Consider the following 72,089-nt stretch of genomic DNA (forward strand, 5'->3'; position numbering starts at 1 on the left):
ATGGTTAGCCATATTAAACAATTAACATTTCCATGGCTGGAGTAAAAATAAATGGGCGGATGAAGCATCCAATAATATTGAGACTTTATAAAATTATTTGAACATTTCCTTTAAATATTTTGTGAGATCATATTATAATAGAAGTCTCCTATTTTAATAGCATGTTCAGCACCAAGCAATATTAACCAGGCAAATCATATAAATAGTTGGCCTACACGTATGAACACTTTGAAAATTGACCATCTTCAAGAAACTCATAGGCCTATGTAAGATTGGATATAAAACGAAAAGAAGTATTTTCTTATGGTATTTAGTGTTTTTTCGTTTCTGAGAAGTTCCAATTCTTTGTTTTGGAAAACTTACTGTGCAAATTGTTAAAAGGATGTGCGGTATGTCTTTGGTTTTTGTCACACATGATCCAAATAAGAGACAATTGTTTATTAAAAGGATTATATGGAGTGGATGACCTGTTCCCACTGTTTATATCAGCGCCTTTGTTTATATATCTCTGTAATTTGAGTCGAGTACTACCTGTCTGAATTAATGGTCGAACCCAAGAAATAGCTTATCACAAAATACTCCCATCCTGCTTCCTGCGGCTCATTTAATGACATGTTCTTGAACAAACCAGGGCGAAACATTTACACATTTTGGAAACAAAATACCATGATTTTCTTGACCCTGTTATTGTCGTCTTAAGTTGAAATTGTTAAAGAGGTGTTTCTGGAACCCCTTATTTAACCGGCCTGAACGAATAGGCCTTGCAAGGAATCAATTGTACATTTTGGAAGGACATTTTTAACAAGACGCCGTGGCGCTGCTGTAAGAATTTGAAGATAGGAGGCGGTGCAGTGAGGAGGCAAAGCTGCTGGTATTTTCTGCCTTTTTAAGGTGTAGAAATATGGCGGATCTTTCTACTTTAGGGACGATCGACATGAATGCAACGAATTCTGTTTTTCCTGGTCCTACAGCAACAGCACAATTGTTTAATAACTGGATGCAGTATTGGCCGTTACAGCAGCAGCAACAAGCCGCCGAACAAATCAACGCCGGTGGACCCCGTCAAATATGAATGCTATAAACGCGCAAGCACATCAGAATTTACAGAATGGACCACAGGGTCCAGGCGGCGAACCAACGGGGTTTGGGTTAGGATTATCTGGTAGTTGGTCAGAAAAATATATAAATGAGGTAAGCATTATATCAATAGTAATGAATTTTTAACATTTGAGTTTGAGATATTTATGTGAAATTATGTCCCGCAGAAATCACGGCAGAAATGAACGAAACATGGTGGCTGGCCATACGTTGTCACGTCAGTGACATGAGATGTGCTAGTGTGTTGAAAAACAAAACAACGAAATTTGTTCCTTGCAAGCAATATCTAAAATTAGAAATGTGTTCTTTTTGTAGTTTAAGAAATATAATGTACTGTCCGACAAAGTGTAATCGATTAATTAAGAAGGCCAATTAAATATGTCGAGGTTTGAGGTCATGTTATGAACAGCATGTTTAAAACATAGTATAAAACCGGTACTTTTTTAATACAGGACTTTCCTGTTTATGCAGACCCAGCTAAGTAACGTAACATCTGCCAATCTACAGCACATGAGTAATATTATTAATAAACCAATGATCACATGTTAATATATTACATAATTAGGCCTATTGTTTTATTTTGAAAACTACTTTCTAGTACTTTGAAATATCTTCAATTCACCGGCCCATGATGATGAATATTGTTGATTTTTAAGATGGAATTATGTCGCCTGTTTTGCATTGCACATTCTTTCCCATGCCGATTTTCTACCTGGGCTATCTACTATTTCCATGCTTCTAAGACCCATGCATGTCATGAGATAGGCCTATATAAATATTTACGTTATGTAAATTTATCATGCCTTTTAATACATGTTGTATCTAGTATGTACATCTGTATCAAGGCTGGATTGCAAAATTTGCCAGATAAAACATGTAATCATGCATGCATGGTGTGCATTCAGTGAAGAAAAAACTGAAACTTTGTCAACTTTTATACTGCAACCGTGTAAAATGTAATTCAATCAATCATGTCAATCTTCATGATCAACAACATTAGGCCTAAACATTTTACAATGGTTGAAGTTATATATTTTTAGGCTACCAACATACGTAGCCTGGGCGAAATTCCGAAACATTATAAAGTTGAATGCACTATGTAGGCCTACATGAGAAAAACTAAAAAGTTCACTTTTTCTTTCACGCGATGAGAATACGGTACAAATGTACTCCACAAAGGTGAAGTTGACACATTTTTAGCTTTGCGTTGCCGACTATAGACGCATACTCGCGTGTGATAACTTCCGCTTGTACCACTAAAACAACGGTACAACGGCTCGGAGACGAGTCTTACCAAGAATTTCACGTCAGATTTCCCGCAATAAAAATTATGATTTCACCAGAAGTAGGTAAAAAATTAATGGGGCGTGTGAACTTGGTAAATGTTGACAATAGTACCCAATGATTGCTAACTTGTAATCAATATTGTTTCTTTTGTTGACCTAAACACTTACAAATGTACATAAATGCGTTATTATCGGCTATATAAACTGCCTTTCAATCGAACACAATAGATGTGTAATTGAGCTCTTTTCTATTGAAAAGGAAGTCAGAGGAAATCTTTTGTTGTCGGCGATACATAAACGCGTTTGCATAAAGAAACATAAGCACAGGTTAATGACCGACCAACGGATGAAATTCTAGGGGATGTATTGGAATTTTAGAGGTCTTTACAAGTTCATTCTTTTACGTGAAATAAGAGCTTCTCTGTGAAGAAATCGTACAAAAATTGACGTCTATCCGTGGTATAGATTTGAGATTTTGTTTATTGTTTGAAGCCAATATTATGGCAGAGCAAATTACTATTTCCTTCATTTTGCATGTTTCAGTGTTTGACTACTTTCAATGTAGGCCCTATCTCCAAAATTTTATGGTAAATAATTATTGATTGAGTTTGCTGCATGATGTTGCATGCCAACATGAACATGGGACCCTACCAACACCAACAATTTATCGCCTCGTCAGCAATTGGTGAAAATAAAGTGACCTCTTGAAATATAATTCCGATAGATTTACCCATCTGTTCACAGTCCTGTTTTCCTCGTTCATGAGGGGATTCATAATCATTTGAACGAATTCCCATACTGCAAATATCCCTGTGTCTACCGCCTATGCAAAGATGCATGATCGGCCCCGTAGATATCAGCTGTACTTTTTCCTCATTCTTCTGTCAGCCGGCCCGGGTTTCGTCAAGGGTCCATGGCCCCATGGATCTGATGAGAGTACGCAGGAGTTTTGTACTGGTTTTCAACCCTGATGTGGTGTGCTTGCTTGATTAATACCATATGGTATGGGGGAGAGAAGTAAAAATGATAATTTGTTGCTTTGAATACCTCTCTGCTTACTCATTTTTCAGCAACTATATTTGAACCATAATATTTCTGACTGCTGCAGTACATCTTTATTTATAGATGACACTTTCACCTTTTGACACATTTGTGATTGTAGAAAGAAATCTTTTTTTGTTAATCAGAAAGGGCATGCATTATAATTATTGTTGTTGTGTAGGCTATTTCAGAACTATAAATAAAGCTACTCCGCTACATTCATATATCATATCAAATAGATAGAATTTTTACACAATTTATGAAAAAAGTTGGCTGTGTATAAAAATCCTGCATCCTGTAATTTAGTATTACCAATACCAGTACTAACAGATTATTTACAAGATACATTTCTGGTGGTCGTTTTGTTGTTCTTCCAATATCTGTGGTTTAATGCTCAACTCAAGGTAAAATAAAAGAAAACCAATATCTTGCAGCTTTTGGGGTATGGTATTAATTGAAGGAGTTTTTTGTGATCCTAGCATTCTCTTTTTGTGACATTTTTCAGTAGATCCACATAAAAAAGCTTAAATTCCCGAAAGAACCAGAACGTAATTAAAATTTGACAGTATCTTTGCTAAACAAATTAATCTTCAAGAAATTGTTTGTACATAACATTATGCAGCCAGATAAATCAATTGGATGGCACATCCCCGTGCCCCTTATTAGTATGCTACGCCACTGAGAGAGAGAGTACACATAGGCCTACATGAAAAGAAAAAATAATAAAAATGTTTTAAGTAAACATGCCAAAAAATCAGGTTTAAGAAAAAAAATTTTTTTCACAAAGATCACACTTTTATGGCTTTAACAAATTCAAATGTGGTGAGGGGGAGTACCATGTTACAATAGATACCCTGTTCTTGGTAGAAAAATCAATTCAAACTCATGATGTTGCTGATGATACAGTAGTCTATTGTTAAATGTGTGTAGGCCAGACAGGCCTAGCTATTGTGACAGTGGCTCATCACATGGGGGGGTACCAACAATGATTGGGGGGCACAAGCCATTTTTGGCAATTTTCCTATGGGATTTTTAAATTTTTAGATCAATGGGGGGGCATGCCCCTGTGCCCCTTCTACGCCACTGCTATGTGATGAACAGTATTGAAGACATTATAAATTAAACATTGTTTTTTGTCATTTTTTTTCCAGAATCAAGTACCTGGTCATGCAGCAACATTGGTAAGTATTCATTATGTGAATTTCTCATAATAACATTTTGCCGAATGTACATTGTATGCACTGCAACTGTAGGCTGCAGCCTCCCCCATTGTACCGTTGTGGGGGTAACCCAGGTAAGGCCCCACATATCCACCGACAAGGGGTGGGGATATTATATGAGGTGTGTTGCGCACCAAGGTTTTGGTGGGCCTAGGCCTAAGAATTTAAGGGCCCATAACAAAGTAAATTTATACACAAAATACCTTAATGGGCCTTTAAATAAAGCAAACGACCTTGGAGATAGCCTGTAAAAAAGTGAAAAAGAAAAGAAAAGGTAATATTTACCATAATATTAAGCCCTGATGCATAATATTGGATGTAGTCTTACTTTGAAATCTATCCCCTCCTTGACCCCATCCCAAAAATGCTGCCCTCCCCCCCACTCCACATTGAAAATTTGAGACTGAGCAACAAAGAAACAATAATTTTACTTCATCAATTTGTCAGTCAAAACATGCTTGCCTAAAACAACCCTACATTTTTGTCAAATTCAAATAAAGACAAAAAAGACATGTTTGTGACCAGTTTCTTTAATTTTGAAATTATTTGATCGTTTTGATCATTAGCAAAGATCTGGAATAATGTATTCATACCATGCCCTGGAAGAATGAAGCAGTGTGAATTGGAGTTAAAGTATGTTTATGTCAAAAGGTGAAAATATGACATATGAATGATGTTATATACATGTAGTGTCAGGTTACTGCTGCAAGTAAACCATGCCAGACATGTCTTGAATATGATGGAGTGATCATGTATAAACTACGATGAATATTAATTTGCTGGAAGTTATTATTTAATGGCACAAATAACCTGATAAGTTTGGTGTAGGGCCTACACCCTCACTTCTTGCCTGTTCTTTGCACTGTCAAGTCATGTAGGCCTACAGAACACTATAGTACTAGGTGTGCTTCAATATTCTACATTAAAAGTGTTACTTGGCTTTTTAATTTGGAATTGTAAGATTCTGTTCAGTTGAGTTCATTTTGAAATCATTTTCTGAAATTGATCAAAATGCTCATTTTGTCCACATTATGGATTTTGATGTAACTTCATTGGAGTTACCCTTGGGTCAGGGGTGATGATGCCTCAAAGGTACTCAGGTGTCAAAGGTCATTTGAAGTCCATATTTCATTTGGTATTCGCCAGCGAAGTGGTTATGTAACTCCTGACCCTGGTAACTGGATCACTCACCTTTTGGAATTGGTAGTACATGCCACAGACTTTGTGTTGCGATCATTGCGATCGTGGTGCAGAACTCAAAAGTGTGATCCAGTTGGTGATAATCGGATTACACGTAACACTTCGCTGGCGAATATTAAGGTTTCTGAACTTGCTCCCATTATCATTGAAGTTAAAGATAGGCTGTAGTGTTAAGTCCGGTTCTTACTCCACATCGCAGCGCAATGTGATGCTATAAAAAGTGAAATCTGAGCCAGGTTTTTACGAGCTTGGCGGTAAAAGTTCTCATCGCGCGGTGGAAATTTTGGTCCGCGATGGAGTTGGATTTTGTTCAACTTTATAGCATCGCGCTGCGATATCGCAGCCGTACACGCTTGTGATTGGCTGCTGTGAAATCAAGGTCGGCAGAATGACCATAAAAGGAGATGCAGACCCCACATGCTTTTAAAATATCGCAGCGTCTCGCGATGAAATGAAAATGTACATTTTAATTTCATCGCGCGATGCTGGGAGGTTTTAAAAGCATCGCATCGCGCTGCGATGTGGAGTAAGAATCGGACTTGACAGGTGACTTTTTGGGTGAGGTTTCAGAGGTGCTCAGTAATATGGGGTCAAAGGTCATCTAGGGGTCATTAGGTGTCATTGTTAACGTTAAGATTAACATGCAAAGGCCCAATGTAGTATATATTAGGAATGCTTGTAATTTGTAATAAGTAACTTTAGACAGTGTTAAAAAAAAAAAATCTGGTCAGTGGTCATCCGCCAACAGCTAGGGCATAATAAAAAATAACCGGTATCGCATCCCATTTTGCTACATAATCAACTTAACTTAATCAATATGGGCCTCTGGTATGATGATTGGACGTTAGACTTCTCCGGAGTCCACTTGGAAGTATGATGTGCTGTACATAGTTTTGTGTCATGTTACTTGAATATTTTTATGAATATTAATGAGCTCATTTGCATATTTTGCCTACATTTTCATGAATCCACTCTGCAGCTTAAATGCAATAGGCGATCATATGTGTGATATTATGGCGGCCGTATAGTTTTGTGCCATGTTATTTGCATATTTACATTTGTATAAATATTAATGAGCTGATTTGCATATTGTATATTATTTGTATGGTGTCACCTTAATTACCAACCGTGTACATCAGTTTAAACACGTTTTGGGTTTTTCAAAACGTGTTAATAATGGCTGGTTAATTTAAAATTGGTCTTGAGGCTTTTTACATGAGAAAGAAAACTACAATTCAACATTTTTAACATGTTTTCAAAATGTTATTTTATAACATTTTTGGCAAACATTTCGGCAAAACATTTTATTATTCCTTAAATAACATTGTTAGAATGGTTTACATCAAGTTAGAATGGTTTACATCAAAATGTTATTTTATAACATTTTTGGCAAACATTTCGGCAAAACATTTTATTATCCCTTAAATAACATTGTTAGAATGGTTAACATCAAGTTTTTGAAAATGTTTTTTGAACATTATTACAACGTTTTACACCCGGGTTTTACATTCCTTAAATAACTAAACAAAGCGTTTTCTGTGAAACATTTTGTGTTTTACAAGTAGCATTAATTTCATTTGCCGTGTATTTTCTTTGAAAATTCCACATCAGCCTAGAAAATTTATAGGGCCGGAATATGATGTACATGTACTGCTACTGCAATTTAGATTCTGGTTGATATTCAAAACACCAATAACTGTGTTGGGTTAATATTAATTATCAGGCTGCATCAATCATCTGAAACCTCAAACCATCAAGATTGAAATTATATTTTAAGTAGCCAATCTCAATTAAAAAAAAAAAGAAAATTTCAACTCTTTGATTGCTACCAGATGCTAGCTTTGTATGACATTTCATGTCCAATTTCAGACCCCTCTGTGAACACAAGAAATAGTCTCGGTAGATGTACTTTTGTCTTCAAATCAAATGAAACATCACAAAGTCTCCCCAATCTTTCACTAAACCATTTTAGCAGATTTATTTACATTAACTTCTACCCCTGAACGGAATCTTGTCACAAAAATAAACCTGGATACATTTCTTTGGCACTGTTATGATGTGGCTTCCTGTTGTACACATGACCCCGGCCGCAGCCAAGTGAAAAAATATTTCCAAGATGGCCGCCATTGACCTTCAACCTTTGGAGAGCAATGTCTGGCAGGCATTGCAGGCTGCCAGCGTCCCATGATGGTGTGGATAATGGCATGAGCAAAAGGCACTGATTGAGTAATAAATCCCTAAAAACAATGTACTACATGTATTCTGAAATACCCAAATTAGCACTGTAAGAATTGGTATAAATTTTAATACACGACTTTGGAACTGGTTTTTCTGTAGGTAGTTTTTTTTTTTATCAAGGAATTTTTTTAAATTTTATTTTTTGTGGGAGAACCTTCTTGAATGATGATTGCTTGTGGTTTTAACATTTGATTCATTATTAATCATGTTAATGACAGGACACAATACTTAAAGTATTAGTTGATATCAGGGTTGTCACTAGACTGAATTTAGTGCCGGCTAAATTTCCATGATATTTGTCCAAAATACTCTCATGTGTCACTTTCCAGCTGTTTTTTAGGGTAAAAAGTACCATTTCTCTACTTTAGTGCCGGTTGGCAAGTCCTCATATTCCCTTGAGTGCCGGTTGGTCTGCCTGAGTGCTGGTTACTACCGACCGGCACCGACCAGTGTAGCGACAACCCTGGTTGATATGTTTAAAAGTAGCCTTAAATTATGCCAGCTATTCATGTGTTTGGTGTTTTGAAAGAATTGCCTTTATTTGGTAATCACACTGTTATTGTGGCGCGTACTTGCTCCTAAATATCATTTACATCAGATGAATTTGACTTAACCAAGTTTCATGTGCATAGTGCACTACATTACCAATGATTAGTGTAAGTGAAAAGAAAATTATATTCTGTTTGGAAAGAAAAAAACCATGGACAGTAAAACATAACCATGTTTTGTGATGGTGAAAATGAAATTACCATGTTATCATGGTTTATATAGCAAAGCATGATTTTACACATAGAGCAGTTGAGGTCAGAATTTCCTGTTTGACCCCTGTTGTGGGCCAAACCCCTATGGGCCATTGGGAAAATTTGGAGGTCAGGGCTTTCCTACACATATGTGGCTCCATATGGTGTAAATTATGGTATGCACACTGTACATGTGCATGCACATACCATGTTCATGTTTAGATTTAGATTTAGATTTAGATAGCAAATTAAGATAGAAATGTGCCTTACATTTATATAGGTCCTATACCTATACCAAAAATATTGTTGTATACCGATAAATGTCCATACCATGACATGTGATACCAAAATGGTAAAATCACACAAAGAGAGTTACATAAAAAAAGTATTTCCCCATCCATGTCAAAAAGGTTCGTGCATTGCAGTAAATATTGGATGACTTATGAACTCAAGATCAATGTTTTTATTTTGAATGATTGAAGGATGTAGTCTAGGCCTATATCTAAAACATGAAGGTAGTTCGATCTAAATAGTATGCATACTCTGGTGGTACATGAGTCACTGAAGTTGCCTATGTCAGTTGCTTCATTATTTTTGTCAATGAGTTAGTAACATTTTATATGTGACATAAATATATGTGACAAAAATAACGGACCAATTTGCCGGCTTGAGTTTGTAACATTGAGGTGGAACCACAATTTGAAGTTCGGGAGTAAAATACTTCTTTCTTCTGTTTCTCTTCCTCTTTCTTCCCTTTTCCTTCTTTTTTGTATGTGAAACCTTTCCCTTTGGGGGTCATGTGCCTCATAGTCATATCATGCGCATGCATGCATCCCAGGGTCTGCGATGACGCAATCACCCTAAGTGTGATATGCTCACAGAATTGCTGGCCGGGCAGCAATAACCCGTGCAGCTACCGGTCCGCGATCGTGTGGTTGGCATGCGGGGGGTCAAAGGTTCGAATCCCGGGGTGCCAAGTCAAAAATTATTCTTCTTCTTGAAAAATTCGGATCTTCTTTGACTTCCGATATCAAAAAGCATGGGTCAGTGTTAGGGTTAGGTAAGATGTATTTTTCCAGATTAGAGTGTCTTCTAACCCTAACACCAGTAAAAACCACAAAATACCACGATGAAAAATTCTGCGCATGCATGCATCGTAGGGTCTGCGATGACGCAATCACCCTAAGTGTGATATGCTCACGGAATTGCTGGCCGGGCAGCAATAACCCATGCAGCTACCGGTCCGCGATCGTGTGGTTGGCATGCGGGGGGTCAAAGGTTCGAATCCCGGGGGTGCCAAGTCAAAATTCTTCTTCTTGTTGAAAAATTCGGATCTTCTTTGACTTCCGATATCAAAAGGCATGGGTCAGTGTTAGGGTTAAAGCAGCATGACTGGTGTGCAAAACTTGGTTTATATCAATATGATTGCATAACTTGCAGTTGGAAGAGAACAATTCCCTGGATTGAAAAGATTTTACAGTAATGTTCATCCTTCTCCCATCTTGATTCGACCAAACAAACCATTTTGTTGTAGGAAAGCAAACTGCCCCTGACAGCCCCTTCTTTTATTATACCTTTGGATCTTTGTGATGTGATCAAGTGACATGGAATATTAAACATTGAAATTTGTTTGTTTCTATATATTTTCACGTTGTTTGCATCAAAATGTAGGAATTTTGAAGGGCTAGATATGTAAAAAAATTTGAAATTAAGCTTTGACATGGACTCAAAATGTATTATGATGAATTATGTCATTTATTAATGTTGTCTTCTTTTTGTTTTGTTTTTCTCCAGATAAGAACACATTTAGCAAATTGGACGAGTCAACAAGACAATGAAGCAAGTTTAATCCGGGAGAGTTTAATTAAGGTAATGAGCTATTGCAAAAGGTTTCTAATTAAGAGCATATGAAATAGAAACACACTTATTCAAAGATTCAGACGATAACATTTTCTTGTCAAATCATCGTTGTACGTTGCATACATTTATACCGGAGGTACCCAGAACAAAAACAGCAGCAACAACAAGTGTCAACAAAACATTTTGTTTGCTTTTAAAATAAACATTTTATGCAAGATAATGGTTAGGAAGTTGATATTATTCAAATGACTAGAGATTGGCTGTGTTGGAAAACTACCTAGAAGATTGCATGCACATGCCTTATACTGCATACAAACTTGATTATGTACACAACGGGTACCAGACCAAGTGGCAAGAGTTAGGTCATCTTGTCATCCTATAAAAGCAGAGTGTCCATAGGACCCCAGAAGATCTAACAGCCACTATCCTTAGGATCTCAGAAGATCTAATAGCCAGTATCCTTGGGACTCTTGAAGATCTAATAGCCAGTGTCCTTAGGACCCAAAGAAGATCTAATAGCCAGTGTCCTTAAGACCCCAGAAGATCTAATAGCCAGTCAGTGTCCTCAGGACACTAGGATCTAATAGCCAAAGTCCTTACGACCCCAGAAGATCTAATAGCCAGTGTCCTTTGGACCCTAGGATCTAATAGCCAGAGTCCTTACGACCCCACAAGATCTAATAGCCAGTGTCCTTAGGACCCCAGAAGATCCAATAGCCAGTGTCCTTAGGATCCTGGAAGATCTAGTGTCCTTAGGAGTTAGGACCCTAGGAGCTAAATAGCCAGGTCCTTATGACCCCAGAAGGTCTAATAGCCAGTGTTCGTAGGACCCCAGAAGATCTAATAGCCAGTGTCCTTAGGATCCCAAAAGATTAAATAGCAAGTGTCCTTTGGACCCCAGAAGATCCAATAGCCAGTGTCATTAGGATCCCAGAAGATCTAATTTAGCCAGTGTCCTTAGGACCCCAGAAGATCCTATAGCCAGTGTCCTTAGAATCCCAGAAGATCTAATAGCCAGTGTCCTCCAGACCTCGGAAGGTTTAATAGCCAGTGTCCTTAGGACCTAAAGAAGATCTAATAGCCAGTGTCCTTAGGACCCCAGAAGATCTAATAGCCAGTGTCCTTGGGACCCCAGAAGATCTAATAGCCAGTGGCCATAATCATGATAATATCCTTAATAAAAATCCCTTTAAAAAGGATGTGCTGGGACAAGGCTGTTCACAATGAGTAATATCAAATTTCTTTTTAAAAATGGTAAAAATAAAAAGTGCAAAGATTAGGTGGTTCAAACATTTTAGTGGAAAATTCTTTTTTTTGTTGTGATTTTCTCAAAATCAGAATCAGTTGGATTCCTTATGTCAGTTCCAGTCCAATTCTTAAAAGCTGGCTTGAATCATTAATAACATCAACAAACCTTGACACATTTTCATTGTTTTCTTTTCATTTTATTTTTGTAGTCAAAGCTGATGTCATCGCCGTATGGCAGTATTGGTGATTTAGCAGAGCATTTTGGAGACTTATCACTGCAACAAATAACAGACAGAAAGCCAGGGAAGAGACCGCCACCTACCTATTTATGTCACTTGTGTTTTAACAAGGGTCACTACATCAAAGATTGTCCACAAGTAAGTCTGTCTATACATTTAATCAGGTACCAGGTCCTAATAAGATCTCTGCATGAGAATATTCCAGCATTTCTTTTTAGCCTCATTTCACACGCTTTTTCAGGCTTTTTCAAACTTTTCAGGTTTTTTCATGGATGATCATTCTCATGCCTGTCTCTAGCAGAGGCAACTTTTTTTTTTGTTAATTGTCCCTGGTTCAAGTGTCTATGTCGTAAACCAGGGGCAACTTTACATCAACCTGGGGCATTTGCAGAGGAAAAATGGATGTTACACTGTTCTGAAGATGGTGCCTTTGACTTTGAGTAACCTGCAATCTTAGAAATAATTGCTCGAACACTTTAAAGGCCTTATTGGAAATGGTCCCTCTTCTACCCACGTAATGTTGGCATGCTCAATTCGCCAGCGAAGTGGTTACATAACATGGCATAGACTTTGTGTTGCGATCATTTCGATCGTGGTGCAGAACTCAAAAGCATGATCCAGTTGACATGGTGATAATCGGATTACACGTAACACTTCGCTGGCGAATATGCTCATCTTCATCATATCTTCCCCCAACATTGTTTGGTGGGGAAAGGGGAGGGGGTATGTGTAAGATGACCATTGAGACAAGAGTAAGACTATTCTAATTCTTAGTTTCCATTGATTCATATAGCGTGTAGGGCCTATACTATGCTGAGAACATGAGCATTAGAGTATAGGTGTTGGAACACATTTTTTCCGGGATTGTGGGTACCTGGGGCAATTTTCAATTTCAGAGTTGCCCCTGGTCAAGAAGATTTCCATGGAAACTAGGAGCATTTGCAGGTTCAACAGGGGCATGGCTCCTGCTGATTTTGAACCCTGCTTTAATTCTGTTTAATCCAGTGGTGTTGACCTTGGGGAGGGGGACAATCTGTGTGGGACAGGTTTGGAAAAAAATCATGCTTACTATTACTTTCTGTTGGATTGAAATAATTTATATTCAACCTGGGAAATAGCAACACATTTAAAACAAATGAACCATGAATTGAATTCTCATACAAATATGATGATGACTGATTAGTGATTAGCGAGGGAAAAAAATGCAGAAATGCTAAATTTACACAGTTTGTTTCACTACATTATGAAGTAAATAGGCCTTTCATAAGTCATACAGTGTTCAAGGCAGGCTGTATCTGAGTCAATAGTCTTGTCATTCAGGATAGACATCACTGAAAAAGGAAGAGGGGGTTTCCCCATAGGAAGTAACTACTAAACATAAACAAGGTTGAAAGGTGCAAGCTATTTTAGGTAGACTACTTTATAGCCCCTTTTTGAAATTCATACTTCAATATCAACCTTATCTGACAATGATTACAAGTTCAGAACGAGAACCGCGCTCATGGGAAAACTGCAACGCCCCGAGTGGTCACTGGGGATGTGTTGTGTTTTATGAAAGGGCTTGAATTGTTTATCAAAAAGGGACTGTGAAGCAGTCTAGTGGCTACGCTACAGTGTTCAACCCACATAGTAAAGTGGGTAATGTAGTATAACGCATCAAGTTATTTTAAGAATAGTATCGTGCAACTACAGCTCTGCGACAAATTTAGATAGGAAAATCTAAAGATAGCTGAAGTTTTTAGTACTTGTAGGCCTATGACAAATCAAAATACTGTTTCAATGTTGTCATCACACAAGGATATCAGGTGTGATGCAGTTTTGCATATTTGGTATGGATATAGTCTAGAAACACAGGTGTTAGTAATAAATTGACAGGCAGTAGCTTCATGCAGGAAGTCACTCATAAGCCGAGAGTAGTTATTTGATACACAATGATTATGTAGGGCCTACCCGGGGTACTCAGTACAAATGACCATACGGGACGTGCATAAACATGGGTAGCATTTTCAGCCTTTTGGTATATCAATGACCCCTTTTTCAAAGCCTATTTTGGTATATGAATGGGTCCTTTTTTCAAAATTTTCTCAATTTTTTCGGAAAATAGCCCAATTTTTCCTTAATCTAGCCAAACATTTTCAAAATTTTCCCAAAATTTTGGAAATTTTTTAAAAAGTAAGACAATTTGGGTTAAATTTGGCCGAAAATTTTGACTTTTGGTATATCAATGGGTCCAAATTTCTTGAAAAATTGGTATATTAATGGGTCCACTTTCAAATTCTCAGCGGCACGTCCCTACCAAAACCAAACTTGAGTACCCCGGGGCCTACACGCATAAAGTCTATTAATTTAAAGCGTGTTTTTGTTGAGTTTGCTCGAAGTTTTTTATGCTGTTCTTCAAAAACTTATTTCTGAGTGTATTCACTTCAGTAGAAAGTTACAAACAAATGAAACTAAACTCCTCAACAAAAGTTTGGAAAGTTTTTTCAAGCATCTGTATCTCAAATTATTTGTAACATATTCATATCGTGTTGCATATCAATAGATAGCTACAATACTCCGCTTTACAATGACACCCCATTTGAAACAATAACATTTGTCACGGCTGAGTACACGCCTTGTGAATGAAGTGGGGTCTCAAAAAGAATTTGCCAAATTGACCGTTATTCTGTGCAGCAAGCTGCAATCCCATATCTTCACAATCTGGGACCTAATGCAATCCTCCCAGATGACACCGCTCGCCCCACATAGCCACAGTAGTCGACGACTACCTACAGAATATGGGAGTAGAGTCAAAATGACCGGCCATCAGGCCAGACCCGGGGGCCAGACCTCAACCCAATTGAACACTTGTGGGACCAGCTTAATATAATCGTGCTGTGCGTGCCAGAGAAGCCCATATGCAACCGCATTGAATGATCTGCGACGAATTGAAGAATGGAATGCCATCCCATAGTAACGTGTAACCAGGTCGGTGAGCAGCATGAGGAGAAGTTGCCTGACTATTGTGGCTGCCTATGGTTTTTCCACCCGCTATTGAGGTTAGTGGCTAGCGTTGTTTGAGCACAGAATAATGTTCAATTTGGCAAATTCTGTTTGAGACCCTACTACATTCACAAGGCGTGTACTCAGCCATGAAAAATGTTATTGTTTCAAATGGGATGTCATTGTAAAGGGGAGTATTGTAGCTATCCATTGATATGCAACACGATATGAATATGTCACAAATAATTGGAGATACAGATGCTTGAAAAAACTTTCCAAACTTTTGTTGAAGAGTTTAGTTATGTTAAAAACACCGGCATGTCTAGGATCTTTTCCTGCTGGGGGGGCTCAGAGGGGCTTTCAGAGTTATGCGGTCGGCTTAATGGCTAAAATAGCCAAAAATAGCTTATTTTACATGACTTTTAACAAAGTGCGGGGGGCTTCAGCACCCAAAGCCCCCCTGGACATGCCACTGAAAAGGGGGCATATAGAGCTAAATTTATATATTTTCAAGTTTCCTTACAATTCATTAAATTCAATTGAAATTCGGGGACTGTCTTTTGGAATTTGCAGGAGAGCATTAGCTCTTCTGGAGTCTTCAAGGAGAGCTGTTAGTGTTTACAGCATTTATAATAGAATGTAATGAGAGAATGGTCAACTAAGGAGAGCTAAAAATCACTCTCCTATATCAGATTTAAGGAGAGCAGTAGAGAGCGATTGCTAGAAAGGTAACCCCTGTATTTCCTTTTCCTTTTAGTTTTGATTGATTGTCATTATCATATTATTATTATATCGATGTTATTGAATTATATTCCTTTAATTCCTTTTTAATGATGGCACAATCATCTGCAAGATGGCCTTTGTAATAATATATAGGCCTACATGCATTCCTACCATGCATTCAAATGCAGTTTGAATATACATGTATTTTAATATAGGATATATAAAAGTAATACGTTCAACAAATAGACGAAATGGCTTCTTAACTGAAGAAGAAGAAGAAAAACTTACGAACTTTTGAGTGAGAACATAAAGTTCAAAGTTAGGATCTGAATTCACAGCTTAAAATAATTATTCAGATATAATTAATAACTGTAGCTAATTGGTTAATTTCCTGTAGATGCCAGGCATTCCCAACACACACTCCTTAACCAGGAAAGATAACAGTAAAGTTTATGTCAATGCCACATCTGGCAAAGTTAATGTGAACTAAACATTTAATCAGGGTTGCTAAAAATTGAGCCCAAAATAATTGAAAAGTCACCCAATTTTTTTTCTGAACCATTGATTATGAGACAGAACACTACAGAAAATCGCAAAAGCAAGTTGTGCAAAACATTGGTTTCTGTTGGACAGGAAATTGTTAAAAGTCTTCAAAAGTCACCCAATTGGGCTACTAAACCATGGGTATGGCAACCCTGTTAATATCTACAACCTGGACTCTTTCAATTGGGTTTAATGTAGATAAACTTGTGTCAGATAAACTTCTGTCAGATGTTCCGGCTGCTGCCTCATCAATCTGCAATGTTTTGAGATGCAGCTCATCATTGTGACCCCTGAAAGCTTCCAGGGTCAAAGGTCTCCGAGATATGGCTGGTTCCCTTGGTAACCTCGGTGAAGTTGTACCAGCTTGTGAGTCACATGGAGGATTTGTTGATATGGTAATGGAAATTCCTTGCCAACTTTTTGTACTGACTTCATTTTAGATCTCTAGGCAGATTTTTCCGTCTTTGATCCATGTTTAGTTTCATTGCCAATTTTAAATGCTGAAAACGGTGGATCAAAAACCACAGCTTCAAGCAAGTCAACCCAATGACATGTATTGGGTATAAAGCTTAAAATAATCTATTGAACTTTTGGGGTAATCCAAAACACTGGGATTTCAGAGTATATTTCCAGATTTTTTGTGTCAATGTAGCACTCACCACAGATCCTGTTGATTGATCTATGCACTCCAGCTTTCCTGTAAAATCCAACAAAAAAAGTTGTAAATGGCAGTTTCCAAGAAAGTGAATGGATAGAGGAAAAATATGCATCATATTAGGACAAGTTCAGTAGTTTGATTGGCCTGCCAAGTACTGAACCAGATTTAAAATAGTCTTGTTTACTAATAAATTGTCAAAAATGTTTTGTCCAAGAAAATGGCATTTTAAAACATGCAGGGTAGGCCTCAAAATAAGGCCAAATTCCTTGGGGGGGGGGGGCTGTTTGGGCATGCAGGCCTAAATTTTTGAAGGCACAAATGGAAGCATGCAAAATAAAATATTATTTTTTTACAGAACATTGATTGGTATCCAACACAAAAAAGATGCATTACTCTTCCAAAATTGTGAACATTGTGTAAGAGGTATAGACTTGTAGCCAGGGGGTGCAGGGGATGTACCCCACCAACACCCCCATTTGACAAAAAGATAGGGGTCTACACTTTTCTTGGGGAAAATATACCCAAGAAGGTTCAAATTTAAAAGACAAATTAGCAAAGGGACCACTTTTTCAGCCAAACCTTTCAAAATTAGCCCAAAAGTCCACTATAAGCAAATTTTTTTTTTCTTCAGGAAGGTTCACTTTTGGAAATTCTGCACCCCTTCAAAAAATCTTTGCTATGGGCCTAGAGTTATGGATATATCTTTTTTTACAAAAATACTTCTTGAGCATACATTGCAACCTAACACATGCATTGGGTAGCTATAATCTATTGAACTTTTGGGGGTAATCTAAAGAACTGGGAATTTAGAGTATATTTCCAGATTTTGTGTAACAACATAGCACTTCACTGCAGATCCTGTAGATTGATCTATTCTATGCACTCTCACTTTTCTGTAAAACTAAAAGCCAGCAAAAAAAATGAAAATAAGTTTCCAAGAATGTGCATGGAAAGAGGAAAAAGATGCAGCATATTAGGATAAGTTCAGTAGTTTGATTGGCCTGAATCAATGTAAAAATAGTTTTGTTTACTAATTGTCAAAGAGTTTTTGTTAAAGATTTATGGAATTAAAATATGCAAGAATTAAATAAACCCAAATTTCTGGGGGCAGTTTTATGGCATGCAGTCTTAAATTTTTGAGGCCAAAAATGGAAAACTGTAGTACACACTGGCAGAAGCATGCAAAACTAAATATTATTTTTGGCCTACATTCACAAGTTGTGAAAGAAAATGTGGAGGCCATGCCCATCTGGGCCATGCTAGCAAAATGTTGACTCTCCAGGCACAGGTCATTATTGTTGAGGGCCATATGGCCTGCCTTATTTCATGGCCTGGTTGTCTTGTCTGTGAGGTACAATGTATAAGGGATTATGATGTGACACCAGAATCTTGTGAACTTGCCCAGGGCTGATCTTGGGTCCTATATTTATGATGACATCATATGACAGTTCTTCTTTGTTATATTTTTGAATCCTGTATCAATCATTTGTTCTGTAATATTATTATTACTATGATTAATAATTCTTGATGGAAAGGGGTCACTCACCATACCATGCACATACCTTGGGGTTCATTGCAGAAGCGATTATGTAATGATCCCTGCCATATATTTTTATCTTGTACAATTCTGCAACCCAGTACAACTGCATTATGTGCAAGTCTGCAAAAAGAAGATGGAAAGGGGTGTTCAGATAACAACAAATGTAAAAAGGACAGAAAGACCGCCTTCACAAATAAAAGGTTTTGAGAACATATTGGATACATAGGACCTGTCAAAAAAGAATAAGCAGCTCATGTTGTATTCCAAATAGTTTCATGATTTTTGTAATTCCTATGGGCATACATGTCTGGGGTGTTATTATGTTGTCAATAAATTATGATTATTTCATGAGCTCATTGAGCTGAGTATTTATAAACAATGCTTGTTATTTGCCAACAGTTTTACTAACCCACAGTGTCTGGCAGGAACATGGCTTCCTGCAATTGCCCTATTCTCAGCCAATTTCCTGTTAAATTGATATCTCTGCAACAGTCATGGTCTACTTAATATTGTCCACACCATGTTCCAATGGCATAAATGAGATCTGATGGGAGCTGTGATAGAGATGAGTGACCCATGTGTTGGTTTTCATTGTTCATAATTGACCATATGAGCTGTCAGTTGCGGAATGTGTTTTGCCACATTTTCCATTAATTTAATTAAAAGATTGTTAATAGGAGGATAACAATTAGTTAACTTGTTTATAATTACTGCAAGGAAAGGGTTGTGGCCAATAAACAGAAGGATTGAATAGTAGAAAGTAACAATAAAGGAAGTTTTAATTGCACATAAAATTCCAGTGGTTGATAATCTGTGAAGCCATTAAGCTGGCAAGAAGTTTGCATTATAAGTCTTGATTCAAGCCCGGATCCACCCAAAGCCACTGCGAAGTGCTATAGTATGTCACAAGTTATTGTTGATGTTCTATAGGCATGATAGGCATGGGTCAAAGATGACTACAGATATGATTGTTCGCTATATCATTTTGTTGTACATGTTTTACCCATGTCACAGGCTGTTTACCGCCTACCGGTATGCGTGACAACCTCTTTTATCTAGGGCGCCCTCAATTTAAGGCTGAGGTGATTGGCTGGCATGGCTGTAATATAAGAAGCCAGTTTTGAACAAATTATAAGCCTATTGGACATTTGAACAGTAAAACATTTACCCCACCCCAATACTACTGCCAGAAACAAATAAAGAAAAGTTTGGGTTTCAATTTCATCCATTGTCAATTTAGCTATAGGCCTACACTATTTATTCGAGTACAAGGGGATTCTTTGTGTACAGGTATGGAAGGAAAGATGGATTAGTTTGGTCATACTGGTACCATCCATCTGACCCACCTCTCAAGCGGTTCCCATGACAATGATGATGCTGATGGAAGACAATCCTGGGTTTGTGATTTCATTGGATTGACCCGTCACCTTACAAAAGGCATTGATTTGTACCTTGAGAAGTGAAGTTTTGATTAAATCCTGGTCTATACTATAGGAACTAAAGGCAAGCTACAATGTAGGGTCTGTGGTGGAAACTAACCAATTATAGAGCACTAATTGAGCAGAAGAAGGGAATCAAATGCAAGTTCAAGTTACAAGGAGTTAATAAAGATGTGATGGAGAGATGTATCAGGTTGGTTGGTTGTGGTTTCTACCATGCCAGATATTTGGTGACATCATGGTGACATCTTGGAAGTCTAGGATCTAAACAGGGTCATTTTATTTATACCATTGGCCTCAGTGTGCAATGTGATCTTTGGGGAGGGGGTTAAACCCCCACTGTTAGTGCTGGTAATTAAAGTTGCAGGCCCACCAAAAATTAACTGAACTGGGTTTGTGAACTGGGTCATAAATAAGAAGATCAAAGATGTAGAGGGAGACTAGATTTCCTATTTCTGTGTATTTAAATAGTAGAATATCAGTTTGGTTTAACAATCAACCTGGAACACTTTATTGCATGGTATCCTGAAATAGTATAGATCTATTTATGTTCAGTAGCTTCTGTGGAAAATTACTTGAATCTTTATGGTATGTTTTATGTACAGAGGCACAGTGTACAGACCCTCATTTGCAATACCTCAAACCATGGAAGAAAGAGATAAGAAGGAACCACAACGAACGCATTCACTTTGTCCACTCCCTTTACCGACATTTCATTTACATTGTTATTCATGAGGATTTACTTTGATCAATACCCCGCGTTAAATAGGTGATTGGTATTGTATTCCATGTATTTGCATGTCTTCTGGAGCGTGTGTGAAGGATGATTTGAACTAATGACCTTCCGTGCAAGCACCCTATAGGATTTTCTCTGGTGACGTGATCATCGGTCATTGATGGCCTACATCTTTTCTTCCATTTTGCCCAATTTTCCCGAACTTTGATGACTTTTTTCTCAGAGTTGGCAGTCTTTGGCACTAAAACGAGTTAGCTAGTTACGATTATACACATATAAACTATTAAATTAAACAGGTTTTATGTACCGGACTCAACCGAAACATTGTGCATTATTTAAGAACATTTTACATCTATTTTTCATCGAAAAAGTCACCAAAATCTTACCTTATTTGCTAAAGATGAAACTAAGCAAAAAAACGGCCGATTTTGATTACCTTTTCGATGTTTTATAGGACATTTTCTACACAACACGATCAAGAAAACAGTTTGACTGTAGATCCCAAAACAAAGCTACTATACATGTTCAGAGAATCAGTGAAATTCCATAATCTTACTTCTGGGTAGCGTTTGGTTGTTCGTGGATGGGTTTGTTATAAATTGTTTCCAGTAATGATATCGCCAAGCATCGATCGCGGTAAATGGATTATACATGAAATGAAGTACCATTGATAGCTTTTCTTTTCATGCGTCAATAGATAAGCGGATTAAAACTTGGCCGATCGAAGTCGTTGTGGTTCCTTCTCATCTCTTTCTTCCATGCTCAAACTTCCCTGGTATTCAGGTGTCCTGATCTTTCAAGGTTTTGGGAAGTAGCATCCATGTTAATTTATGATGTTTGTGACAGATTGAGGAAACCAAAGGTCATTCAGGGTCAATATATCCTCAGTCACTGAACTCACAAAATACATAATAAATCAACAAAGTTTAATCATGGAAGTACTACATGTAAAGCATATATTTTAGGAGAGTAAAATATTTCATTTGTTATATTGTGCAGAGTAACTAGCATATATTGTACAAAGTAAAATTAATTTGGTAAATATTATTGGTGAACACTTGAACTTGACTGAACAGATGCATAGGCCTATAATAGGCCTACTTTTTATGATGAATATTTTTTTACCAGTCAATACTAATGTAGTACTTAATTTAATGAATAGGCCTACATCAATGCAGGAAAAGTATTTCCATATTTGTTTTAATCAAAATCATATAAGTTGGGGAAAAACCCAAATAATGTATCAATTCACATTAATATTTCAAGATAAACCCAGCAGAAGACGTACATATGGATTACAGATGAAAGCAAACGTTCATAATGGTGCCTTTCAAAAAAATCCAAATAGGAATCTTACAACAAAGAAGCCATTCAATGCAGACAATTTTTGACAAAGTAGACATTCTTCACAATTTGAACTTGGATTGTAATGAGCTGAGGTTTTCATAAATCTGGGATCATAACACAACAATCAATATGACTCATATGACAAGTAGGGAGCCCTACTATCTAGTAATTGAGAAAGAAAGATTACCCAAGATGCTTTGCAAAATTCTAGCAATACCGGTCGTTTCAGTAAAAACAAACTTTTCTGTAACTGTTAGCAGGTTTTACAAAAGTTTTCCATAATTTAACACAGAATAAAGCGAAACTCTCGGAAAATAAAAGATATTTTGGAATTTTTTTATCATCTGCGTTAAATATATATGTCCTGCTAGGACACAGCAGATAGGCTGCCCTCTCTATTTATAAAAATATATGTACGAAAAAAAATAATTGCATCCTGGACCCCGTTCACATTAGAAAATTTTCTTCTCTTGAAGAACCTCGAACAAAGATAAAAAATTGTTTTTTCCTAATGTATACGCACTTTTCTTCCTTCGAAGATTAAAATTGCTTTGTTCAACGAAGCTAAAAGGTTGTTTCGACGAAGGAATACTTCGTTTGACGAAGCCAATTTTGTAATGTGTATGCTCGCTTCGTTCGACGAACGAAAAGGATCATGTGACAAGTGACCTTCGCCGGTTTAATAGCCGGGCGTTAATTGCTTTGTTCAAGCTTCGTTAATTTTCATGAAATGTGTACAGTGCAATGTCTTCGTTCGATTTGTTCAGCGTAATGTGTAGGCCTACGCATGCTTAATTAGTTAATCAAGATTAACTTATCTTCGTTGAATGAAGAAATTTTCTAATGTGAACAGGGTCTATGACTGTATGTGTACGGGAATATGTAGGGCCCTACATGTATGGTGTACTGACATCAGTTCAATAGTTGGTTCACATAGAGCATGTTGGGAAGGCATTCAATGGACTCATCCAACAAAACTGGCCCACTTCTTCACATCCAGGATAGATAATTAATCTAGTAAATATCCACATGATGATGATCACAGTAACATTTGTGGAATTGTTAAAGGAAGTGTCCGGCAATCACAAAATTAGGTCTTATATGTTAGAAAAATAATTATCAAGCACGAATCACATGGTTTTATTTTAATCAAACTCATATTAACCATAAAAGCGAATAAAACAGCAATCTCTCAACACGCGATATTCAAAATTCCGCGCGAAATGTTCTAGAGCAGTGACGTCATGGTTATTTGTGCTCATTTGTCGACAGGCTTCATTGAACTATTGGGACGTCACTGCTCTAGACAATTTCGGCGCGGGAATTTTGAATATCGCGTGTTGAGAGATGGCTGTTTTTATTCGCTTTTATGGTTAATATGAGTTTGTTTGAAATAAAACCATGTGATTCGTGCTTGATAATTATTTTTCTAACATATAAGGCTTAATGTTGTGATTACCGGACACTTCCTTTAAGGGACAGGAACAATGGCATCTGTCAAACTCAATTTATACAGGTCAAATATGGGAAAAACATTGTGGAAGTGTACATAACTTTATGTGGTCACCTGATGGCAAGCAGTTTATAAACCCATGATCATTTTGACAATTAAGGGGAGGGGGGGGGATATTATAAAATGTTTGAAGATTGGTCAAGTTATACTCTGACCATGGCTCGAAGAAGTGGGGAATTTGGGAAGCTCCTTCCTGAGAAATTTGGGTGTTTGGAGGGAAATTCAGGTATTTGGAGGGAAAGTGTGTCTTTTTGTGGGAAATTTAGCTTAATTGCTTCCTGGGAAATTAACATTTTTCAAGCTCTGACTCTGACACAGGCCTAGAGGTTCCTAATTCTCGCTTCGATTTTGTTGAAATGGAACATGTTTTTCGCAATATATTCTACCTTACATACTTATAGGCCTATGTGAGAACTTCAGATGAACTCTATTCCAAGCCTCGGAAAATGTAACCTCGATAATGTGAGTTAGCCATGCACTATTCGATACAAAATATGACAAATTAAAACATTAAGTTAAAAGATGAATAGGAAATATAATTAGCAGAATTTGTGATACATTCATGACACATTCATCTGCATTTGGCACAGTAAACGGTGTTTAAAACTGCAGTGACACATACATGTATATACTAGTATGTTCGCACAAATAATAAAACATGCATCATTGGATATTGTACTAGTAGTAGAATGCTCATAGTCGTAATGGTATGGACTAGATAGGCCTATGCTTAGTTGTAGCGCATACATATATACAAACGCGTTACTATTGCCAGCCCGGTAGTATTAAACCATTGCACTCTAATTATATACAATCACTTTATCACAGAGCACTAGTCAACCATTGGGACTTCGCATATCAGTCACAAGTTTACCTAAATGATTATAAAAGCTATAAGCATAGCATACAGCTGAAGCGTCCATGTTGTTTTTGAAACGGGATACTTTTATGTGGTGAACATAACCCAAGATGATAGTAGACCCTCTAAAGCATTTGACTGCCATGGTGAGGTTTTATGCCACCCAGCTGCGATGAAATCAGGGCTTCATGCGGTTGCCTGATCCCAGCGTATATAATTATAGTCTCATTCTAAAAACCAAGTTCAGTGTATTCAAATTGACCGATGTTCACAAAGCTGATTGACCTTTTCACATTTTGAATTCTATTAGTTTTAATGTTCGTAGTTTCAATTTTCATTCGCGAGTCAAATTAATGGTTTCCGTTTGCTGTTCAAGTCAAGTTAATGACTTTGTGCTTCCTGGTTGATGAATGAATTGGATCCTATGGCATGCATGGAACCAGGAATGGCTGGCTATAGAGTTGTCATGTTGGTATTTACTTTGGAATGGACACAGTAGATTGTTTGATGGTTGCGAATGAATACCTGAATTAGGTAGGACTTTAAACATAAAAGCCATAATGTATGATTTGCTCGGGGGTACTTAGTACAAATGACCATATCGGGATGTGCCGCAAAATGGGTAGCATTTTCGGCCTTTTGGTATATCTCAATGACCCTTTTTCTAAGCCAATTTTGGTATATGAATGGGTCCTTTTTTCAATTTTCTCGAAAAATAGCCCAATTTTGCCTCTATCTAGCCAAAATTTTGAAATTGTCCAAAAAAAATTGGGAAAATTTGTAAAAACTAAGACAATATGGGTTAAATTTGGCCAAAAATTTTGAATTTGGTATATCAATGGGTCCAAATTTCTTTGGCAGACTAACAAAAGTGGGAATGGGCTGTGTTTCTTTTGACTAGGTGCATTTCTCTTGATGGGGCCATGCCCGCCCTGCGTATCTACTGAGAATGGCCTACTCCAACTGACAGAATACATCAATGCCTGTAATACATGTAGATGGTGACCAAACATTGTACCAACTGAATTAAGTGTTTTCTATTAAAAAACACAACGAACCCCCAAAACAGGATGGGAAGGGCGGGTAGAATATTACCAGGTCCCTGTCTTACGCACTATACTGGATATCAAAATCTCGATTATTCAGGACGGGGCGAAGTCATTATTTTGGGAAATATAGATCTGATTCTCCAATGTATTGGTAGGTTCTCAACAAATTTAAATTGGTTAAGTTTGCATAAACTACCTGTATAAGTAAGGAAAAATATCTTGTTATGGTATATGAAATGGTATATATCACATACTCCTATGCCAATATAAGCCCAATTTCTTCTCAGATTTGGAGGACCAATTTGCAATGCTTTTAACTTAATATGGACTGCAGCTTCGATTCCAATCTCAAAATCTTCACTAAATTTGCACAAAATTATCCATAATTACTTGATATCTCCATAGAGGAAGCTTCCTTGAAACTTGATAAACATAAAAATCAATACCAATCAGCTAAATTAAAAAACGCCAGAAATCTACCAATAACAGATTGGTTTTATAACTAGAAAAGAAAGGGGTAAATCAGGAATTGTTTTGCGCCATGCTATTTGTGTAAGCCATGGCTTTGATAGTGCCTGCAATTAATTTGATTCTGTCCAACGGCACGTATGCTGGAAAGAACCTGCTGAGTGAGAGATCAGAGCGCGGAGATCGACCAACTCGCATGTTGTGATCGCACAACTTGGCTGGTTATTGATATTGAGAAGAAATTAAATTGCTAAATATAGTTCTGATTTAGTTATTGACTTTTGAAGGAATATTTTGTTGGCATCAGATAATTGGAAAAGGCATCAGTGTTGTTGGTATAATACTGTAAGAGTTAAATGGAAAAGTTTGTTCTGTTTTTTCTCCAATTATTGTAGAAATGAATATGTGTAACATTTTGCTATTTGTACATATGCATGGGTGTACAAATTTTAATGACAACCCACTAAGGGTATTATATAGGAAGAAAAAAACAGAGCCATAGCCAGAGGGTGCAATGCACCCCCCCCCCAATTTTCAAAAAGTATACAAAAAGTCCAAAATTTAAGATTTTGCGAGCGTAGATTTTGGTTTAAAAAAAGGTTCAAATTTGGAGAAGAAAGTCCACTTTTCTCAAAATTGCCACCCTTGGAAAGAAGTCCACTTTTTCAAAATCAGCACCCCTCACCCCCCACAAAAATCCTAACTATATGCCTGGAAAAAATATTTACTTTGCATAAAAGTCCCATGGGGGGTGGATCCTTTCAGACATTTTCACCACTTTCTGATCCCAATTAGGGTTACCTATTATAATTATGACCATGGGAACCCAACAAATAATCTAAGTGACTCCCTAACCGGCCCCCATGGATATTCTGTTGAAAAGTGTCACACTTTAGACCAGGATAGTAAAATACTACATTATAACATTTTCATACATTAACATAAACATTTAGGCCTATCCATTGACATAGCCAAGGGGCAGCTGCCCTCTATGAGAAGTCTTGCTGGCTGCCCTGTACCCTGATATGTATGATCATTTTGTACTTTGTAGCCAAATTTGATAATTTCCGCCAAATTGTAACCCCTCCCTTAAGTTGCCCTGCCCCCTCCCTTTAAAAAGTCCTGGCTACGCCACTGGGCCTATTTGATTTATATAATGCATAAACTCTATCAAGTGTGTACCTGAGACAACCTATGCATGTCCTTTAAAAAGACCATCCATCTGTTGTCTGCATGGTCATGATGGTGCAGGAATGATATTTCATGATGTGTTGTAACATGAAGGGTATCTTTGATCTTTGCATAATGCCACACCCAGGCACTCCTTGAAATTAGCATTCTTTGTTGTCATCAACATGAACTATCTCTTACCCTTGTCCCCATCCTTCCCCATGATCTTTTCTATATCTTTACATCACCATAACATAAGTTGAAAGACTATGACTTGGTTTAAGGATGAAAGGAGGGTCATAATAACCAGAATTTAATTTCATACATTGATTTAAGAAAATAATATGTTTTGAACATCTAACAAAATATTCTTTCAAAGAATTCAAATCAGATCAATTACCGATGACGTTATGACATGGCAGAGGTGGGGGTGGGGAGGGGGTGTTAAGATATAGCAACATTCAATCATTCAAAAGAACAAACAAGCAACATACCAATTTGAATTCCCTGTGCAACTTCCTACACATGTACATGAATGATAATTGGTAACCTGCTAAAACTACTACGTACTACCCGATTATTATTAAAGCAGCAGCAGCGCTCAGCATTTTGCTAATTTCATTTTTGCTCAACACAGCAACAAACGCGTAAGAATTTCACTCATCGGTTGGAATATGAACACATTACCAGCTTGGGCACAAATCACAATGTGAAATCCTTAGTGAGATTGCTCTAGTTATCACAAAACCTCGACGGAGGTACTGTAAAGCTATTTAATTTCGCTAGTACTTAATTTCGCTAATTGCCAATGACCACCATTATTTTGGGTATTTAATTTCGCTAATCCTGCAGTTTATGTGTACAATTCAATGTAAAACTGTTCAATTTGCGGGTATTTAATTTCGCGAATTAAGGCTTCTAGCGAAATTAGCGAAATTAAATCCCTAGCGAAATTAAGTGGTTTTACAGTATCTGATCAAAATGAAGCCATTGCAATGAGCAATGGATGTAAAGGTACATCAAAAATTCACACTTTCTCAGATTTCTTTTAAATATTGGTGGTGTCGGAAAATAATAGAAATGGTTTGAAGGGTTTACCTATTAAATTATCGCTCACTGAACATGCTCATGTACAATTGAATGAGTAATACCATGTAGACCTATATTATTTTGTTGGCCGCCCGATATGAGCATAATGAATGTTTAGCGAGTATGTCATCATCTTGTCATCTGCTGTGTGTTTATAGCTACACTATCAAGATAATTTTAGAAATGCAAAATGGCTGGTGTAATCATGGTTGTCTTTATTATAGCGTATAATGTTGATATGACAGACTGAATAAAGATGTCCAACGTGATCATACATGTACGAGGGGGTATCAAAAAGTTTTAGAAATCGCCCAGAAGTGAAAGAGCTATATCAATGAAATTTTGTCAGTGCAATCACTGGTCCTTATGTACACTATGATGCAAAAATGGTCTCATAAGAATGTTTACTTTTTGGCTCTTAGCGGAGCTAATGGGCCTAAGGAGTCCAGCTGGATGGTAGCCATATTTTTCCTCATTTTTCGGCAACTTCCGGCGCTGCTTTTTTATACTAAGGCTTTTTTTGTGTGTGATATTTAGATATCAAATTGGGTTCTAAGCTTTGCTGATTTATTTTTCAATCGATTGCACTCCTTTAGAGGTGAATTTGGGGTGGGGAAAGTACTTATTTTGAAGTGAGAAAAGTCAAAAGTCGTCATGAGAAACAAGTCATTTCTATCGTTTTGCTTGGTTCCCTGTATGCGCTAGAGATTATTTTGGTCTGAGTAATTTAAGTTAAGAGATCATGGCGGGAATTGACGGATTGCACTATTTTTCTTTGGGAAAGTGACCTTTTATCATGAATTTTTGCGGTGATCTCACGTGGCTAGAAACGTGATTGGATGATTCCTTTGTCCAGATTGTTTATTGAGTTCTCGGGAGTTTCGTCACCATGGGACAACACTTCAAAATATTTAGAGACCAGTGGCGTAGTAATTTAGTTAATTTAATGCTAAATAACCAGGGTTGCCAAAAAAAATTCAGCCCGAATCAAATAATCGAAAAGTCGCCCAATTTTTTTCTTTACCCTTTGTATTCTATGGGGCAGGAAATTGTCCCGGTTAAAATCTTCAAAAGTCGCCCAATTGGGTTACCAAATCGCTGGTTTGACAACCCTGAAAACAACGTCTCGCCAGCGAAGGTCACAGCTGGCATTGTTTGTCCGCACGCTTTCTACCAGCGTGGGGTTGGGAATTCTGAAAATCTGTAAAAAGGTGGGGTTAAAATTTCGTGGAATAAATGGTGGGTTTCTAAAAAGCGTGGGAGCAATATATAAAGCGTGTGGGTAACGCTACCAATTGAAAAAATATATATAATAAGTAATTTGATGATCTGTTGAAAAACATTCATATTTTCTTCATAAATCTCGAAAGAAAATGTCGGAAATTAATTTGCTGCTGTTTTCAATTCGTACGACGTCACCCATAGTAGAATCGATCGCCGTGAATTTTATGAATGAATCAGGAATGAATATAATTTTCAGTCTCTCTACACCAGCCGCTTTGGTCCGCTCGCTCCACACTAGAAGTGAAGGGACCGGAACCACAGCGGCTGTGTAGAGAGTGATGAGCATGACGTAATGCAATTAATTCAGGATGTCAGCCCTCTACCATTCGCACATGTGTTCACAATAAACAATTCTAATGGCGAAAGTCGTAGTTTTTGGAAAGATTAAATTGCAGTGATTCAGTTGTGCAAATAATGTCGCAAATGTTTCAGATGAAGAAGAAAATCATGAGTATTTGTTAGATGAGGATAAATTCTGCATCAATTCGGATTCTGAAATGGATCAATGGTGCAGATAGTGATAAAATGGACCCGGAAGTGACTGATCAGTCTTCCGAATTTGATAAAGTAATGATGTAAATGTAAGCATAAGCTTTGGATACAAGCACTGCAAAAGAGTGAGGGTTTGATTTTTGTCTCGTCTGAACTATGTTTATATCTGGTCTCATGTACCGATACCTCGTTCAGGATGGGCCTTAGTAATCACTATTTCTGTCTGTCCGTGTGTGTGGGGGAGGGGGCGTGTGTCCGTCCGGAGCTGTATCTGGGGAACCGTAAGACCTTCGGGGACGTTACTTGGTGGGAGGAAGCATATCCAAGTTTGCTCCGTAACCGTATGTTTTCGGTGAATGCGAAAATCAGCATAAATTAATTTAGCAAGATCTGAAGATCCGTTGGGCGCATGGTATTGTAACGAAACCTGGTGGCAGGAATGATCAGGGGTATAGCGCTAGGTTGCTTTTTGGGGTCCCGGACCCACCAAAATAGAGTTTGGACCACCTATTTTTAAATTTTCTGCAAGTTCAGGGGTCCCTGCAGATCCCCAGTTTTTTCAATCTAGCGCTATTGCAGGCATATTTATGCTGCATTTGTGCAAATCGGACTCGCCAAACTCTACTCCGGACCCCCTACTTTTTAATTTTCTGCAAGTTCGGGGGTCCCTGCGTACATTGGAATGTTTAGTTCTAGCGCTACCCCTGGGAACGATACACATCTGCTGATCACCTGGTTAGTTTTTTGGCAAAGATTATGTGCATTTAGTTGTTAATTTGCATAATTTATGCGGAACACTTCTACAAATATGGTTGGAAATCTGAAGAAATCCGCCTTGTGGAGCTGTATATGGGGATCCATAAGAACCCTTAGCGCTATGATGATGTAACTTGGTAGGGGGTAGCATGACTAGAGGGTCTCGACCTGATTCGATTTTGAGCACAAAGTATGGTGATGAAATACTTAATTTGCATAATATGTGCATTACAGGCGAAAACCTATTTTCTCAGAGACTGGGGGTCACACATTCTTCAAACTTGGTGGGTGGGTTGATCTTGACCCCAGACAAAACAAGTGTGTATTGTTTCGTGGGTCAAGGTCACCCGAGGTCATCCAGGGGTCATCTGAGGTCAAATTACTAAAAACTGTCGTATGGGCATGAAACTTGGTGGGTACAGTCAACATTTAGAGTCAAATTTTTGGAAAGTCATTTCAGGGTCAACCAAGGTCATCCAGGGGTCATCTGAGGTCAAATGACTAAAAACTGTCGTATGGGCATGAAACTTGTTGGGTACAGTCAACATTAAGAGGCAAATTTTCGGAAGGTCATTTCAGGGTCATCCGAGGTCACCAAAGGGTCATCTGAGGTCAAATCACTAAAAACTTGTATATGGGCATGGAACTTGGTGGGTACAGTCAACATTTAGATTCAAATTTTCAGAAGGTCATTTCAGGGTCATTCAAGGTCACCCATGGGTCATCTGAAGTCAAATTGCTAAAAACTGTCGTATTGGCATGAAACTTGTTGGGTACAGTCAACATTTAGAGTCAAATTTATGGAAGGTCAATTCAAGGTCATCCAAGGTCACCCAGGGATTATCTGAGGTCAAATTACTAAAAACTGTCATATGGGCATGAAACTTGGTAGGTACAGTCAACATTTAGAGTTAAATTTTCGGATTGTCATTTCGGGGTCATTCGAGGTCACCCAGGGGTCATCTGAGGTCAAATTACTAAAACTGTCGTATGGGCATGAAACTTGGTGGGTACAGTCAACATTTGGAGTTAGATTTTTGGAAGGTCATTTCAGGTTATCCGGGGTCAACCAGGGGTTATCTGAGGTCAAATTACTAAAAACTGTCGTATGGACATGAAACTGGGTACAGTCAACATTTGGAGCCAAATTTTGTGGGGTAGCATGTTCCTCAAACTTGGTGGGTGCATCTTGACCCCAGGCAGAACAAGTTTGTATTGGTTAGTGGGTCAAGGTCAACTGAGGTCATCCAGGGGTCATCTGAGGTCAAATGAGCAAAAACTGTCGTATGGGCATGAAACTTGGTGGGTACAGTCAACATTTGGGGTCAAATTTTTGGAAGGTCATTTCGGGGTCATCTGGTGTCACCTAGGGGTCAGCTACCAACCTGTTATGCATTTGACTTCAAGAACAATCGCTTTCCACCAAAGAAGCGTGAGAGCCACAGTACCATTGGTGCTCTTGTTTTACAGGCGCTAGATGTCAGTACCTGCCTATGTAACCGCATAACCAGCAAAATGGAGAAAATTGAGGCATGTAGCATGATTAAGTTCCATTTTTCAAGTTCCAAAAATCTGTGATGAAATAAAATTCATTTTCCAAAAGCAACAGTGACAATATCACAATCACCACCGAAGATAACTTTCATTTCATCATCGATTTTCTAGGCACTGCAACCCTTCAAATGCAGGATCTTAATAACGCTGCTTGCCTCAATTTTCTCAATCTTGCCGTTTATGCGCAGTAACTGGGGCAGCAGGTTATTAGCATCTAGTGTCGCCTGTAAAAAAAGTAAACATACTTATGAGACCATTTTTGCACCATAGTGTACATAAGGACCAGTGATTGCACTGACAAAATTTCATTGATATAGCTCTTTCACTTCTGGGCGATTTCTAAAACTTTTTGATACCCCCTCGCAAACCTTAAACTTTTAAATTCATGCAGTTCTTTCGGGATCTTTCCTCATACAACAAATCCAGCTCTTTACCTAATGACCATACAAATACCTCAGTGATTGATATTATAGGCCTATTTTATCCAAGAGATCAGGGTGGACATGAAGAGGAAGAAGATATTATGCTTGCTAAGATTGAGATTAAATTTAATGATGCTTAATAATCAGGAAGAGAGGATGCAGTTCTGGAAGACAAGGGGCAGATTGTTTGTGACGGTGCAGCCCTACTGTGAGCGTGTTTCTACCATCCAATGGTTGATTTTACGGATTATGTGAGGTAATGCGGGACGATGCAATGGAAGACAAGTGTGTTTCTACTGTGCAAAGGGTTGACAGATTATGCTAGGTAATGCGGGGCAATGCAATGGAAGAGGTGCTGTCCTACAGTGTGTTTCTACTGTGCAAAGGGTTGACGAATTATGCGAGGTCAGGTAATGTGGGACGATGCAATGGAAGACAAACGCAGATTGTTTGAGAGGGTGATGTCTCTACAGTGTGTTTGTACTGTGCAAAGGGTTGACAGATTATGGCGGGGCGATGCGGGGTAACATACAGTACCAGTAGAACTAGAAACAGATTGGGTGATGTGCAGGTTTAAAACCTCAGTATGCAGCGAGATGCCCAGTAGAAACAGTACAAGTGATGATTAAATGGGTCCGATGCTGGAAGTTGCTTAAACTGTGACAGGCTGCAATACAGTGTGTGCGAAATTGCCTGGTATAAAATAACTAGCTAGACTTTAGTACCATGGGTGCAAAGTTGTCTAAGAGGTTATGGTATGTACGGCTAGTCCTAGTCCGACTCCATAGCCAACTGAATCCAGGCTCCTATATGAGGCCACATATGAAGCAAAGAATTGATGCAAGTAGGCGAAGTATAACCAAGTGATGCAATATGATTTCATCACAAACCATTCAAATCAAATTCAGGTTACTCCAAGTTCAGTGACTATGTGAAACTGCCCTGGCCTCTGGACTATTAGTTATTAACCAGGGGTGAGGATGGAGGAGGAGCGGCCCCTGGACTATATTAGCTAGTTATTAGCCAGGAGCCAGCGAGGAAGGAGGAACTGTAGGACTAGATGGGTTTGCCCAGACAAGAAAATGCATGGTTAACCTGGTTTTGGGCTGTCTTCACTAGATCCACATTAAGCTCATCTATCAGGGCACAGTTTTTTTTAACCCCAATACAATTATATATATCATTGAATGACCTCTGAAAATTTGGGTACAAAAACTCATACCCTGCAACTTGAGGTCAAATTTCTTACTGTGATTGTTTAATTGAGGTTGTTGAACTGTGTAATTGTAATGAGGCCATTGTGGTCCATGATAGTGCTAGGTATAAAAGAGGATGATGTTTGTAATGAAGGAAGGGGTTATGTTTGAGTCCTGGGTCACAAGAGGAGTCTCGTTCATCCCATCTCAACAATACCTGCATTTACCAAGTCATTTACTTGGTTAAATGCTGTGGTGAACTGTCACTTGAACTCAATTACTCAAAGTGGGAGGATGATAAGCTGGATAATAATGTGTGGAAAGTTGGGAGTCAAAATGTATTTGTGGGTAAGAAAATGTCACCAAAGTACAAGGAACTGAAATGTTTGGTAGGTGACTGATGTCTTGAAATTGGTTTCCTTGTATGTTTTACTCTCTGAGATTTTGTTTTAAAAATTAAATTAAGACACTATGACAGTATTTGATTTACTGTATTTGAATTTCAAGCAAGTCAAATATAAATGACATGCAAACATCCATATTTGGAATGGAAAGGGAAAAACTTCCAAAATGGCCACTGAGTTTTCATTGCCTACAGCATAAAATATAGACTTGTTTCAAGTCCTTTGGCGTCCATAGTTAGTGAATGTAAAATTCATGGAAGCTTTGCCATAAAAATTTCTGTTTCAAAAGTTATGCTTTAGAAATAATTATTTAGCATCATAACATGATAACTTTGTAAAAATTTATTTGACATTTGAATTGTTGAGGCCAGATAGTGGACTTTCTTATCTTACTTGACTCCAGGCATACTGTGCACTGCAGGGGTAGTGTTTGAGCAAAATGCCCACCACGCCCACCCCACAACTCGGCACAAGGCACACTTCCTCCCTAGTTCACATCGTCCTACACAAAAATCTGACCTGACTAAAAAATTTAGAGAGTCCAGTATATGATAGGCCTACTTCTACCACTGATTATACATGGATCCAATGAAGAGCACGAATAGAGAAAAAGTAAGGAGGAAGCCTTGATCAAGGCTACATAAAATATTGGTTTGCTTAATATAGCCTTCCCCAAATGACCTTAATCTTGGAAAATCTGGAAAAATGTTTTTACTGTACAAAACAAAAGAATACCAACCCTAATTTTAATTTGAGAAATTCCAGAAAAAGTTGTTTTTTTCTTTCAAAACTTTTTTAACTTCTTAACTGAAGTGATGCAGTAAAGAAATTCAGAAATATCCCGAATCACACCTTATTTGGGCTTTTTGACCTAATGACATCAATGTAATCAGGGGCGGATTTAGAGGGCAGCCCTCTAATTTTGCAGAGCGGCGCCTGACTCTGTGTATTTTTGCAGAGCGGCGCCTAACTTTGTGTGGAGCCGACTGCCGTGGCGCCCCCCCTATCGAAAATTCCTGGATCTGCCCCTGGTAATCACAGCTTTTGACTATGAAGTTTTAAGAGAGCAGTAGAAGGACAATCAAACAATTTCTTTCTTGACCTAAGGTATATGTCACCACAGACTCTTAGTCTTAGCATCTATGATGTCACCCAGGATTTGAACCATAGTCTATGCTGTGATGCATTTCAACATATGTATTAATTATGCAATGAATAATTGATGATGAAAAGGAAAGAGGTCGACAGATGGATGTATGCATAGAATGCATTGGTGGTCTAGCTGGTATAAATAGGGATGTGTTCATGTATGCCAATGCCTTGACTGAACTTTAGTAAAAAGGTCTGTAGGCATTACATGTAATATTCCACCCGATATGCTTTATTTAGAAAGTGATAATAGATTTGGTATTTGTGTTACATAATGTTTTATGATGTATAGGCCTCCTGCACAAAAAAATTAATAATTTAAATGTATAAAATAGGCCCCCTTTAGAATTACATTGTGAATACCAATGTTACATTTATTTGAAAAAAATATGGCAGAGGCAAACTTAATCAATTCAGTATAAGGAATGCAAATTAGGGGTGCACAGTGCACCATTTAATTTCCAGGGGCATGGGAGTTTAGGCCAAGGAAAGTCGATTTTGAGTTTCCCGTCACCCGCCCTCACTTCATTTTCTGACCCTCACTTGAATTCATTATTGTGATTTTCCAAAAAATACCGATAAAAACTGGTTATATTTGCAAAAAAAAATATGAATATCCTTTATTTTTTGTGGAAAAATCAAAATCAAAACATGCATTTTGCTGTCAACCTTGCAGACTCTTTTTAATATACTTTTGAATCTCATTTGGGCTAAACATCCATCTTCAAGTGAGTGAGTGGCAAATAACAACACATTTTACATGTGTGTTGGTCATATAATGAAAGGAAGAAATATAATGAATAATGAATAATGAAAAAGTTACCTCACTTGTTTTCAGAAATTATGTGACGGGAAACTCAAAATTGACCGTTTGGGGCCTTATTGAAGAAAAAATAACTTTGCCCACTGGAAATACGTACAAAAAAAAAGCCAAAAATTATTTGCGGCAAAAAAGGAGAAAAACCTGCCTCACCTTAACTCCCATGTATATTAAAACCCTGATAATAAAATGGTGCACCTCTAGAATGGTGGTGTGGGGACCAGTGTTTACTCTCTCTGGAAATTGAGTGCGCCAAATGAAGCATTTCTCCCCAAAATTGACTCAATTTTGTCTCAGTAATTCCTCAAATTGACTAATTGTAATACAGCATTTCAAATCGTTGTGGGCCAAATATAATTTTCACTGGGCCAAATTTGAGACATACAGCCTCTGAGTAAACACTGGTGGGGACTATTTTGTGATGTAAATAGTAGTGTGTTTATATTCATGGTCTTCTTGCATGAAATGATAAAATGAGCTAGTGCTCAAGAAAAGATAGATGAGAGCACAGATTTGTGATGAGAGTCAGCTTGGAATAAAATTAGCAACCCTGGGAGAGGCCTAACACTGATTGGTTTATTAATCAGTTGCCATGGCAATCATAATTCCCACTCAGCTGATTTTTATCAACAGCTGTTGCTGGGTGCCAAAAGTTGACTTCATCATCAACATCTTGGTGGATGTTTATTTGTAGTGAATGTGATAAAAAGGAAACAACTATTAATTGAACCCACATTTTGTCAACATGGCAGAGGTTGTGCAGAATTTACTAGTACTCCAGAGGGGATTTGTTATTTGGCTAGTTAGCATTTGGCTAGTTAAATTCAAAATCAACAGAGGGCGTCCTATTTTGGCTAGTTAAATGTTGGTCGCCCAGGCTAGTTAAAATTTTGTCCCTTAGGCTAGTTAAAATTTTGTCCCCTAGGCCAGTTAAAAATTTTCCCTTAGGCTAGTTAAAATTTTGTCCCCTAGGCTAGTTAAAAATTTTCCCTTAGGCTAGTTAAAATTTTGTCCCCAAGGCTAGTTAAAATTTTTCGCTTAGGCTAGTTAAATTTTTTCCCTTAGGCTAGTTAAAATTTAGTCCCCCAGGCTAGTTAAAATTTTGTCCCTTGGGCTAGTTAAATGTTAGTCTCTCAGGCTAGTTAAATCAGATGAACATTTATAAAATTGCTTTGTACCATCCATATAGAATTGAGTATGATAACACAAAAGCTGAGGTGAGCAGTGAGCAGTGAGGCCAGCATGGTCTTGTCACCATGATGATGGGATTTGTGGACTAAAAAGGAGGGAGGACTTGGGGAGTTAATCATTACTAGGAGTTACAGTGTCTGTCAAAATGATCTCATCTCCTGTGGCAAATTCATTAACCCCCATTCATTAAATATAGCTCAAAGTTGACCTCAAGTTGAAGAGTATGGGATTTTTACCAAACAGACTCAAAGGTCATTGTATTGCTGTACAAGTATATTGGGGTTAAAGAACAGAGCATGTTTTGACTTTATAGCTCATATGAATGTGATTTGTGTTATATATTTGCGGTATTAATTGTTTTAACAGCCTTGGCTGCTAAACCCTTGTCCCAAGGATGTCTGCTTGTCATATCATGTCTCAAGACAGGAAATTTCTGATAGTGGAGGGGTATTGTGTTGAATGTTGGATCATCTGTAACCATGGTATTAAATGGTGAACAGAAAATTTTGGAGTTAGTCAATTACCGATGTCAATTAGACATGAAATTGCAGAAGTTTAAATGATTAGTCTGATATACATATTTCTTTTACACAAAATGTTAGGGGCTGTGCAATAATTAAAGCCCCGGGAGAGTTTAAAAGGGGGGGTGGCAAACTGATTTTCCTGGTTTTTTTATAAGTGTTTTTGTGTATTTGCCTAATTTTTGAAATGGTTTTTAGCGTATATCATTATCAGTTATGTTTCATAATAGTGTTTTACTTCTGTACATTATTTCTGTTTTCATTTTGGTATTTATTTTCCCGTTTATGTTAGGATGGAAATCATCATTGCTTTGTACATGTATAATGTTTTTAACTATTTCTTTATTTATGCTAAATAATGCTATGTGTGTATTTTAAAGGTTCCCAGCAAACACAGAACGTTTTCGACATCATTCGCAAAAGGTTCTTAAAGGTTGTCAGAAAACGTTTAAATGTCGGGTTATATAAAGGGTATATTAAGAGTATAAAACGTTTTCATAACCTTAAAAAACATTTTTTGATAATCTACTGCTCAGCAAACAAAAATGTTTAACAGAAAACATTTAAATGTCGGGTTATATAAAGGGTATAAAAACGTTTTAATAACATTCCAAAAACATTCTTGAAAACTTGATACAAAACATTCTAAACAGAATGTTATTTTGGGGTTGAAAAAATATTTTGCGAAAAATGTTTGCCCAAAATATTTGCAATAACGTATTAAAAAGCGTTTTCATGACCTTTATATAACCCGACATTTAAATGTTATTAAAAGGTTTTGAAAAAACATTTTAAGAACATTTCTGTGTTTGCTGGGTTCAAATATTTTAACATAATGTTATTTAAGTATTGACAAAATATTTGGCAAAAATGTTTGCAAAAATAGTTTAAAATAACATTTTTTGAAAACATTAAAAAAATATTGTTGCAGTGTGTTTTCATACAAAACGTTTTAAAACGTTATCATGACCTTTGTATAACCCGACATTTTAATGTTATTAAAACGTTTTTACCTAAACCAAAAGCCAAAATATAACTTATTTAAAACGTTTTTAAAACGTTTTGTGTTTGCTGGGTTTTGATTGTTTTTGTATTTTCTTAAGGTTGATTTGTTTTGTACAGCGCTTCATCCTTTAGAAAAGGCGCTTTATAAATGCCGTTAATAATAATAATAATGGGGGGGGAGCAATTTTTGGCAAGCCGAAGGAGTAGAGAGGAAACAAGCACACTTTCATGGGACACCTTTTAAATAAAAATGCTCTAAACGGCTTATGAAAACAGTACAGACACACTTGGGCTAAGTCTGAGTTTTAAAAAAAAAATGGAGTAGGAACTTTTCAGAGACCCCTCCTCCGAATACTATAGTAATAAACTGAAATGCATAATTTCATCAAATTTGCATTATATACTTTCGTAGGCCAATATAAACAATATCACTTAGGCCTAATAAAAGTATCTAAGAGGTGGAGGAGGGAGATGATGAAGAAAAAACACGAGTAAGATTATGCTTTCTTTATGTCCACTAAAACAAAAGAAATTGAAATATGGATTAGCTTTTCTGTGTCCATGATTTCAACTTTTAATAATCCACAAAAAAAACCAATTTGAAACAACACAAATCCTGTGAGGTACTACTTCTAGCGAGGGTGATAAGACCTTGCAAAATTTCAAACATGCTCATCTATAGAACACATGTCTCTATTCATAATGTTTGTAAGTTCTTTTAGTGACCTTTTAATGTGTTTAGGCCTAAAAACTCATTACCTCAAAACTTGAGGTCAAATTGTGAGTTATGCTTGTTACATGCAGGTTACCAAACTATGCACTTAAGACCATTTTGGGTTTATTTTTAGTGTTAGAGACTTTGAGCACTGAGCGTCCTTTGGTATACAGAAACTCATACTCCACAACTTGAGTTTGCATTTTAAGCAATTACTGTTGTATGAGGCTATTGGACTATGCCATTAAAAATGAGGCTGGTTTGCTTCCAAAGACTTGAAACAAGTCTAGCGCTTATCAAAGAAAACAAGTCTACACCATGACATTGGAAGTATAGGCATAAAAATGCAGTGCAACTCCTCAATCTTGGGAGCTCTACATAATTTACTCATTTTAGCCTGAGAATCTTTGGCATTGATGGACACAAAATTAACTAGCCTGGGGCCAAAATTTAACTAGCTTGAGAGACCAAAATTTAACTAGCTTGAGAGACCAAAATTTAACTAGATTGAGGGACAAAAATTTAACTAGCCTGAGCGACAAAATTTTAACTAGCCTAAGGGACAAAAATTTAACTAGCCTGAGGGACAAAATTTTAACTAGCCTCAGGGACAAAATTTTAACTAGCCTGAGGGACAAAATTTTAACTAGCCTGGGTGACCAACATTTAACTAGCCAAAATAGGACGCCCTCTATTGATTTTGAATTTAACTAGCCAAATGCTAACTAGCCAAATAGTTATCCCCACTCCAGAGGGAGTTTGTATTGCTGAAATGAAAGGCTGTACATCTACACATGTACATGTACTATATAGGCAATATGTGAATATTATGATGACAAACCCGCTCTCAACTAAATTGATAAAAAGGGCATTGGCCCTAAAAATGTTAGGCCTTGTTATGTAAATAAGACAATTTCACGCTCCATGACTTTCACGCTGGATCTCGGAGCTTGCATGTTCCTTTGTTATGTTAAATCCTTTCCCTATTTTCTGTGCACAAGGTCCTTCCTATACAGGTGAATGCACATGAAAAGAGTGTATCGCATGAGTATAACGTGTGAGGTAAATATCGCGATTGTTGTGTCAAGAAATGTAATGTATGATGTATTAAAATTCTGGAGAAAATAATCATAATGTAGGGCTACTTCAAAAGTGGCAATAGTAAAAAAAAAAAAAAAAAATCTGTGAGTTGTTTTCAAAACCTTCATCCACATACTGACCACAGATCCTGGAAAGATGTGTGTACCGACATAGCCTAGGCCCTTCGTAAAACCATTTGGAACGAGGGATTGTCTGTTGCTTTAAATTCGGTTGAAATCACTGTTATTGGCCCACAAAATCAACCACAGGACTCGTATAAGAAAAAGCAGGAGAGCAGCTAGCTATTTCCTATGATAGATAGGCTTAAATTCTCAGAAATACAGTATGTAGGAAACAATTAAGTGCTTCAAACAAATAATTTTAGACGGCCATGTTCCTGCATCAGACATGATGTCATTGTGTACATGTGAGGGAATGTTGTTTACATCAATGTCAGTCTAATCAGTTAAGGTCATCTTGCTACCTTGTACCCTACCAACGAATGACATTGAACAACTAGATCTTGTTGCATTGTAGCATTTCTCATATAAGCTTCCTGTGAGAGCTCAACTGACTGAATACAGAGAGCTCAACTGACTTTTTTTCAGTGGAAATAAAATTCAACTTCATTCATGCTCAGAAGTTAACTGCTAATGATGACCCCAAGCAACTTTTGTCAAATTGAAACTCAACAAGTGTAAACCAACACACACAGAGGTGGAGTTTATGTACAGCCATAGACCATCTGGTTTGGAGTTTGAGACTGTCATGGGAATCACACTTACAAGAAATGTATATGGCAGCTATTTGTTTACATGATTAATTATGGGTTTGGAAATAGCTCAAAGAATGGTTTTAAAGTTGATGTAAACACTTTGATCAATCTGACATCTGAAATAAGAGCTAATAAACACAGATAATTAGTAAAGTTTATCAGAAGCACTTAAAGGAGTATTTTGTGATCCTAGCATCCTCTTTTTACGACATTTATTAGTAGATATCCATGAAAAAAGCTTTATTCCCAAAATTTCAGTTGAATCCGATTAAAATTGCGTTTGCAAGGTATGCATGATTATGTGTATTACACTGCTCCATACATGAAGGCCACTGTTGTAATTACGTTCTGGTATACCAGAACATAATTCAAATTTGACGATATTTTTGCAAAACGAATTAATGATGTGCAAGAAATATTTTGTACATAAACATTATGTTAAGCCAGAGGTTTCCACCAGTGGTATAAATATCTCAACTTTTTTGGAGCAAAGTGGGGGGATGAGGTTGTGGATGACGAAATGCCCTTTTAAGGTAGTGATGCGAATTTGGTCGAATATGGTAATGACCTGTGTAATACTGAAATTGTGTCAACTAACAGAATCACACTGTCTCTACCAAAGGACAGGGCCAAAACTCAAAATCTATTTTCAATGACGTCTATAAAGTCCACTTTTTGTGACAGAATGGTTAAAGTTCAAATTGGTTTGACATCATACCGCTCATTCTACAAAATCCGGTGCCAATCCACTGTAAAAATTGAAAAAAATAAAGTTGTTCAAAAAGACCTGCTTTTTGTGTTTTTTAAGAGCAAATGTATCACTGCTTTCAGATGTAAAAGATTGTCAACACCACTTGTATATTTTTCTTTCAGGAAGTCATGATGTTTTTAACACTAAAACTCAATGTAATGTGAGCTATGTTACCGGCTACAAAATGGGCTGGTTTTACTTAATCCAAGGTCATAAAAAGGAAACGAAAGATCACTTGAGTGAAATGTAACACCGATTTCACCATTTCATAGACGTTTTGAAGATGCATAAATGAGTGCGTAACGTAGCTCACAGTAACGTAGTTCACGGGTTTTTAATGTTTTTGATGTGATTTGCCAACGTTAGAATGTTATGTCGGTTAATTCTAATATAAATGGGGTTCGATCACTGGTACCTATCACATATTATTAGGAAGTACTTGTTATACAAGTGCATACTATGGAATTCTGGTAACGTAGCTCACCAATCTTAACATGGTCGGTCGAAATTTCAATGTTTACAACATTTTTATGCCAAAAATGCTACAGCATCACGATTTTTACTGTTATTTATAAAAACCTATGAGTGTTTTCTTTCAAAAACAGTAAACTACGTTGATACCTCTGTTTTACGTCTTTCCAATAACGTGTGTTAAAAAGGGGTAACGTAGCTCACAGCGTTTTGGTGGAAAGTGCAATTTATTTTAGAATTACACCAAGACGTTTTAATCACTAAAAAATAATGTTGATATGCAATATGATGGGGCCTTACCTAATTAAAAAACAACAAATATGTAAAGATATCGCATTTATTCAAAGAAAATATTAAGGATCAGATTTGACACTTGAGCAGTGGAAACGCAATTTTAGCGATTTTCGAGCCTTTGCAAGGGTTAATCAGGCTGAAGAAAGCATTTAAAGTATGGACAACTATATATGTCCGTGTAGATCTCGTTTAGTTCTACCAGAAAAACAACATATTTGATGCCCTAAATGCTCGACAAAGTTTTTGTGGACCAAAGAATGGAAAAAGGGCTATTGGCACCGGATTTTGTAGAATGAGCGATACTGGTCCCCATGGTGCCCATGAACATCATGCGGGTAGGCTCATGTGATGTCTCATTGCATCTTTGCGGTCCCATGCAAACAAAACATGCGCAAATTCATCAACAGAAACTATAAAAAATAGTTACTAAAACCGAACATGGACGTCATGGTAGCCTCATGTGACGTTTCATTTATGACACAAATTCATAAACAGAAACTACATATTATGAAAAACTGTTGTATAAACAAACATATGTTGTAGATATGCAGGTTTGAATGGTTAATTTTTAGTTTATTTATATTCCAGCAGCCCTGTGGGACACTTGTCACTGATTGGTGAACTTGTGACACTGTTACATTGTTTTCTGCTTCCTGTCATTCACAGGTCGTTGAACTTGATCTATACTGAATAAAAACACTTTCAGATGTGTATGATGATATTTTGCACTTGGGAAGATCATCATTGTAAACTAAACTACATGTAGATGTAGAGTCTTTTTATTTGAAGTAGCTTAAATTATTTGAACTTTAAAGCACCGTAGCTCTTAAAAACAACAGACCTGTGGGACATGTTACAATCTATAACACTACCATCCAGTTTCAAACTCTATAGGCCTACCTCATGACACAATATACACATGCACCAGGAAAGGATAAACATGCTCAAAATTAACTTTTATATAAGTTGCTGTTCAGAAAATAAAACTTCAGCTTTAGACCTGTTTAGAGCTTGAGCTCATGAAAGAAATGGGTACATAATAGACCCTATCGAATAAACTAAACCAAAACAGTATAACAATTGAAATGGCAGACATGTTTGGTTCTAAGTGGCAGAGGGACAGGTCCACCCCATGCCCCCATTTAACACAAAAGTTTTTAACCATGTGTTGCATACCGGTCCTCACTAGATTTGGTAACACGCATGGTTCCCAACTTGTGTGTTAAGTGGGTGCAGGTCTCTAGGTCGATTCCACATCCATTCATGTTTATCACCTGTTTTGATTCCATGGGAATTGCCGTGTGGTACGTACCTTAGGGATGGCAGAATTTTATATTAGATACGGTTTATACAGGACATTTCTGTAGTTGGATCATTTATCATGTAACAAAACCTCATGGTTTTAATAGGACTTATAATCGCAAGTATGTGTAAAAGCTAGCCATAAGAGATAGAATTTCTTGAAACAGAGGTGGCCCCATCTGGAGTATTTCACAAGGATCATGAGGATCCATGGTTTCTAAGAATGTGTTAATATCAGTGATTTGTTTATGCCTACATATAGTTCAAAGACCATGTTTTGTGTATATCAGCATGTAGATAAGAGGTGCATACTGGTATGGTGTATTAGAGCGTGTTTCTACAGAGCCAAATACCGTTTTGGAAACGGTATGGAACCGCTAATCACTCCTGTGGAAACAGCCTCAACGCCTTTTTTTGTAACGCTTTTTCGCCAACGGAAACCTCGTTGGAGTAGGTTTTTGCCGTTACGAAGCGGGTAGATTTTCTGTGAAACAGACCTAAGCGGTAACTTGCGATTATTGAGCAAAATCAAACAAAATGGCTATTAATCAACATGTTAATTGGACAGACGACATGACAAAAACGTTAATAACAGCCTGGGCAACATAACAAGTCTAAACTATTATGTAAAGCCACAATTTCTCCATGATACGGAAAAACAGAAAAACTCACGGAATTTGGGGTTTGCTCACGGAAATTTGTAAATGCTACAAAATAGTGAAGTGTGTAAAATGTAAAACTTTTCTGTTGATTTGAAAAATATAACAAAAAAAAGTGATTTTTTAGCAATAATCAACCATTAAACAATCCATTCTAGCATTAATTCTAGGCCTACAATGCAAGATTTTGGCCATATATACCGTAAAAGGTAAGACAACACTTTTAAAACATGTTTGTCATTCAGATTAAATGGTATGAACACGCATAACGGCAAAAACCTGTCTGTGGAAACAGCAGGTTAAACGGTAAGATAACGGTAAGATAGCGTTATCCATTTAGCGGTAACTTAGCGGTGCGCCTGTAGAAACACGCTCTTAGTCCTCAACATATCTTGTATCAATAAGCTGGTGTCTTGTATGTTTGGATTTTAAATGCATTAACTAAACATTTATGGCAAAGTTGCCAAACCGGTCATTTGGTAGCCCAATTGGGCGACTTTTGAAGATTTTCCCTGTGACTTTACAATTTCCTGTCCCATAGAAACCAGTGGTTATAGAATGACTTTTAAACTTTGGCTCCTGCGATTTTCGGTAGTTTCCTGTTACATAGAAACCAAATGGTTAAGAGAAAAATTGGGTGACTTTTCAGTGATCAGTCTGAAATTTTTGGTAACCCTGAGTTTAGGGAGCAACCATTTTGTTATTGGGAAGGGTAAACATTAGGTTTAGGCCTGGTGGAGTAATGAGTAGATTTCTATTTCTTTCTATCATCATGTAAATGTAACATCATAATTATTATACAGGGCTTTTTGGGCAGCATTTTGGGGATCTGTTATTAAATTGGAGAGGGGGAATGACAGCTATTCTAGTGAGATTTGAAGCTAGAAGTAGTTTTGATCATAAATGTTATACTTTATCAATGGGGTAGGGGTATCACAGAGGGGAATTTCTGTGCACAAATGGGGACAATTACTAATGTGTGGGGGGGGGGCCTTAAGAAGGGGTGAGGAGAAATGACAAACTTAAGGGGGACCCACATTAAGTTGCCCCAGATCCTGATGTACTGATCTATGGATTTAACTACTGTATAAGTGGTAATTTTCGCGAGGGTTTTATTTTCGCGGATTTCGCGAATGGAGTGCCATCTGCGAAATTAACACCTCGCAAATATATGTATAATGTATTGCAAGTATAGGGCAAGACTAGGCAATCGCGAAAATAACAATCCCAAAAATGTCTCTCTCACTCCAATTCGCGAAAATAACTGTACGCGAAAATAACCACTTATACAGTATGCAGCAGGCCAATATTCTGAAAAGGTTTTTGACCTAATAAGATCATAGTGAGCCTGTGACGTGTACTGAAAAGTGCTGCAACAGGATTGCTGACTGCTGCCCTCTAGTGTTCAAAACATATCAACAAAGTTGAGAGAAATAACCATGAGAACTGGAGGTCTTTGGTTTACCCAATCACATGATATGGGCCAACAAAATTGAATTATTGTCTAGCCTTTTCAGTGGAGAAGGGTTACTTATGGATCCAGTTATATAGGAGCTGCAAGGGCAGAGGGTAACTCCCCTCCCCCAACAAAAATTTGGCATTTGTGCCCCACCCCTCCTGGTAGTAGTTGTAGAGCTGAATGTTTTTTGTGACTTTTGCATCTAAAAACTAAGTGTGACCTTTTTTGGGTGGGGAGTGGGGGGGCTTGTTGGTTTTGGGAACCAAGTTGCCATTATGCCAAGATTTTTTAGTGAGAGCAAAAGGCTGAGTTAGTCTAACGAGTCTTGTGGTATTTATGATGAACACCAAGAAATTGGAAGTGTCTTCACTGAGTATAAACCAATTAAAAAATGTTGATTTTACTATTTATTATTTCTTTGCATCATATTTTTCTTTCATTTTTACAGGCTAGACCCAAAGGCGAGGGTTTAACACCGTATCAAGGGAAGAAAAGGTGCTTTGGCGAGTACAAGTGTCCCAAATGCAAGCGCAAGTGGATGAGTGGTAATAGTTGGGCCAATATGGGACAGGAATGCATCAAATGCCATATCAACGTCTACCCACACAAGCAGGTAGGTGGTGTGCACATTCTGTTGTTTATTTGGATTTGTAGCTATGTGCTTTTGATTCTGCTTTTCGTATAAAAAAAAAAGTAACAAAAATGCTTGTTAAAATGAGTGGTATTGCTCTGTGAATTTGTGCAGCATGCAAAATTGGGCATAATTGAGTTTGTGCAATCATAATAAAAGCTTGTTGTGCAGAAGCAAGTGCATATATATTATCATTTGATCCTAACCCTAACTCTGATATAATTCATATCATAACCCTACCCCAGTGGTTCTCATGCATGTATGGTTGCAGAAAGAATGATTGAACCTGAGTTTTGTAACACGTAACATCAGAATGCAAGGGAGGGTGTTGCCTAAATGGGACAGCAGCTATTTTGCAACGAGGAGTTTCATTGTGTGGCATAAATATATGATCTGAAAAATGGGAGGGGGGCAGAAACAAGAAAATACACAACTTGGCAATATAAAAGCTTTTAAATTTACAACCAACTTGGCAAAGAATGAAATGATTTCATTTTAACAGAAGGGGAAATTATGCAAAATGGCTGGAATAAAACATAAACACTAATTAATGCTATAGCTATGCGATTTATATGCAAGAAATTGAATGTTACATTATAAAGCGAAGCAAAAAAATTGATATCACAAGCAGCGTTTTTAACTGACAGATAAGAGGCCATTATGGCACTAATTTGGCCCTGTAAAAATTTATTTTCCCCATTAGAATTTGCAATTCTGTATTGCAAAATAAACAATTTGAGGTAATTTTGAGTCCAAATGTGGCCAATTTGGGCACATTTTATTCATTTGATTTTAGGCGCACCTAATTTTCCGAGAGGGTAAAATCTTAATCTTAAGAGAGGCAGATGCAGTACTAAGAATGTACACAATGGGAGAGTGGGTGGTTGTTAACTGGCTGTGATATTAGACTATTCCATTTAAAATCCACACTACCCCCTGTGGAATATTTACGAAATACCTGCCACAGGGGGAGTATGCATTTCAAATGGAATGAACACATAAGGCAGCTCCATTTAAATTTTATACATACACCTTCTGCAAATAAATTCAACTTGAATCTTCAACAGAGGGTGTGATGCAATTCAAATTTAGCTGCCTTATGTGTTCATTCCATTTGAAATGCATACTCCCTCTGTGGAAGATATTACCAAAATCTTCCACAGGGGTAGTGTGGATTTTAAATGGAATAGCCCAGTAGGGTATCATACCTTTTCATGGTGTATCTAGCTAAAAAGTTGCAGAACATGATTGTGTTCATTAAAGTAGGTGTGTGGATAGCACCAAAGAAAAAAGATGACATTGACTAATTATTACACTGGCAGGTTTGATAAAATATTTTATCAAGCAAAAAAAAAAGAAAAAACCTAGTAAATTCTTTCTGTTTGATTTAGAGGTGGAAAACAGGGTCATCCGGGGGAGATCAAAGAAACTGTTCATAATTAATTCTTGAAAACAAAGGGGGTCTTTAGATGAAAATTGAATTGAATCATTGGGAGTCATAAGAGTTGTTTGGAAAAGGGGTCAATTTATCTGCACATCCCTGGGAGTCATCATTCAGAGTTGTTTGGAAAAGGGGTCAATTTATCTGCACATCCCTGGGAGTCATGTCATCAGAGTTGTTTGGAAAATGGGTCAATTTATCTGCACATCCCTGTCATCCTTTTCATTGATGACATTGCAATTAGTAGTAATGTAACAGGGAAGCTAGATAGTCTATGAGAAAGTGCTATGCTATTTTGAACTAGATGACATGCATAATAATTATGATAGCATGCACATAGTTATAGTCAGAAGTTCAAAATTGTGCATAAAATTATTATTTATAATTGCATTTTAAATTTGTAAATTTATATAGGATCCATAACTTATAAGTTCTCCCCAATGCTTTTTGAGATAAATTAAGCACAAACATTTTGTAATTTATGTAAAAAGTTATGTGTACGTAACCTTATTTGTTGTACACATCGGAACCAATTTATAATCGCCATGCTTTCAGTCACAGTGGTTCATTTTGTAAAAAAAAAAAGAGGCCGTTTTATAAGTTGCATATTCCATAGGAATCAGTCTTAAACAATACAGCAATGTGTTTGTAAAAGAAAAGTTGACTCTGATGGACTCTGGTGCAATTTTTTAAACTGCCTCTTTTTTACATTTAATTGAACTATTGTATGATGTGTGATGCCTTAAATTGGTCCAGATATGTGAAACAAACAAGTTTACAAGGCTACACACACTTTTTTACATTTCATAAGATATTTTTTCCATTTGTGATATATAGCTCAAAAAGCGTTAGGGGGAACTTGTGAAGTTGTGGAATCTATTGTGTATTGATAATGCTATTGTGATGGTTCTGAGCTGTGGGTGCATGTTTTTATTTAACCTGTGTATCTTATTTAGTAGCTTTTTGCTGTTTTTGTTTGGAAGTATTTCAATTTTGAGCAAAATTTTGTATATATATACCTTGATAACATTTTGCTTGCATGCAAGTGTGAATTCAATACGGTATCAGTTTGATTTGTTTTTGATGTTTAGAATAGATATTTCTTTGATATATACTTTCTTCATAGTTTCTGTTCGATTATTGAAAAAAGAACAAGTTAATTTTGATGAAATTTGCAACCAATGGAGCATTGGAGATGGTCTCAACCCCATATTCAGTGCTCCATTGTGACGTAATTATTGTGTAAAGAAATTGATTTAAAAAATCAGCACTCCAGGTTAACTGAAAACCCACCCTTAATTTAAAACCATTAAAAATGTGATCATTAAAGATCGTAGCATTATATCTCATCACATCATGAAATGCTCATTTTCATCAATACTAGTCTCTAAAAATCAGCTTGGTAAGGAACAGATGCTGGTGGTTTGTTGTTTGGGGCTATGCGACTATGTATGTATTTAAAGATGGTAACAAATTTGAAATGCAATGCTGCAGAATTTTGCAACTCTTACATTTTACGTGACGATCTTGGCTAAATTGACAGCCTTAATAGACTCATACACAGTCTGCTAGTTCCTGAAAAGACATAATACAATCACTTGCATGTCAAGTTTTATCAAGCTATTGCAAGAGACTAGACAAATTTTACCATAATTTTCTGATTCTCAAAAAAATCAAATTTTGTTTCTCTGTGTTATTTCACAGCGTCCCCTGCACCTGGAGTCGTGGAAGTGATTACAACTTGTCTTGTAATCAATTTCGCATTTCCATCTTTGTTACAGCGCCCACTTGAGAAACCCGATGGACTCGACGTTTCAGATCAGAGTAAGGAACATCCTCAGCATTTGTGCGAGAAGTGCAAGGCGTTGGGATACTACTGCCGACGTGTCCAGTAAACCAACAGCCAATCAAGATTGAGATATCTTGTTTTGTACAATTGGTTATATACCATGTAACTCAAGCCATGCGGGGAAATATTTTACAGTTATTTATTATTTAAGCAACTTTATAATGTTATTATTATTATTTCATTTAAAATGAAAGATTTTAAACAGAGATCCATTTATCTATACAATATTTGTATAGTTGTTGGTTATGAATCAAAGTTAATTATTATTAAAAATATTTTATGTTATAAAATGGAGCTTTCATTTGATCTTACCAATATATTCAAAAGGAATGTACACATGTTTGAAAGTACACAACTGTGAATTGACAGTATCAATTCACACAAAAAAAACCAAGATATTTTCTTTCATTACATAATGAAATTCAAATAATTCTCATATGTAGTGTCTTTTTGACAAGGAATAGTGAATGTCACAAAGAGCAAGTGAAAGCTCCATTTAAATATTTTACACTTTGCCAAATAAATGACCCTTATAAAACTTAAAAGAGAAACTTATTACTGGAATGTATAGTTGAACATTTCCCACATATCACAGAATAATTTTTTTTTTTGCGAGACAAATTATGATCCAGTACTTGCATTCCGTAGAGACCAAATTGATGAATCCCATAGAATTATGAACAAAATTTGATTTCCTGTTTAAATGGATTTCAAGAGTTAAACACGGAAGCAGAAACTTGTTTTTGAGTACAGGAAAAATAAATGGTCAAGGGGCCTATAGCTTGACATTATGAAAAAACTGCTATAGATGTTTTTAAATATGTTGGTAAAACAGAAACAATTTACCTCTGAAATTGCATTGAAATGGTTTAAAATGTAAAATTGGTATAGCTTTAAAGCTGTGGAATTTGTGGTTTTTGACTAATTTATGCAAATCAGTGAAAAGGCTAAGTTACAGAAAGACTTCCTTAAAATTGGCAAATTTGTCAAAATATAAATTTCATTTTTGTTTTTAAGTGTTCGTTGTATAGGCCTATATATTCTAGTTCATGTGGAAGCTTATTGAATCTATTTGAATTATTATAATTACCGGTACTTAATTTTTGATTATCTGCTTGAGCATAGAGAAACCCTCAGAATTGTATTTGCTTACATTCAGTGCAATTATGTGTCTATCAATTGAACGGACATCAGCAACAACATGCCAATTTCAACAGACATGTTAACTTTATTTATAGTACATACTCGTCTGTGATTTTGACATATGGACATGTCTTCCGATCTTGAGATCATGTTCTAATAATCAGCATGAATGTCTTAAAAGCCCCAAAGATTGACTTAACATTGTTGTACATGTACTCAAAAACAAGTGAACTATAGCTATGGTGTGACATCAGGAATTAACTGAGGAAGGAAATTAAATGAATGTGATCCTAATTGCTAATGAGTTATTTAAACCACAAAAACAAAGGAATGGAGTCGAAGGATATACCTCATTTTATTTGTGGAGAGCTCCACCTATTAAATAGCTTTAGTCACGAGCTAAATCTAAATCAAATTGATGTAAAATATTATACATATTAGTTTATGTTTACCAATAAACCACTTTGTTTCCCTGTAATTACCCAGTGTTGGCATAATCCAACTCTGTAAAAATGTTTTAATGAAGTTGTTTTTTGCTGTGTTCCAATTCTAATCGAAAAAAGTTTCTAGTTTAGCGGGTTTTTCAATGATGTGATTGTAGTTGTTAACAAAACACAAAATTAAGCATTAAGTAGACACGATTTTAATGTGCTGAACGAATTGGTAATTTTAAAATTAGTAAATTACTAAACAGATTATAGGTAGTCATAGGGTAGTAGGTAGTTTTAAAGTTTGGGATAAACATTTGAAACTTTTAAATAGTTCAGTTTTGTATTAAAGGTTTGATTTTCAGGGGACAGGGTGGCAAAAAGGAACTTTCATTGGTTTTGTAAAAACCAACCAAAAGAAAATATTTTCAGTATTGTTGTATTCTACTTTATCTGCCAAGATTGTTATACTCCGTTCAGTGAGTGTTATACTCCGTTCAGTGAGTGAAGTGCCTGTAATGTGTATTAAGCATATGAGAGCTTTCTCCTCAAATTAAAATTCCTTGAACGAGGATATCAACTTCGGTTTTAGGCCAAGAATGATTTTAAAAATCATATAATTATCTTTTTACCTTATATAATAATCTTATATATGAAAATCATGATATGTATAAAAATGTGCTCCAATCATTTGCAAATATAGATATTTTTAAGCTATCGATTATAACCAAAAAATTATTATGCCAACATGGCTAAAACCGATGTTGATGTCTTCCAACTGAATTTTTATTTTTAACCAGTCTGTTTCTTTCTGTATATTTTATTAGCACTATCTCTTATGTTTTAAGAAGAAAAGTAATATGGTATGAAGACAGCATATTATTTGAATATATTGGAACGATATCCGTATCTGACGCTGTCCAAATTAATCTGCAATCCCAAAGCCCTGCCAGTCCGGGATATATTTCCACTTGTATAAGATGATTATGATATTATATATGGATGTGTATGATACAGTGGGAGTGATAGTAATCGCTGGAATGGCAGTCAAATATACTTTCTTATTATTCTTGTGTATTTTGGTCCGATTCTTTACTTTTTTGCAGCTATTTATCTGAAAGCGCTCTGTATGTATATTCTTTGAATTAATTCTGGTATTATTATTAATATTATTATTCTAACTCTCTCCTAATCACGGTTGTTATTGTGTGTGTATTTAGCTACGTATATTTCTTGATGTTTATTATTAAAGAAGAAAAATAAGCCCAATTTGGGCCGATTTTGGAGGGAGAGAGAAACAAGACAAGTACAAGAAAAAGTTATATTTGTATAAATGGGTAGTACGTATAAAAACAAAGCAGGTTGTTTCTTTTTTATATTCATTTAAGTAACAAGAAAAATCATGTGAAGAAATTATTTTATACAAGTATGCATGAAAGGATAATGGTATTTTGTAGAAATTTTTGTTAAAAGAATAGAAATACTTTTTAATCATTTATAATCCTGCAGGTCACATTTTTGTTTCTTTCATCAAGATATTTTGTAGATTAGCATATTTTTAGCGATTTCTTATGTAAATTTTATGTACAAACTACCTTTACTGTGTATTCTATGCAACTTTTTTACAATTTAAATTGGCAGAAATTATTTTCTTTGATCTGAGAATTTCATATTTATCATTTAATGAAATATAATTGGTGATTTTTATGTTAGATATTTTTGTTTGCCTATTTAACCCTATGAGAACTACCTGCCGATTGGCCAAAAAGAAGTTTTCATTACCAATTGGACCAATCAGCAATATTGTTAGAATGATTTCACCACACAAAAAAATTGGGATGAATTATTTGCAAAGCTTCATTCTGATTGGTGATTAAAGTGAAGATATAATGTAATCGACCAATCAGTGGCAATGTTAGATCGGCAGGTAGTGCTCATGGGGTTAAAAAACTACTCTCTGTGAGATGTGTATGGTAAATATTTTCAGATATCAGGAATTCAAATTTCAGAATTTGTCTACCAGTTTAAGAATGCCTCCAAACAGCAGGGAATTATAAAGACAACTCTTCGCCAATCAATTGCCATAATTATCAGTATTGTCATATAATGCCACAAATCGAGACTTATTAATGATGGTTTTAGTTCAAAAAACGATTTTGCCAATATTGAAATTGACAACTTTTATTGTATTCTTACTAATATGTTATTATACTATTTAAAACATGTACTATGCATTAATTAATTTTTAATTCTTTCTTAGAATAACTGTAGAATGTAGACAAAAATTAATCTTCTCTGTACAGATGTGTGTGTGCTTATCATGGTTACCAGTAGTGTGCTGCCCTCTATCACTGCACAATGCACTCCCACCATCTGGCTCCTTCAAGGAATGTTCAACTGCAATGGCAGGGCTATCAATATGACACTTTTGAATCTAGGTTAATCCAGGCTAGCTACCAAAATTCACCTTGAAATCCAAATCCAGGACAGTCAAGATTAAAAAGCCTGGATTGATCCAGACTTACAGTCAGGACCACCAAAATCCAGATTAATCAAGATTACTGAATCCAGATGTGTCCAATTCCATCCAGATTATCAGATTCCAATATCTGTGATCAGATATAGTGTACTTGGATTACATCTAGGGAAAAATTAAATGGTTTAAAACAGGTTTTTGTACACAAATCTTCCACAAAGACTGGTAGAGTTGTAAGTTGGGGGGGGGGCAAAATGTAATGGTGGTAGTAACTACAATATTCATCCTGACCAGTAGTCCATCACACCTCCCAGGTGGGAGGGTGTCCAACACTGGCCATTTGTGGGTAAGTGCATTACTGAAAGTGAAAGGCTAAAATGCATGTATTTGTAGTGAGCCAGGGACATTTCAACTCACCCCCTCTCCCCACCCCCTCAATGAATAAATGTGTGGGAAAAACCACACCTATACATACCATTGAAAGATAATTTGGATTTAAGGAATAAATCTGGGATTGGGCATATCCACCATGTCATGATGTTGTCCAGTCAATCAGGTGCGTGCATATAGTTTGGCTGCGAAATCACATGTGTGGTGACATCATTTATTGATAGATCATCATCAGTGTGGGTTATTCAGATCCATGAGTGTTGTGCTGATAGCCCTATTAGTTGGATATATTAAACACCTAATGTATAATTTCAACGAAATCCAATGTTTTTCTTTTAGGGCTCTGCATTTTTCAACCTAAATACTTGCAATACAGGCCTATACTAAACAATATTAATTTCAACTTGAACTGTTAAAAAATGTTTATTAGTACCGGGGTTAATATGACTTGAATTTAAAAGCTTTGTGCAAATGCACTTTTTGACTTTTAAAAAATACAATCATAGTTTCAAACTTTCCATACTTCTAACTATAGCTTAAATTTAAGATCTGAGATCAATTTAGAATAATTGTGCAGATTTTTTTTTTTTTTTTGGGGAAGGGGTAAGTTTTAAAAATGGGGACACCCTTAACTAATTCTTCCTGGAGCTTTAAAAAACATTTTGGGCATGCCATGGTATCCATGTATGACAATATATTAACACTGAAAGTGACCCCATTATTGTATTATAGTTGTTGCATATATTATATTCCTATTAGCAACATTACATCATAGTCTTTAGATGCAAATTGTTTTCAACCCACTAATTATGTATTTTAGTTAAAGCAATAAAAAATCTTATTTCTTCTAAACTGGCCTCAAAAAGAAACTTATAATTTTTCACAAGGTCATATCTTAAAATCCTCTCCATAAAATGAACAAAAATTGCACACAGGATTACTTCAATACTCTACTCTAAACACATGTCAGTAGTAACCAAGCAGTTGTCCAACTGACACAACAACAAAATGCACTGACATGGAACACCTTCCTGGACCAAAAATCACAGCCCAACATATTTCTTTTGTTGGGTTCCAATTATTCGCCTGTGAATGTGGTCCCGGAAGCTGTTCCGTGTCAGTGCATTTTACTCTTGTGTCAGTTGGACAACTGCTTGGTTACTGACATGTGTTAAGAGGAGGGTATTGAAGTTATCCTGTGTGTAATTTTTGTTCATGTACAGACGAATAATTGGAAACCAACAAAAGAAATCTGTTGGGCTGTGAATTTTGGTCCAGGAAGGTGTTCTATGTCAGTGCATTTTGCTGTTGTGTCAGTTGGACAACTGCTTGGTTTCTGACATGTGTTTAGAGGAGAGTATTGAAGTAATCCTGTGTGCAATTTTGGTTCATTTTTATGAAGAGGATTTTAAGATATGACCTTGTGAAAAATTATAAGTTTCTTTTTGAGGCCAGTTTAGTAGAGTTATGAAGAAAAACTTATACCTGAATCATAATGTAAAAAATGACACTTCAATATATCTAACCACTAATTTTATGAAGGGATATTCTTACACAATCATGATGTTCCACCAACTCAACAAATACATTTTGAAAATAGAATTCAAGAAAATAATACAGAGTAAATCTATGCCTAAGAATTTTATAAATTGTTATTGCTCAATAAATTGGTGGAGTCTAATTATTATCCTTCGTAATAGTCACTAATTGAATTATTGGTTGAAATTGGTCATGGTGATTCAAGACTATTGCAAACACTAATTAAGACCTGCGATTAAAATAGACATAGAAAATGTTTAAGGTTAGTTTGTGTTTTACAACATGAAAATGCACAGGATCTAAGCCTTTGAAGAGATTAACCCCATGAGAACTACCTGCCGATTGGCCAAAAAGAAGTTTTCATTATCAATTGGTCCAATCAGCAACATTGTTAGAATAATTTCACCACACAAAAAAATTGGGGTGAATTATTTGCAAAGCTCCATTCTGATTGGTGATTAAAGTAAAAATATTATGTAATTGACCAATCAGAGGCAATGTTAGATCGGCAGGTAGTGCTCATGGGTGTTAACATTGTAATGGACTTGAATCACCTGACCAATTTCAAACTGGAATTTTCACCATATCTTGCCAATTGATAATCAAATGTAAAGAAAGTTTGCAGTGTTTCTATATATTTTGGTGTTTCCTTATTAACTTCTTTTTCATCAGAGATAAAAATCACTAACAAAGTTTGTAAATTAGTTGCCATTTAAAAGCAAGCAGAACCAATATATCTGTTTATGCATGGTGTTGAGAATTTGTAAATGTTGCCTAGAAGTTTTTTGAAAAAGTTTAGTCACTATGAGACATGTGTATATTATTGTTCTGGTTTTAATTAATCTATTCTTTTATTGTGATAAATATTTTGCTATTGTAAACATATTATTAAGCAACAGTAATACTACTAGTGTAAAAAAATCTAACAAAAATACTGCTATTGGTGCTGTCATTGTGCAGTAGACAGGGTAGTGAATTATAGGCTGTATAGGTTTGGTGTAGAAATGTCAGGATTTTTGAGAAAAAAAGATGGATTTTCTGTTGGATGTAACAATTTGAAGAGACTGATCAGCCAATGTGAAGTATTACCACAATGTAATTGAAAACAAACCATGCTTTTCAGCATATTATATTGCTTTAAAAAACAATATTGCAAGATTTCTTTTTTTGAAAAAATCTTATTAGTTTTCACCATTAGATATGTTCGCATTTTATTTTTAGCTGAACTGACAAGGTAAAATGAAAGAAAGTTGCTATTTCATTCCATGCCTAGATTTTGAATGCAAGTATTGGTGAATCTGATTGGCTGGTTAGATTGTGAATGCCTGTATTGGTTAATCTGATTGGCTGATTAGATTGTGAATGCCTGTATTGGCGAATCTGATTGGCTGTTTAGATTGTGAATGCCTGTATTGGTGAATCTGATGGGCTTATTAAATCTTGGGAGCTTTTGTTCAAAATCACAGATTTCATCACAAATTTAGCACCTTATGCCTTGTTTTTTTAAGCAGGGTAGTTTAGTTTGTGTACAAATCATCATTCTTAACAAACTGAAATTGCCTTCTTGTGAAAATCTTCCAATATTGCTATAATCAAATTAACACACAGAAATCAACTTTCTAACTTTATACTGAGACCTATTGGTTGACCAGGATACTATCCTTCAAATTGTTTCATCATTTGAGGCAGTATGTAGCAGAAAGCAGAAAGAATTGCTTTGAGGGACAATCTGAAGTTGTAAAATAAAAATTGGTAGATCATAGAAAATATGTAACTTGACATTTCATTAGTACCATTTAAATTGATAAATTATGGTAATGATCATGCCATATATGGTTATGATCATGCCATATATGGTAATGTTCATGCCATATATAGAAATCTTCATGCCATATATGGTGCTGAATGTTCACGCCACATAATATGGTAATGTTCATGTGGCCATGTTCATGCCACATATGGTAATGGTCATGCCATATATGGTAATGTTTATGCCATGGTATATTGTAATGAATATACCACAACAGTCATGCGAATGTCAACCATTAAAACAAAGTAGAATAGAAAATACTAACATAATGTATTGTTAGGTAAATGCGACGTAATTAACTACCAAAGCTGACAGAGTTGTCTTGGATCTATATGTGTAATGCAGTGGGTTTTTTTGTCGTCACAAAATCTCCAGCATCTAAATGATTAAAAATGAACTTGGCTAGGATGTAGTATATTACACCTTTGACCCTGATTGAAAGGGTCTTTTGTCTCAAATAGGAGGTTACACACAGGCAGAGGCGTGACCAGGGGGGGTGGGGACAAGTGCAAACTGTCCCTCGGAAAACAACTCTTGGGTAAAATCAGAACAAAAAAAAAGAAATACTGTTAAATCAGCTTGTTTGGATGCTCTTTCTCTTTAACCAGGACACGTTTCTCAACAACCGTTTTATAATCAATGATGTTAGGTTGAAACAAGTTAAAGAATTGCTTGATACAAATGGGCCCAGTACAAAACTGTCAGTGTTGTATTAGTTAGCAAAGCATAGTAGGATAGGCTGCTAATAGATTAGTCAATGAAAATGGTCGTATCAGCGTTCTTATTGCCGCGGTGACATTAGATTGTATGAATTGTATTGCTTATCCCTATCCGTACTATGGAGATCAAATTTCACCCCAACCCCACATGCATGTAAGCTTAATGTACTATCAAGATCAAATGTACCCATGTGTCCTTAATGTGTATGATTGTGATATAGTTTCCCTTTCGCCAAACCTTCAATGTGACATAGACGATGTTAGGATGGTAGATAGACAAAATGTGGAAGATGGTATTTGTAACATAATCATTTCATTGAGGCAACAAAAGAAAGTTAATTGATTTATGTGTAGATGAAAATGACAGTAATCAATTTATGATTGAAAAAATGAAAAATCTTGTTCCATTAAAAAATGTCCAATGATGGTCTGTACTTAGCTGTTGAAGTTATTCATCAGTTGTTTCATTAGTCTCATCTCCCGTAAGTGACACTTTGAAATGAGCCTTGGGTCTACACAAGTATGGCCTACCTAATCCATGGGAGAATAGTTATGGAACTGTTGTGAAAGGCTAAGATTGTAGATGCCATCTTCTCCATTCATCTGTGGGTAAAGCTATTGACAGTAACACATGTTAACAAAATACAGCAGTATTTATCAGGTATCAGTAGAATATGTACCCAATCACCTATGTGCCTTCATTGAGATCAAAACAAGACTTAAAACAATAATTTAGTTGGAATGCCAGTATAAAAAAGAACAAGAAAAAATGGATGATGTAATTCAACCAAATGTTCACAAGCAAGTTCCTGGGTTCCCCAAAAAACCAAAAAAACAAATTGTATACATATTTTGTAAACTACGTTATTTTAATATTTTAAAATGGCCGTCAGGAAACTTTGTAAGGGACGAAATCAAAACTCGACCGGCGATCAACCGCCGGTTCCGTCCAGTTGCTATTGTTCTAAACAATGGTAACCGGACGGAACCGGCGGTCAAGTTTTGATTTCATCCCTAAGTTAAATATCATAATGAAACGGCTTACAACATCCATCATCGTAATTAATTGATCCATCAGCAATGAGCATCAATTTTTAGTTCAGTACCATACAAGACCTTAGCTGCCAACAATCAGCAGGAAGAATCAGAAATCATCTTTACATTATTATTATGTTGTATTTTACTGGGTTCCAGAAGAAATTGGTTGATTACGAGCTTTGTGCTTGATATGTTATCTGCGAACAGCCAGATGAAAAGCCGACATAAAAGGGCGTCATAAATGACATTACAGACTTGCATCTCAAGTGATGTGATGATAAAGTTACAACTGCAGATGGTGTTTCAATATTTGTGCAATTTCATCTCTAGAAACAATCTGCATGGATTAAAGAAATCCATATCTAGACACTGTCCAGAGTATTATTTTAGAGAGGTTTTATTGCTGTTGCATTCCAATAACGATGTATTTTCCAAAGGGATGGCATGACATTAAATTAAGAAAGATTCTTTTGGTGATGGAGTTTTAAACCAGGTTTTCAAGCTCTCAACCTTTGCCTCTGATTTGTGTAGTAGAAAAAAGATTGTACAACAAAATTAGAATACGATTGGCACCAGGTTCATTTTGAATTTAACACATTTCCAATACAGCAGTACTTTGAGACGTTCATATTGTTAAAAGCTATCAACAAAATATGGTGAATAAATAGAAAAGTGGTCTTGCGCCGTGAGTTGGGACCCCTTTCGGTAACACATGGAAATTTTGAAAATTGCAATGGCTTTCATCTTGCAGCTAAGTAACATCTTACTTGATGAGGCTTGTTTTCGCATTTTGACACCTTTTTAATGAAAATCGGCCAAGAAATGAGCTGGTGCTGGCCAAGATACCATTTTCAGTTAGGGGGGGTCTCAACAAATATATATTTTTAATAAAATGATGTTAATTTCTTATTTTAAAGCTTTTTATTTCATTTTGGTGTCTATTTATATGTATTTGGGGTCTGTTAATCCAGAAATTGTGTTTTCATGACACATGGACCATCCCGTTTCTTTAAAATTAACTTTTAAAAGTGTGAAAATGGCTACCTAGCCACCACCGCAATCACCAATTCATTAATTAATTAATCCTAATTAAAACCAAAACAATATGAACCAATTTTATTTATTGCTATGAAAAGAGTATAGATTACTCTTTAAAATGACACCAAATTTATTATTGTATGACAAGTATTATGGAAAATATGACATCATAAACATCACTTAAGGTGGAAAAGTGTTACTCCACCGCCATTTTAGGTATCCCAACTCATGGCGCAGGACCAAGTATAAAAACACTTAGAACAAATGAGGTTAGTAAACGATGATCGAATGGTTTGGAATTTTAAAATAATTTTTCCTTTTCCATTTTATATTTATCACAAAGTCATTATGGAATGCAGCAGCAATGAAAGTCATATCATTTAATTATAAATAAACACTTTCTTACTCACAAAACAAAACACTCATTTCATAAACCATGTACAGATATTCCAGTAAGGTTGGTTCATGATATTCTTAATGTGTTTGTTGTAATACAAAGTTATGTGTACCTGTGTCAGGGTCTTCTTTATCTGTCACCTTAAGATAAAACATTTTGTAATCATGTGGAAAATAGTATTTGTCAAGCAAGAGCATTATAGCCTGTAATATAGTCAATGTTAGCTCATCAAACCAAAAATATTTCAACAATTAGAACAAAACACTTCATTTTCTTCCCATTTGTAATTTGTATCCATATATTTGTACTGTTTTTGATAGAACTCCAAGTCAAGTCATATATATGTAGATATTGCAAGTTTGTGAAACACACCGAGCATAAAATTGTCACTGTATAAAAAAAAACATAAAGTTATAACCAAAAATTTATCATGTATATATTCAGGGTGATCCAGTTATTGAGAAAATGGAAATATACAATTGTATTGATGTGTATATCTTGCGATAATCCTGAGCTTATTAGCTTATTTCTGGACCCTGGTATATTTTGTCTTCCTTTCTAGCATATTCTATAATACTACCACCTCAATTGGGCTGTGCCAGTTGGAATCCATACACCCTATGGAAGACACAACCTTAATCTTCCACATAGTGCTGAGACTAGTATACCTGAATCAGGTATGCTAGTCTCAGCATGGAGTGTGAATTTCGAATGGGATTACCTGAATGAGTGACTCCATTTGAAATCTACACCCCCTGTGTGAGAGATTAAGATCTTGTCTTCCATAGGGTGTATGGATTTCAACTGGAATAGCCTATTTCAAATAGTATCGATTCAATATGAAGTTATTTCTGGTGAATGCTGTTGTACATATTGCATTGTGGTGAGGGTTACGCTTCTGTGAGATTTTGGCCCTAAATTATGCTCCAGGAGCAGTGTGCATTCAAAGCATGCTACTGGAGCATGTTGGACTTAGAATATTACTCCAGATTATTCATGCTCCAGATGCTCCTGGAGCATAATTTCGGGCCAAAATCTCACAGAAGCGAGGGTTACATGTGCAACATTTAATGTGTAGAAATAGAGCTCTTATGTTGTATAAACGTGGGTCAACTTTAAATTTAATCAAAACTATTAATGTAATTGATCATACTGCACTCTCAATTAAAAGTTGCTGGAATAGATGAACTCGGAATGTTGCATTCGATGTCTTGTCAATCAGCCAAACATGTCATACTGCACAGGTCAGCAACCAATCATGCCACGCCTCTGCCCTGACATCGGGCATAACATTTCCAAGTTTATCTCGTCCAACAAGTAAAGTGTTTACTGGTATGCCAGCCAAACAATCATCATTGCCTCATTTGGACATTTTACTGCCAAATAATAACAACCAAAACATAGTTTAGAATTTCTACAAACAATCAAAATCAATGGTATCTATTATGTACAAAAAAAAGTAATTTTTGGTATTAATATAACAACTCAAATATAATGAAATGGTGGTTTAGCAAGTGAATGAAACAGATGGAAGAGCTATTTTTGATATATGAAGAAAGGGTTTTTAAGAAAGAGTTTTTATCAATGAAATGGAAAACGAAATGTTTATTACATGAATTTATAATGGAATCATGAGAATGTTGAAGAATGATGATTGGAAAAAGGGATATGGAATGTATATGTAAGTTAATGAATGAAGTAGAGGTGTGTGGCTATGTCGGCATGAATAGTATATGTATGTATATAGCAATAGGTATTTTAATGGTAATATTGTACAAAAAAATCCAAGTCGGATCTTGAAAAGGAATCTTTGAAGTTTGATTATAAGGGAGACAAGTAATCGGTGCAACTAATGAAATAGTTTCATCAAATATCGCCCAAAGACACCAATTTCATTAAAATGGTGTGTTGCCGGGTTCAAATCAAAGATGGCAGCGCCCATGCAAATAGTGTATTATCAGTAAATACCTCAAAGTTATATATGTAAGTGCATTTTTATGCAAGAAAGTGATTTACTTGATGATATTCTACTATAATTTGCAATGAACTGGATGGAAGTTACAACTGCCAGTTTTACTCTGCCCTAGCTGATTCAAGTAAAAGAAGTTGGCCATGGAGATTCAATTTGGCGCTTTTCTGCATTGTTGCCAGCAAATGCAAGTTTGTGTCTTGTGACAATTATCTTTTATTTGGCTTGATGGCATTATATGGCGGTTTCATCTCTGTGTTACCATGTTGCAGACGATTACTTTTCTCCCGAATACTAACAATAATAAATATGTGTACATCCATATCAAAATGATGCACTTGACAGCTGCTACATGTGTCTTATTTCACATAATAGCTAGGAATAAATACCAGACTCGTCTCAAGTGGAGGTCACTTCAAATCATCCCCAAGTCACATGGTTAAGAAATGTTCTTTGTATTCCTAGCTTTTATGTGAGATAAGACACATGTAGCAGCCAACAAGTGCATCGTTTTGATCTGGATGTACACATATATACATCAAAACTTTCTTATTAATACCTTTCCCCACCAACCAATAACGAATGTGTGCTAGTTCTGTGCATAAAAGCAACCCATCGATGGAAATAAGGTGCCAAGCCATTTTTTATGTAATATTGTGTGCTATTTTACTCAACTCCTTGTGTTATATTATAGCTTGTTGTTGCTAGCTAATTAAAAATGCATAATTATTGTTGCATAAAAAAATAAATGTTGTTATGTGTAATTTATTTGAGTATCATTCTTATCAATCTACAAGAGATGTGTGTGCTTTTGTGAAATAAATACAGGCCAATGGCCATGTATGCCTTCATTAATTGACTTCAAACTACAATCCAGGAAAAAAATGGTTGGCACACTTGCACTAAACAATTGAAACTTGTGCCCTATCAAAACTGGAGTAAAGTACAGACTCCCCCTATATCTCACCCTTCCCCACTCCCCATCTTTCAATGTTGGAGGGTCTCCCGGGCCTGTTGACAACATGGCTTTGTCCAATATTGAATTGGGGGAGCGGAGGCAGAGATATACCAAAAGTCAGACAAAGTGTGCCAACTTTTTTTCCTGGATTGCCTCCCCAGCAGTAATGCAGTCTATTCAATAAACTGTTCAGATCAACCTATGGTGCTCATTTCATATTTTCTTTGGAAACTGGTGTGGAATAAACCAGAAGTTTGATAACATAAGTCCTTTCGCTAGGGAGCACAACACTGACAGAGTATCCCAACACAACATAATTATGTTTTTGGACTAATAGTGCCAAATGGGTCCACCAAATGGCTTTAATTAGGTCTTCATTATCCGAAAGTTTATAACTTCTCAGAGGGGCACATTCCCCCGAGACATCCCCCTGTGTCGCGCTCCCAGGTACTTTACTGGATCTGCCCCTGCCTCTTACCGTTACTGGCACTTTCTTTTATAGGATGTCATGACACTTTTAGTTCGTTCACTTAGAGACATTGGCAATTTGGCATACTTCAATAATATCGATCATGTTGAAGATGAGTTCAAAGCTTCAGCTATGATTGCGGCTAACTACATCTAATGCATCAGATCAGATCTCGCATCAGATGACAATTCCCTCTCATGCCAATCTCTAAAAACATCATATTTATAGGTTCATAGAAATCTGGATGTGTTTTTGTTATACATGTATATCGTTATGAATTCGGCAGATGGCCGAATCCGGATTCAGCTTTTGATTATTGTATTTTACTAGCGGGACACCTGTGCTTCGAGAATAACTCGTTTATTGGGTGGAGCGGTCACCCAGGTTTAAGTAGTTCTCAAGAGTTATAGCATTTCTTGGAGTATAGTGTGTTTAAAAAGGCCCTATGGTCCTTTATTCTTAGGTGGAACAGCCACTGGGTTTGAACAGTTCTGGGAGTATAGCATAATTTATTTAAAAAGGCCCTATAGTAGGGCAAGGTTTAGTGGATATCAGAATATGTTCACTTCCTCCACAACTGCAGTCATGGGTGCAAATCATGTCTGTTTGTGTCTTGTGATTGTCCATACCAAATGGCACCACCCAGATTGGGACAGTTAGGGATTTACACCCAACTCTTCAAAACTAAACAAGAATTATAACTGTGCAGGCATTTATTGCACTCTGTACAAGGGACCGGTAGCTAAAACATCCCCTCCAAAGGACAGAGTACTCTCATGATTCATTTACTCGATTCTAAATGTACAAACTAGCTACATGTTGCCAATTAAATTTAAACTCCTCCTTCCCCGAGTCAAAACCACAGCAAGTTCTGTTTTCTATCCCTTCATAGTTTGCTGTGTAATGTGCAGCATGTTCTTGTTCTTTTTAGTTACCACCGTAACCTTTGGGATTTCAGATGTCAAATGACTGATACCGTCACCCTCTTCAGCTCAGCATGTCCAACAATAAATCCAAAGGTGTTTCCACTCAGTACCAATGGCTATATTCATTGTGACAATCAACACTGAAGTGCACCAGGGTGATAGCATTTGGGGCTGTCAGAGAGGCTATGGCCACCCCACTGTTTGAGAAATTTGTTTTCTTTTTCTTTATGATTTGTTCCAACTTTGGCATATATTTGTGTTTTGGCCACCCCACATTTTGATGGCCGCCCCAGTTTTCAACCTTGCTACGGCCCCCTGAAGCGCAATACTTGAAATTCAGAACGTTTTTTGGTGGTTTGGATGGAGGTGCCTTGTGTTGCCTACCCCTGTCCTACCAAAGGGAAAGTACCCAAGATAATGAATTTTTTGACTGCGGGGTTAGGGTTGGTGAAGACTCAAGTGAGGAGCTAGAGCACCCATCTTGTGGGTGTGGCAAGGACCAAAAGAAGAGACAGAGCACATGTGGCATGCCTGTCAAGTGGACTGGGAGGTGGTGCACATTGCCCAGCATAGGGATGCTGGTTTTCAGTCATGACACAAACAGGCGAACAGCATCCCCATGATGTGTCTTTCTTCATTTTTACCTTCAGTTTGTCTTGCAAGGACTATTTCAATTATTATTAACAAACCTTGTACATGCATTCCATGGTCACTTTTTGAACATGGTGCTCCATAACCCAAACTCCACCATGGCATCATATTCGGCCAATAAGGTCAACAGGTCTATTACCATACAAAAATAGGTTCATATACACAAAGCTCTTCTTTTCGACTTTGATTAAGTTTTAATGACACACACATCCATGGTTCTATTATAATGGTGGGTTGTGAATAATGACACCTCATTGTTTTCGTTATATGTTGGACTAATACATACCAACTTAATTTTACAATTATCAGTGCAGCCTGTATTAATATTGGGCTATTTCAGTTGAAATCCTTACACCCTCTATGGAAGACATTACCTCCAGGCATTACCTTAATCTCCCACACAGAATGTAGATTTCAAATGGAGTTGCCCATTCAAGTAACCCCATTTGAAATTCACACGGTGTGGAAAATCAAGGATATATCTTACATCTAGGGGGTGTATGAATTTCAACTGGATTAGGCCTTTGCAAGAAGCCATCTAACAACTTCATAGATGGCTTTTGCAATACATGGATTACATCCTTACAGGCTGCACTGCTACATGTATCTAAAACGTAAGAGAATACAACAGGCATTAGTATTACACGGGTTCCTCTAATGTATCCAATACCCACATTTTCTTTCATAAGTAAACTCAAGTGTTGCTGCATCAAGTTGGAGTTGCATTTTACATTGCACACTTGGTGCACCACGCTATTGTAAGGAGTACTGCCGTACCCTGTATGCCCAACCATACAAATATTATCATTGTGAAAATTCACAATATTTGAATTTTCAGACACTATTCCTTACTTGATCTTAAACTAAGAAAGAGCACCAGAGGGCAGTATATCAATTCCTTAACAGTGAAATGCATTACTTCAGTACTAAATGCATAATAGAGTTTGGCATACAGGGTTTGTTAACAGTGCCATCCAATCCGTTCTCTATTTCAAAAGAATTCATTCATATTTAGCATTATCAGATGTCCGTCTGTAGAGTTTACAACAATATGTTTTAGTTCCATACATATCAAAACTAGAGTTATTAATCAAGTCATTGCTTTTGATGCAGCAACACCGCTGGTTACATGGTGGGCAACATAAGTCTCATTTTTTCTTCTGTCTTAATACACATTGCGTAGATTTTATAATGGTCTAATTGAAAATAACATGGGACAAGTTTCTATAATGCCCATCATAAATTATCACATCTTAAATGTAGTTATTTTACAGTTGAGAAACTGCTGTACTGGGCTATTCCAATTGCAATAAATCCAAACACCTCCTACATGTATGCAAGACATGACCTTAATGTTCCACACCAGGGGTGTGAATATCAAATGGGGTTCCTCTTAATGGGCAATTCCATTTGACATCTACACCCTCTGTGTGGGAGATTAAGGTCATGTCTTCCATAGGGGGTGAGTAGATTTCAACTGCAATAGCCCATTGATCAGGTGCCAAAATTATAAGTTAACCTACACATATTCAAAATCCCGTATAAAAATAATAATTGCATTATTTAGTATTGCATGCTATAACATACCAACATCTGCACATTTTTTTTCCAATTTAAATATACCAACATACCAGGGTTTTAAATAAAATCAAGATTATTTAAGATTTCTAAACACTATAAAGTAATTCTTCCTATCTGTTACCTAAACTGAAAGGCAAATGGTTGTTATACTGGCACTATTCATCCAATATAATCAAATCCAGCAATACACTCCTGTAAATTTCCAACCTGAAAAAGGCCAGTGTTAATGTTCTAATTTTAACATAGAGTGATTATTACACTATCTATCCATACTGTTAACACATAGGCTTAATTAATATTCATTTCAACAACTGAGTGTGTCCAACAGGTTGTTTCTTGAGATTGAGCCCTCAATTATGGCAGAAAAAATAACACCACCAGCTATATGGACAGCAACATATTATCCATATGGTACCTAGAATTTGATTTGAAATTACTTGGTACTCTAGGTCGGTAAACAAGAGTAAAGTTTGATCTTTTCCTAGAGAAGTTCTTTCCAGAGGGCTGAGCTTTCGGAACTCTAGCGAGTGCCATCTTCAGAGCAAAGAAGATAGCACTCACTATCCGAGTTCTGAAAGCTCAGCCCTCTGGAAATAACTTCTCTAGGGAAAGATCAAACCTTACTCATACCTAGAATTTGTTAGCGAAGTGATGCACAATTTTATTCAGAAAGCTTAATAAATAAAACAAAGCTATGAGACAATATAGAATCGCAACATGGACATCAGTTAATTGCAAAATTATACATGTAGAGTTGTAGACTTACGGCAAAATAGGACATTTTATGAATACTTATTACTATACTGTTTCAACTCAAGTTTGGTAGCGACATAAGATGCTTATTTTGCTGGTCGCAATATTGAATTGCAAATAGTTTGTTTCAACTCAAGTTTGATAGCGACATACATGTAGATGCTTCTTTTGCTATATCTGTCGCAATATCAAATTGTACATGTTAACCTTATAAGTAACGCCTATGCGGTTGGTTTGTCAGCATGCTTTCAGCACAGTACAAGCATTACCATCACTACCAAACTTAATGGGGTACTACACCCCTGCCCAATTTTGTGCCTATTTTTACATTTTTCTCAAAAATTATAGAGCATTGGTGACAAGTAAGATATGTATATTATAGGGGCAAGGACTACAACTGCTACACTGAAATTTCAGCACAGACAACAGTTGTGGAGTTACAGTCAAAAATGAGGGAAAACCAATATTTGATCAATAAATCAATAACTACTTGCCTTGAGTTGCTGAATTTTCAGTGCAGTAGTTATAGTCCTTGCCTCTATAATATACCATATCTTACTTGTCACCAAGCATTATAATTTTTTTTAAAACACAAAAATAAGCAAAAAATTGGCTAGGGGTTTAGTACCCCCTTAAGGTGACATAAACTATCATAATAATTAATAATGATTGAAACTCTCAGTTACTCCTTTAGGGTTGCCAAGCTATAATTATGACCATTTTATCATAAATGAGTTTTTCCATCACACATCAACATCAAAACATGATTTTTTCCTTTTCATAGGTTACCAACACATTTTATGAGGGCAAGAATTATCCACAGACATTTTACAAATGTTTTTGTTAATTATTTTCATGCAACCTTTTTTTTCCACTACCACTACCATTACAAACTACAGTTACCCTTAAACTTTTAAGATATCCCTATATTTTTTCTCATAGAATTTCACACTACATGAAGAGATAAAGTCAAATTGGTGTTCAAGTAGTCATGTCAAGTTCTATATCTTTCAATGAATGTTACTTATGCAGTCGACACCAGCCCTTAATATTTGTGAATTTCACAGAAAGACCTTCATGTCAATTTTTGGGTGTTATTCTGCAGTGTTAGAAAGAACATGGTACTATTATAAAGTTGGAGAGTAACACCAAGTTGGATTTTGCTGTGGAAGATTCGAACCAGTGCATTGATGCGGTTGCGTCACCAGTGTATGGACAAATCGCCCTTCTACACACGTGTATATATATGCCCCGTGGGATTACGTCAGCACGACTCGAATCTGCCACTACAAAATCCAACATGGTGTTACTCTCAACTTGAGATGAGACACTCTATATAACAGGCAGTACATTACTACTTGAACTCAACTTTGACAATATCCAATAATTGGAGGTACCACTTCAAGCATCTAAAGGGTAGTGTGATGTGCACTTGGCATGCAACAATCAATGATAGAACTGGCAGTTATCTTATGTCAAAATCCTCCATCTTTGAAAGCCAGATTCAGGTCAAAACCAACCATACAATGTAGTTTGATCAGAGATATAGTATGGAAAACCCCATCAACAATGTCGAGCAATGAATGGTAAAACTCCCCAACACTGAAAATTATGTGATGCTGTATCATTTAACATTGCTCCACAATAATACAGCAGTGCTGTACATAACAATATGCAGCACAAGTGTGTATCACGTGATGCTAAAATTGGCATCTTGAATGATTATTGTTATGGACAATCAACACATAACATGATGCTTCACCTTACATCTTTGATCCAACTTTGAAAGCCATGGACTCACCTTGTTGAAAAAATACACAAATATTGCTGGTACAGATTTTCTTCTCATAATACATGTCAAAGTATGATCTTATTTATAGGGATTGCTTAAAAACACAACTCGGTGTCTTGACCGCGCCCTGCCAGAACCAACATTTTATCCACTTTGGTAGTTGCCAGTTCTGTCTGGGTGCCAGTGGTCAACCATGGGTTGGGCCTTGAAGCCATCCCTTACTGCATGCTTGCTAATAGGTTAGTCCATCATCACCGATCATTTAAAACCAAGTGCACATCATTGTGCATAGGATTTGGAAGAAAAGATAGACATCTGTTAATTTATCATTAGTGGTAGGATGTTACTAACTGTCAGACTTCTTTGATAGGCATAGTGGGCCTACATTGTCCCCTGTCTCCTTGTTGTGCTTGTTGTGAGAGCCATCGCAGTATGGGAACTGTATTGAAAAAGAGAACACAAAGATATATGAGCAGATAATAGTCCCAAACAAAAATGTTTGGTAGACTCATAACCGGTGCGATCTTACCTTTCCGATGTTGATTAAGATACTTCTTGCATCGATCCCGAGATGCGGAAAAACCAATAGTCATTTTGTCCCACATAAATGGACGACGTAACAAAAAAAACCCCGATCCCCCGGTGAACTCACCCAAAAGGTGACGTCACACCATATGATCGTGCCTTATCCGACTTGGGATCCCCTACTCGGACCAAACTTGTAGGGGTGGCGGGGTCGGGATAATCAACATCGGAAAGGTAAGATCGCACGGTTATGAGTCTACCAAACATTTTTGTTTGGGACTAGACTCAGTACACCGGTCGATCTTACCGTTCCGATGTTGATTAAGATACTTCTTGCATCAACATCTGAAAGATCGATCTAGCAAGTAACCGGCGGATGGAGGTACAAGATTGGTCAGCATCTGATCAGGGATCGGGGCGGGTAACGATGGTTTTCGCGAGGTGAAAATATTTTCCCCAGCGGTCGGAAAACAAAAAGACCACGCGATCACAGACATAAACCTCCTTACTTAAAAAGTTTGGTGGTTAAGAATAGCGACACTGGTTCTTACCATGCTGAGTATTCTGTATAGTCTGAAAACCTGGTACCCGTACACCACCGTATTATGATCGCCCGAACAATGTCCCGGTAAACCTCCGCCCGTCTCTGATTACTAACGTAAGCGGAAGTATCGTAGAGAAGAGCGAAGGTGGCTTCCGGGACACCGCCTACTAGATCTCCTCAAGGGACAACCGAGCGGTATACCCATGATGAGATAGCTACGTGTCGAGTGGGTGCGTGGGGCGCGAAACCTTCGCGATCCCCCGGACCCCACCAACACCTGGACCAGCCATTGCGACAGCGGCTGGACCGAAAACTCTGTAAGGGTGATGAATGCGGTCGTGAGTCCCTCGCAAGGCTTGTGTTCGGAAGAAATAGTGCTGCAGCGCCTTATCGGACACCCCAGCCTATCTTTGGCTTCAGCCGAACCTTGCCCAAC

At 36.7% G+C, this 72,089-nt stretch overlaps 2 protein-coding genes across 3 annotated transcripts in view; one reads left to right on the forward strand and one right to left on the reverse strand.

Moving 5' to 3' along the window:
• Positions 1-934: 934 nt before the first annotated feature.
• Positions 935-50,851, forward strand: LOC140158991 (zinc finger CCHC domain-containing protein 24-like). Of its 2 annotated transcripts, none has more exons than XM_072182291.1 (6): positions 935-1,191; positions 4,577-4,606; positions 10,618-10,692; positions 12,141-12,308; positions 47,035-47,199; positions 50,440-50,851. In XM_072182291.1, exons 1-6 carry the CDS (start codon positions 1,069-1,071, stop codon positions 50,551-50,553), a joined length of 675 nt encoding a protein of 224 aa, XP_072038392.1. In that variant the 5' UTR covers positions 935-1,068; the 3' UTR covers positions 50,554-50,851. The 2 variants fall into 2 exon arrangements, with proteins under 2 accessions (XP_072038392.1, XP_072038393.1); XM_072182292.1 differs by having other exon boundaries at positions 50,363-50,516.
• An 18,683-nt stretch (positions 50,852-69,534) lies between these two features.
• Positions 69,535-72,089, reverse strand: part of LOC140158992 (CDGSH iron-sulfur domain-containing protein 1-like) — a 15,868-nt gene continuing 13,313 nt past the window's right edge. Inside the window, exon 3 of the mRNA XM_072182293.1 lies at positions 69,535-71,023. Within this exon, the coding sequence (XP_072038394.1) occupies positions 70,931-71,023 (93 nt within the window). The 3' untranslated portion in view covers positions 69,535-70,930. The remainder of the gene's footprint in view (positions 71,024-72,089) is intronic.

Source organism: Amphiura filiformis, chromosome 8, assembly GCF_039555335.1.
Source record: "Amphiura filiformis chromosome 8, Afil_fr2py, whole genome shotgun sequence".
Taxonomy (NCBI): domain Eukaryota; kingdom Metazoa; phylum Echinodermata; class Ophiuroidea; order Amphilepidida; family Amphiuridae; genus Amphiura; species Amphiura filiformis.

Excerpts from the sequence above, each read along its gene's own strand:
- LOC140158991 (XM_072182291.1), top strand. The coding sequence starts at position 1,069 with ATGAATGCTATAAACGCGCAAGCACATCAGAATTTACAGAATGGACCA. Across the intron at positions 1,192-4,576 it reads CAGAAAAATATATAAATGAG|AATCAAGTACCTGGTCATGC; the intron begins GTAAGCATTATA and ends TTTTTTTTCCAG. Across the intron at positions 4,607-10,617 it reads CTGGTCATGCAGCAACATTG|ATAAGAACACATTTAGCAAA; the intron begins GTAAGTATTCAT and ends GTTTTTCTCCAG.